The following is a 60,948-nucleotide window of genomic DNA, read 5'->3' as shown; positions in this document are numbered from 1 at the left end:
AAAAAGTAATTGCTCGTGATAGACACGTGAACATTCCCGTCTACAGTCAAAAGACTCAAAACTATTGACAGTGAGTCGGCCAATGAAAAACTTTGACCCCTTCAAAAAGACATATGGAGTCGCAAGGAACCCTTTGCTATATATTAAAATTGAAAATCATCTAGGCGGTGGTTTAATGGTAAAAACTTAGGATTAAAAGGTTTGTTTTCTCTGTAATCTCATGTTCAAACCCTGTAGTTGCTCATATGATGATCACTGGAGAGTTGTATGGTCGTTAACTTCAGGGCCCATAAGATTAATCGAGCTGCGTGTAAGCTGGCTCGAACACCCATATTAAACTAAAAAAAAATTAAGATTAAAAAAAAAAACTGAAAATGATGGAGAAAACACCGTGCAAACTGCAAAGTGACACAAACTTCTATTCACCGAAATAGAATAATTATTTTTTTTACCTTCCATAAAAAAAAAAAAAAGGTTAGCGTGCTCATCGGGGTAATTCGGTTGTTTTCACGTGAATCCTTGTTAATTGTACAACTGTTTATGATAATTCTGTCTTTTAATATTTCATGAGCATAGTATAAATATTATATTATTTTTAAAAATTAAATTTATTTAAAAGTTAAACGGGTTAATTTGACCTTTGTACTTTTTTGAATAGTGTAAAGATTCTTGTACTCTTAAAAGTAAAAAATCAATATAAATAAACTAACACCAGGGATAGTTGCGTATATTTTTATATTTTTAATTAATAGATGAACTGGGTCAATTTAATCTTTTAATAATATTTTTAATGAGCATTACAATAATACACACGTCCTTAAAAGCAAAAAAACATTGCAACCGAAGATATTTTCGTACTTAAATATTAAATTGTTTTATAATTTAGTTTCGTGATTTTGTTAACTTTGCTTCCAATACGTTTATTTTGATATTATATTGTTAACTTGGTATGTTAATTTAGATGGATTTAATTCTTTTTTATTTTAATTTTTTTATTAGTTTATTTTTTAATAACAACATTATGCCAAATAAAAAACCCGCATCCTATAAAAACAACAACGAGTTTTCTTATTTTCCTCTAGGAAGTTTAATTTTTACATATGCTCGATCTGTCATAAAATTAATTAAATTAATTATTTATCAATTCTTAATCGATCAGCCATGGATTCAAACTCTACAACAAATGGATCGACACCTATAATAGGCCTCGTTCAACATGAGATCTGGGTTGACATATGAGTACGTAAAGGTAAATTGATAAAATAATATTTTAAATAGTATAAATATAGTATTTTTTATTATGCATATTTTAATAGATAAAAGTTATTTAAAAAGTTAATTTTATTAGAGTGAAATAAATAAGTGTTTTATTTTTTTTAATGATTTTAATGTTATTTTTTTCTACATGGCTATATTTAATTGACTTATTTTTTGTTGGTTCCATTTTATTAATTTTGACTTTTTTACGAGATATGCAAGAATAATATTTGTAAAAAAGAAAAAATATTTGAACATTTTGTTTAATTTTATTTTTGAAGTATTAAAAACAAGCAAAGAAAAAATAAAATATTACTTTTTTATTTTTAACTATCCATTTAACAGCTCAATTGAATATATTCTATAACATGGGTGAAAAATGTTTAATAGTGTGATAATAGTTGTTTTTAAAAATAATTTTTATTTAAAAATATATTAAAATAATATTTTTTTAAAAATTAATTTTTAACATTAATGTATTTAAATAATTTAAAATATATAAAAAATAAATTAAAAATATATATATTTTAATTTTTTCAAAAATATCTTCAAAACAGAAAAACAAATGGGTTAATCCATTTATCTGTCACTTGACCGCGTCTTACTAGCAATGTGGTAATCTCATATTAGTCCCCATTCTATTTTACCCATCTCTCAACTGTCCAGAGTGTACGTTTTTTCAATTAGATTGCCATCCTATGATAAATATTCAATCAAGTCCTTTTGTCTAAAATCAATGTAAATTCTCATCAGAAAAGGTTTAAATTATCTATAAAAATTACGTTATCTTATTGCGAAAATAGTTGATGTAGATGAAAAACCTTAAAATATTTGGATGCGAGTACCTAATTGAGAATTTTCTGACACATTCAGGACCCAATTGATAAAAAATAAATAAGTTTCGAAGCCAATTAAGAAAGGTTATAGGCCGGGCAGATCTATTCCAAGGCTGCCCAAATTCAAAAGTAAAAACCGAAGTTTCACAAGGCAGGCAGAACCAAAAACAAAAGAAAAAAAAAAAAGAAAAAAAAATAAGTGACCGGCAACATTTCGCTGAATGAAATCCACGTGTCATAAAAACTCAGGTCCCACCGGAGCAAGAATAGGCCCCGCCATATAAACAGAAAATTTGGTATACAAAAGAGAAGAAAACCAGGACTCTCTCTCTGAAAACTCTCCACTATTCCCTCTCCTCCTCCAGTTCACACACACTACTGTCTATGCTCTTCCCTCTTTAAATTTCCCTTTCTCATCCTTTCCGTCTACACTTTTTTATTTTGTTTGGTTTTGCTCAAAATGACGGACATAACAGACGATATAGCTGAGGAAATCTCCTTCCAAGGATTTGATGATTACTGTAAACTGCTTAAAAATTTATTAAACGATGTGTTGCAGAGAGAAGTTGGTACTGAATTCGTCGACAAACTTGAACGCAACCTCACTCTCGCTCAGGTCTTCTCCTTCTCCTACTTTCTTTAGTTACTGTACGTGAGCGATGCCTATTAACTTTAAAATCGTTTTGAATGTTTTCCTTTTTTATATATTTTTGGTGTTCGTTTTATTATTTTCTGGTGTGCGGATGTTGTCATCATTGATGCTATTTCCGCCTGTTTCGTTTTTGCATGGTTTTGTTTGGTTGCGGAGAAAACAGAGTAGGCGAAATTAGTTGCTGTTGTTATTTGTGATTGCTTTCTTCCTGATGAATATTCTTTCGGTGATTATTTATTTATTTCTTATTACGTCCTAATCGTTTTTTATTTTATACCGTGAACGTTAATCTAACGAAAAAAAACTAAAAATAATTTATGTTCCTTTACATATTTGCTGGTTGGTTAGTGTTTTTTTTTTATATGAATTTATCTTATACATTTTTGCTTAGTTTGGCCTCATATCAGTTGTGGACCGGGATGAAAAGAAGATATGAATCAATGAATTTTATTTTTAATTATATCTGTATTTTCATAATTAATATTTAGATTATTGAGAGGAAAATATTAAGAGAAGAGTTTTTTTTTTTTTTTCGTGGGTGAAGAGTGCTTGTAATTTGAGATTGGCGGGGATAGAAGACACTGCCGAGTTGTTGGAGAAGCAGCTCGCGTCAGAGATATCAAAAATGACATTAGAGGAAGCATTGACACTTGCTCGTGCTTTTAGCCATTATCTTAATTTGATGGGAATTGCTGAGACCCATCACAGGTAATTAATTGCTTTTTATGATTTTAGTTTCAGAAAACTTTTGAAATCAAGCATATTGACACTGCGCAATGTATTCCTTTTACGCAGGGCACGTAAGACAAGGAATGTGGCGAATCTATCAAAATCTTGTGATGAAGTCTTTAATCAGCTGTTGCACGGTGGAATATCGGGTGATGAACTTTATGCCTCTGTTTGCATGCAGGTTTGTTTGTGCTGGTATTTTTCTTTTGAGTTTTCCCGAACAGTTTTCTGTTGCCGGGGCTTCTGAAAAATTCAGGGACACATCAACTCAGCCAAAAGAATTTTATAGGCTTCATTTGGTGGAGCTTTTCTTGCATGGTCTATAAGGACTAATAGCTACTGCCATAATTATGAATTCTTTTATTTCCCTGAATTTCTTAGCAGCTAAACGGAGCATATCGGTATTATGTAGTTGCAATTTTTTAATGTGAGTTGTTTAGTATTTGCTAACAGTTACCTATATTGTTTTCTTGTCCAAATCTTGTTCAGGAGGTTGAAATTGTTCTTACTGCACATCCCACTCAAATTAATCGCCGTACTTTGCAATATAAGCATGTTAGAATTGCTGTAAGTTGCTAAAGAATTTGAAACTGATTATTATGTTGAAAAATGATAATCTTAGATATTGTGAGTTGTGACAGTGTCAACTGTTAACCTTGGGACGTGAACTTGCTCTCTTTGCAGCATCTTTTAGAATACAACGATCGACCTGATCTTACACAGGAAGATAGAGAAATCCTTATTGAAGATTTGGTAAAGTTCCAGACCTCAACAATTATGCTTAGGAGCCACACAACCATAAAGTGTGGGAATAGTGATCAAGTGTAAACCTATTTCTCTTTCTTCTTCTTCTTCTTTTTCTTTTTTGTGGTTCATATTATTCTTGCTTTTGTAGGTAAGAGAGATTACTTCAATATGGCAGACAGATGAGCTTAGGCGCCACAAACCTACACCAGTAGATGAAGCCAGGGCTGGCAAGTCAATTTACTTTATAAATCTCAACTCTCCTCTTCCTTCTTTCCCCCCTTGTTCCCTGATTGAAATCACTTGCTTTGGGTTCTTTGGAAGTTTCTGTTTCTGATACCTGATGGGATTATTATTTTGATATCTCAGGCTTGCACATTGTGGAGCAGTCTCTATGGAAAGCAGTACCTCATTTTTTACGACGTGTCAGTAATGCACTAAAGAAGGTTTGTTGTCACTTGATGGTGGTTTCTTCAAATGAATGTGAGAAATTGGTTGGCTTTCTTGCTGTTAAGTTTTTGTATGTTGTTTTGACTGTTGTGTTTCTTTTGCCCTTAGCATACAGGAAAGCCACTTCCATTAACTTGCACGCCAATAAAATTTGGGTCTTGGATGGGGGGTGATAGAGATGGAAATCCAAATGTAACAGCGAAGGTGAGCCTTTTAAATTTGTCTAATATGGTTCTCTGGTCTTGAATTTAGAATAAACTAATATAATTGGAGAAAATATTTCACTCATGGGATCTGTATGATAGAAGTTGTTCATTAATTTAGCTGACAGGCACATGCAAAGAATGAGCCCTAAAATCATACTGTAGCTTGGCAACGCCTTTTTAGGAAAGGCATATATTTTCCTTAGAACAGACATGAAAAAGGAAGTTGCTGCTGCTTCTTTTCAGTTACAATTAGCTGTCCTGATGAATGCCTAAGATCCATTGTTTATTGGAAAGATCTGAAAAAATTAACAGTATCATGGCGTTGCTTAAAAAGCCATTAATTTTTGTGCCATTAAAATTATCTGGTGGTTATTTTTGCATCTTATCATTGTCCGCGTTGTTCATTAGCATCTTCCCTTCAGAGTTCTCACAAAACATTTTCTTGATTTAAACTATCACATGACTAAATCCACACTTTGAAATGACCTTTGCCTTGACAAACAAATACTATTAAAATTGAAGGGTTGCATATTTTTTTCTGGGCCCCAGAGGATTTTCTTGTTTGAATACTTTGTTGATTTTTCTCAGAATTCAGATTGTGTATTTATGCAGGCAACTATTTTATCTTTGCATGGGAAAAGCTAAGTAATTTACAAGGACTGATTTTGGATGTGGCTAATTAGCACTCTACCAATTTTTAGTAGCACTTCATCTTCTTAATGGGAGAAAGTCCGGTTCTGCACACATACTGGAGTGGCAATAGGAGAATTCCTAATTTTCCTGTCATGCTGCCCTATTTTTCTTAGGTATGTAAAGTTGCTAAGAGATGTTGTTTTTATTGTTCCAGGTAACACGAGATGTCTCTCTCTTATCAAGGTGGATGGCTATTGACCTTTACATTAGAGAAGTTGATAGTCTCAGATTTGAACTGTCCATGACTCGCTGCAGTGATAAGTTGTCAAGAGAGGCTCATGAAATTCTAGAGCGAGGTTTGGTTCTTTGGAATATCTAAATTGTTTTTAAATTCTGGAGCAATTCACTTTAAATTATGTAAAAGAATTCCTTTGTGGACAATCAGAGAAGCAGCTGCCTAAGATAACTAAAAGGGCCTGCCCTGATAACTTGACTGGTAATTGTTAGGTGGACTGTTGAGTTGAAGTAATGGTAATTTAGTAAGCTTTTCAGATTATTTTATCTTGAACAATTTTTTTTAAGGTTTGATATGTGAAGTGAGAGAAAATGGTCAACTGAATCATCTTTTGAATTTCAGTGAGTAACAGAAGCTGGTGTTACTTTAAGTTGCTTGGTTAAGTTATTAGTGAGAGAGTTTATCATCATCTGAGTTAGTTTAAGTTGGTGGTGTTCCCTGTGCAGAAAGACAAACTGTCAAGTTGCTTCGTTACTTTTCCTTTCATTCTTCCTATGATTTTCTTTTGTTTTAATATTGGATTGGATTTGGTGCCAGTGCTGTGTTGTCAAATTTGAAAATTTTTCTTCCACATCTTCCTTTTCTCACGATATGGTTATTTGGTATGATGGCTCATGGAAAATTTTCTGCTTTTCTGTGATCGTCTCCTATTCACATAGAACTTGCTTTTATGGTTCCATTGAGTTGTTAGCTTTTGCAATGACAAAATGTGTTTTTTCATTATCTCTTCGCTCAATTCCTGTCTTGGAGAGGGTAGGTACACCTGGAAAATGACTGTTGATTTTTTGAAGTCCCCAGTCAAACTTGGCGGTAAAGTTTCTAGGCAGTTTTAACAGACTCTTGGTATAGAGTAGTGCCCTTGTCAGGTTGGGAGATTTGTATCCAGGCATGTGATTAGTAATAAATACTGTTCATATGTGTGTGTGTTGTGTGTGTGTGTGTGTGTGTGAGAGAGAGAGAGAGAGAGAGAGAGAGATAAACAAAAAAAATTGATAAAAACAAGATTTCCATGTTAATCATGCATGGTTCATGTCACATGATATTTATGGCGATGATTTGCAGGTGTTTTGATCTGCTTATAATGTCTGACGGTTGGTGAATATTGTATGCAGAAACTTCACCAGAGGATCGGCATGAGGGTTGGAATCAACCCACAAGCAGAAATCAAACAAAGCTTCATCACCACGCTCCACCACTTCCCACACAACTTCCAGCTAGAGCTGATCTTCCTGCCTGCACTGGTAAAAAAGAAAAACGGGTCTCACTAATCATTTATAATTATGCTGTTCCTGCAATATCCATAACCGTGACATCCTATCCCAAGTCCCTTTTTATTCACTAGAGATTCGATTGCTATTGTCACTTTTTTCTTAGAGTGATAACCAACTTAGTCAAGTCTGTATACATTTCAATTCCATTCAAAGAGCAGGGGCATAAAACAATCTACCAGTTGTAATGTTCAACTATCAATAACAAAAGTTCATAACTTCTTCAATTTATCTCTTCATGTAGAATGCGGTGATGATGGTGGTTCACATCCCAAACTAGAACTTCCAGGGACTGATTACATGCCATTGAGTCGTCAGGTAAACTCAGTTCTCCAGTAGCAATTTTGTATAGATGTTTCTCTTTATCATTTTCAATAGTATTTTTAACCAAAATAACATTTCTTTTTCTTTTTGTTTCTTTACAGGATGTTCAGGGTTCTTCAAATTCAGAATCTTCATTCCACAAGTCTGGTCATGGTTCTAGCAAATCTATTGCTAATGGAAGCATTGCTAATTCTAACGGCCATCAATCAGCTCCAAGTCCACGTGGATCTTTCACCTCCAGTCAACTCCTTGCTCAGAGAAAACGTTTTGCAGAATCTAAGATAGGAAGATCCAGCTTCCAGAAGCTTCTAGAGCCAAGTCCACCTGAACGTCCTGGAATCGCTCCTTATAGAATTGTTCTTGGCCATGTGAAAGATAAGGTATTGCTACCTTTTGCTGCTTCAAATTTGTCAAATGCTTGAAGTGCGGTACATGTAGAACAGCAAAACACATAACATGAGGAGAATGTAAAACAAAAATCCAAATCCAGTGTCTTTTTGAATGAATGTGTTCTGTTGTTGCGAACAGCAGTCATATATTACAGCTAAAGAAAAAAGGGCAGTGGAGCCCTATTTGAAGTTTTAGGCAATGCCCCATGTCCTCTATGCAGTCAATAGCTTGAAGTCAAATTTTGTTAAGAATAAACAACATAAGTTAGTATGGAGGAGGGAATGTTGGTGCAATTGTGTTGATTATAAGAAATAGATTATTGAAGATATTCTTTGGCAGTGCAAATATTTCCTGTAAGATTGTCCTGAATCAACCTTATGAAATTAATAGCATAAACTTTACTCCATAATTCATGTTAAAAACGCTTGATGGAACATCATTCTCAAATGGAGTTTCTCATATTATTAAAGTATGAGACAACTTTGAGGATGTAGGGATAGATGCTTACGTAGACCAGGGCAGGCAGACTTTTGAAAAATAATTACTGGAAAATTCGAAATCATCCAAGTAAAGGACATGACAATTTGGCATCCATAATTGTGTTATTGATGTATGATGCGACTACTAGCATTAGGTGAATTGTGGGGTCAGTATGAAATACCTCCTAATCAAAATACTTACATTGAAGAAGGAGCTTATGGATAAAGGAAGTGTCATATAATTGTTACTTAATTTATTCATGGGTTTATTTTTTATGTTCCAATGACTTTGGCTGTGATTCTCTTTAATCTGCTAAGGTCTCTTACCATTGTTAACACAGGGTAAGGTTTCTGTTTTTTTTTAAATAATTCAGTCTTTTGTATTTTCTATAAGATGATAAATATCAGTTTACTATGCCTGGTGATTTCAGCTTATGAAGGCTAAAAGACGTCTGGAACTTCTTCTTGAGGATCTTCCCTGTGAACATGAGCCTTGGGATTACTATGAGACAACAGACCAATTGTTGGAACCACTGCTTCTATGCTACGAGTCTCTGGTATTATCTTCTGCATTCTTATACCAACCTAGGCCCTAGCTCCTCTCTTCTCTTGATTAATCACAGAAAAGATTAAAAGTAGTTCTTGCTTTACCTTGTATTATTTTTCATCAATCTTGTTTTGTAGCAATCTTGTGGAGCTGGGGTGCTTGCAGATGGCCGGCTGGTTGACCTGATAAGAAGAGTTGCGACTTTTGGAATGGTATTAATGAAGCTTGACTTGCGTCAGGTGGGCTTTGGTTCGGGTTATAGGTTGTAAGGTAACAAGGTGTTTGTATTATATGATTTAACTTGACTTTTGGAGTGCAACAGGAATCTGGTAGACATTCTGAAGCACTAGATGCAATCACCAAATATTTGGATATGGGAACATATAGTGAGTGGGATGAAGAAAAGAAACTGGAATTCCTAACAAGAGAGCTCAAAAGCAAGAGGCCACTAGTTCCTCCCACCATTCAGGTAATGTGTTTAGACAGCATTTCAGCGACCATTGATCCTGAGCATCAAAATCTTAGCAATAATTTTAGTGGGCATAATCTACTGCAAATATTAAATGGTAGGTCTGTTGGGCTTAACGTATAGGTTGTCAGCTTGAGGCCACAGAGCAACCACTCAATGCAAAATGCAGAAGGGTGTCTATTGTTCTCTAGAATCCTATTTTGATGGACCATAACCGAATAATGGTCTTTTTGAAACTTGTCTTATAATAATGTGACGAGGAAAGCTTATCTTTTTAAACTTCTCTATTGGAAAGAGAAATGATGACAATAATAGAATAAACAATGTTTTTTTTGTTGTTTTTAATATTTGGAATTATGCATACTTGAATCACTCTATGCCTCAGTTTTGAGGTATAAAAGCAGCATGGGGATATGTTTATTTTTTCGGGGTTGGCTGGGGGTTTCCTAAGTGATAATTTTGCTAATTGTGCAATATTTTTCTGGGATCAATATCATGGTCGAGCAGGATGAAAGGTTGGAATCACATGACATTCATTGACTACTGTTTGTATTACTTTCTTGTTAAAGTCTTTATGAGTAACCACTTTCTGCCTTTTGATTTGTTTACAATTAACTAAATGTGATGACACTTGCATTGGTATTTCATGTCTTCTTTCACGAGGGGGAAATCATCTTTTCTGATCACTTTCATGTGTAAATTGAACATAGTCAAACTGCAATCTTTTAATGCACAAGCATGTAAAAAGTTAAAAATAATATAAATCCCGAAGCAATTGCTAATCTATTAGAAACAAATTTGTGAAAAGACTTACAAATTTGTTCCCTGCTCAAGACTAGCATAGCCTTTGTTCATAAAATCTGCAGGTATAGTTTAATGAAAGATACAAGTGACAACACATGTTACTGTAAAAATAGATCTACCCCAAACATGCATGTACATTCACTGGACACAAATGCATGGGACAGGGTGAAACCTAAAAAGCCGTGGAGGAAAATCTTAAGTTTGCTCTTGTGAACAAACATTAATTTCTAATTTGATTATTGTGGTGATATTAAATCCCTTTGGTGAAATTTGTATGATCTTAAAAGCTGTATGGGAAAAATGCCATTGTAACTCATTTCTTGGAGAAAATAATGCATTCTTATATTTTGGCTTTCTTTGCCATTTATTTATAGAAATATAAAGTAAAACTCTCAGATCCTTGATAATTTTGCAGTGACATTTTTGTAATTCCTGATTGCGTTGGAGTTTGTCAATGTGGTTGGATTGTTTAAAGCATCTCTCAAGTAATTGAAATCACCATAGAATTCATTACCTTTTGTTGACTTGAGAAAATGATATTTTCTTCCTGGACAGCATTTCAATATGTGCATTTTATTCATGTTTTCTTTGTCTGTCTTTTGCTTTTTGTGTGTGGATGCCTTCTCTTAATTTGGTTTTTGGCAGGTTGCTCCTGATGTTAAAGAAGTCTTGGATACATTCCGTGTTGCTGCTGAGCTAGGGAGTGATTCACTTGGAGCATATGTGATCTCTATGGCATCCAATGTACGACTAGCTGCTGCTACCTAGACATTTATTTTTATGTTGGTCTGAGATAAGATTACTGTCATTAATAGCAGAATATGTGATTGTAGTTCTTGTATAATAAACATTAACATTGTCTTGAACTTCTTTTTTGGCAGGCAAGCGATGTCCTTGCTGTGGAGCTTTTACAAAAAGATGCCCGTCTTGCTGTTAGTGGCGAGCTAGGGAGACCTTGTCCTGGAGGAACGTGAGTTAACACCTCTTTTATGTTAAATATTAATCTGTGAAATGCGTTCCCTGGTTTATTGTCATATGTTCATAGGAATGTATGGTTAGAGCATGAACACAAGATCAGCAAATTTCATTTAATTTATTTGAAATGGTAATGTGTAAATGCAAGCATGCTTGTTAAAAAGAATGGATTCTTTTATTTACCATGACATTTGAAATTGTGCCGCATATTTACTTAAAGTTTCCAATTTTTAAAAATAAAGTGATGTCCTGTTACTGTATCACTGTATGTCAAATGCAATTGTGATTTAGTGACATTAGTATTTACCCATTGTCGTCACAACTGAAAATTTTTGAGGTATGATCTTTTTAGAGTATTGGAAATATTTTGTAACATGCTGATCTTTCTTTCTGCATTTCAAGACTGCTGATCTTTCTTTCGATGATGCTGTGAGCGTACTAATAGTTTCCTGAACCTGAGGTTTGACAATTTGGTTAGGTTCTGTGTTTGAGGGTAGATCTCTTAATGCTCATTTCACAATTCACTAAGTTTATAGGTAGTAGAAAATGGAGAGTTCTGTGACACTTTTTAGCATAGTACTTTGGGTAACGAGATAAAAAGTTTAGCTTAGTGTTAAGTTTACACTGCATTTACAATAAATAACCTCACAAGATCTATACATATCTTGGAATAGGCTGCGGGTGGTTCCATTGTTTGAAACTGTGAAAGATCTTAGAGGGGCTGGTTCGGTTATCAGGAAATTATTATCAATTGATTGGTACTCAGAGCACATTGTAAAGAACCATAACGGGCATCAGGAGGTATTCATTTTAAAAGCCATTTCGAAATTGATTTAATTAGATTATTTTGATAAACTTTCATTGATCTTAAACATCTCGTGAATAGGTGATGGTTGGATATTCTGATTCTGGTAAAGATGCTGGGCGGTTCACTGCTGCATGGGAACTTTACAAAGCCCAAGAGGATGTTGCGGCAGCTTGCAAAGATCATAAAGTTAAAGTAACTCTATTCCATGGACGAGGAGGGAGTATCGGTCGTGGTGGTGGACCGACATATCTTGCCATTCAATCCCAACCACCAGGTTCAGTGATGGTGAGTTGCCTATATGTGCATCAGGGAAGCCAATGATCAGTTAGTTTGTTTACATTCTATTCTCTCCTTTTATTTTCATTTTTCTGTTGAAATTTGTAAATGCTGTTATTGCTATGCTTCGTTTTAAAAAACGGCCGTTGCTTAACAAAATTGGCACTAGACGTTTTTGTTTTTCACCGTTAGTGTAGATAACGGTGTTTCACATGTATAATGGCTGCAACGTCGTTATATAGTATTAATGGCCGTTATACCTGTTATTTGTGAAAAACACAGTTATTTTCACAGCCTTTAATACTCAGATTTGCGGTTGAAATGAAGCATCTGCCATATGTAACTGAAAAATGAAGAAAAAATAGGAGGAAGAATCGTTTTTGGGAGGCAAATATAAATATAGGAAGTTGTTCTCTCCATAGAAAAGGTAAAAAGGAGAGAAAAATAAAGAAGAAAAAGAAAAACCACTGCAAAATTGAAATGTTATTATATTTATCACTAAAAATGTTATTATATGTTTATTCAATAAAATTATCAAATTAACATGTAAAATTGGAATTTTTTCATGAGTTGCTAAATGATTCACAAAAACGATAGCCACAACCATTATTTTAACCACTAAAATCTACAATCCACATTCATCGATTCCGTTACCGATTCTGTTACCGTGACCGCAATTTGTATTTAGCTAGTATCTTGTATTTTTGGTTCTGCTGATTGCTATTTCTGACTTATATCTGAACTTGTAGACTCATTAATTTCTAAGCATCAGGTCAATTGTTTAAGGATTTAGCCTTCGCCTTCTTATGTTAAACCTGAAACCTGTGATGTCCTTTCAATTGCCAGGGTACTCTTAGGTCAACTGAGCAAGGAGAGATGGTGCAAGCCAAGTTCGGGCTGCCACACACAGCTGTTAGACAGTTAGAGATATACACAACTGCAGTTCTGCTTGCAACATTAAAACCCCCAGAGCTACCTCGAGAAGAAAAATGGCGTAATCTCATGGATGAGATTTCAACAATCAGCTGCCAAAGTTACCGGAGCACAGTATATGAAAACCCGGAATTTCTTGCCTACTTTCACGAGGCTACTCCACAAGCTGAGCTTGGTTTCCTTAACATAGGAAGCCGGCCCACAAGAAGAAAGAGCTCAACAGGAATCGGACATCTTCGTGCCATTCCATGGGTATTTGCGTGGACCCAAACAAGATTTGTTCTTCCAGCCTGGCTAGGAGTTGGGGCAGGTTTGAAGGGTGTTTGTGAGAAGGGACACACTCAAGAGTTGAAAGCAATGTACAAAGAATGGCCTTTCTTCCAATCTACCATAGACCTAATAGAGATGATTCTGGGGAAGGCAGACATTCATATAGCGAAGCACTATGATGAAGTGCTCGTGTCTGATGAGAAGAGGAGAGAACTTGGTGCTGAATTAAGAAGGGAACTCTTAACAACTGAGAAGTGTGTATTGGTGGTTAGTGGGCATGAGAAGTTGTCGGAAAACAACCGGAGCTTGAGGCGGCTTATCGAGAGCAGGCTACCCTATCTTAATCCTATGAATTTGTTACAGGTTGAGATTCTAAAGAGGTTGAGAAGTGATGATGACAACCACAAACTCAGAGATGCTCTGCTTATTACTATAAATGGTATTGCTGCTGGGATGAGGAACACAGGTTGAGCAAAACCGAGTGTGCATCCAGTTGAATTAAACCATGGCTTTTTTGTACGTTTCCTTTTCCTGTTCTCTCCTTTTGAAGGGCTATCATTTTGAAATATTTATGCAGATAATAATACACTAAAGTGGATTTTATTTCTTTAAATGCAAATCACTTATTCTCTTCGACCGATTTTGTAAATTATGGAAACCATTCAAACCTTGTCGTGGTCACTGTCACTAGCAATTCATATTCATCAATAAAACTCCTATTAGACTAGCGTAGCTGGTTGATATCTTTTTCGTTAGGAGGGAGGGAGGGAGGGAGGGATATCGGAAAGGAGAATAACCGTCTGTAAATGGTGATCATGAAGAGCAAGCCCCTAAGCCGTAACTAGGCCCAAAAAGACAGGTATTGGGCCGAAGCTGGGGCCTGGCTCTGTTATGATCTTGGTCTCAGGAATGAAAACTCCTTTGTTGCTCAAGGTCAAGGAGTGCAGATATTCACCAGCACGTATAGGAAAGGCAAGACAGTGAAAGACAATTGCTGGCAAGAAAAAATAATTAAAATCTAAAGGAGTAAGATTTATCTCTTGCGTATATGGGAACTCAATTTATGGGTTTCTTTTTCTTTTAAAAAAAAATAAATTAATATCCGTGAGGATTACTGTAGTACGTCGATCTCTTTATAAAAATCACCGATATTGAGTTTGGTTCTCTTTTCATTAAAACTCTCAATTTGATCCCTAGAAATGACAAGTCTAAAAAGCTCCCTCCTTTTCCCTTGCTACGTGGTACATGCGGTTCTTTTTTCTTTCTTTCTTTTTTTTAAAGGGAAAAAATTAGTCTAATCCTGAAAAAGAAAAAATTATTCATAATTAATCCCTTTTGCTAATAAATGTCATGCATATTGCTAATTATTAATTAAAATGCTCTATATACACGTCGTCCGGATGATATTCTTGTACTATATATATATATACGTACGTACCGGAAGTATGGAATCAGATGTCCTGAATCTAAGTATATATTGCCTGTCTCGTGCACATTGATGATACAGATTTGTTTCCTCTTTTATCTCCATTTCCCTTTTGAGATAAAAAGATGCTATATGTTCTTCAAAAGAGATACCATGCTGCTGCAGTTCTACGGAAGTGAGGTTCAATCAAACATATCTGTGAAACTTGCTATAATTGAAGCTAGCTCAAGCCTTTCCCTTTTCTTTTCCGAGTGATGTCCAGCTTAGTTTGGGTTTTAATTCAAGCCCTCTCGCTTAGCTTAGTGGGATATATATTTTAGACTTCTAGTGACCCATAATGCAGGCATGCACCGGACTGTCTTGTACGTAAATGTTTTTGAAGTGGGAAGTGGTCATGTCATTTCTTTTTATTGGATTCTGACTTCCAGCTTCCTTCCTTTAACAATGCCAAGCATATATATATATATATATATATATATATCATTCATTTTTTAGGTGCAGACGCATATTATTGATCCAACTCATTTCTATCTGCAGTGCATGCCCATCTCTAACTTAATTATTCCAAACCCTAGCTAAGTATACCACCCGACTCTAGCTACCTAACTTGTTCCATTTTCCCATTATAGTGCGAGACTTGACCATTGGCATTCAGAAAATTAAAATAAAAATAAAATCCTGAACATATCATAAATATTACGGTACTAGAGGAATTCTAACCATCCAAGTCTAGTCAGGAACATAATTATGCAAGCCTGTTTCGGCATGTTTTCAATGTCAACTCAACATCATTGTACACATATAGTGGATTTGATTTCTCTAGTTCATTCTTCTTCTTCTTCTTGATAATTATATACAGAATCTGTAGAATAATTAGGGAGAAGCATTTATTTCTTGGGAGAAAGTGAGAAGTGACAGGACAAATCTGGTTCGCGAATTACTACTGTGGTATTCTCTCAGGAAGTACATGCCCCATTAACCGACAATGCAAATCCTTGATGATCAATCTTGAGCAGGCTTGCCTGAATTTAAACTTCAACACAGCTCAAAAGTTGAACCATCCATCCGTTAGTAGTACTGATCAAGTCCGCTACAAGAAGAAACTCCCAAATATCACCAATCTAAAACTTTAATAAATTTATATATTTTACCTACCTCGTGTATTATATATGAAACCATTCATGTAATATCTTGAAGTTTGTTTTGAAGGTTAAATTGAGGCTTTCAATAGAGATAATGAAACTATATATATGGAAGTTTTTACTGGGAATTTGAGAATTGGGGAAAATGATATATCATGGAAGTCAAAAATAAATAAATGATTTGTCCAATGGACAATCAAATATGATATGGTAACAACCTACGGGAAAATCTAATAATAGATCTCAAGGGGGGCCATAACATGAGAAATTTTCAACTATCCAGCTAAATGCCACAGCACAAGTTGTGTTGAATTGACACTGACCATATGTTTACTTGATCGCAAGTGATGTCCATGTCCAACCATGAAATGAAGCTCCAATACAATATCGTGCAGATAAAATTAAGGCTAATCTTGTTGCTGAGGGTACAAGTGCAGTATCTGGATGTATTATTGTCCTTTGCTTGATGCCTTCTTGATGGAGGATATATCTTGATCTGGCGGTCAGTTTTCAATTTCGATACCTTTTACAATATCAGGGTCGATAAATACGTACAAAAATAAAAATAAAAACCCCTGTTAAAAACTATGAATAATAGGTTGACAAGAGACAATATTTTGAATCACATCCATGATTAATTAGATTCGTGGAATAAAATAAATATTTGGCGTCAGCTTAGTATAGTGGCAATTGGTAGCTCATATATAAGAGTTTTCTCGTAGCTCTCCCAATACAAAATTGATATATAGATATATATTATAGTTTTGAAATCTAGCTTGATCCGGGATCTAACTAACCCGGCATTGGAATGGAGCCGGGTTGAAGAAAAAATAATAATAAAAAAATTCAGTATGACCCGATTGACCAGGCAAAACCCAGTTAAAAACTCGGTTGCAATTCGTTGATTTTTTTTTTTACTAAAACAACATCATTTTAATTTTAAAAAATTTAATCTAAACAATTTGATCAAAATCCAGAATTCGATTCTCAAACGAGGCTGGAACTCAAAATGATTTATGCTACATTGACAAGCGACAATTATAACAATAAAAAAGAGAGTGGGATAGATGACTGATCTTTTTAATTTCAAGAACTAATTATCAAATCATGCATTATCATTGTTGTTGTTATTCTCGTATAGTGCACCATTATTGGCCGTCACAATTACCACTAATCCGAATGAATGACGAAGAGATCGTGCATAGCTGGCAAATTAATTAATGCCAATGGGGCTAATTAAGCTTCTTCAAATTTGCTTGGTGAAATAATATAGGAAGGCCCAATCAAAGGGTTTTGGCTAAGCCTCCTGGCATCCAGCCTTTGGTCACGTATTCAATTTCTCATCTTGATTACAATAATTAGATTAGTCCCTCTTCATTAAACTCATCTTTCTTACCCCCTTAACACAATCAACCGACTCCAAATGTGTGTGGGTTTGTGTGTCTATATATTGACTTAATAAAAAAAGAAAAAATGTATATATATTAGGGGCCGGGGGGAGGTGGAGGGGGTTAGGATACTAATCCAATAGTTGAGGAACATTTTTTAGGTCGGCTGATCAAAAGAATAAGTCCCACACTATCCAAATCCAATTTATTAGGGGAAATGCATGACAACGACCACCACCTTCTAAATCTCACCGTCCACGGGACCTAAAACGTAAAAAACGTATGAAGGCAGTTAATTAATTAATTTGAAAGATCCTCGATTCGCCACATGAGCAAATGACCACCATCATGCACCTTATGCGCCACCACCATTAAAGCTTTGCATTGATGGCTAATCCCATTTGATTAATAAACCTTAAGAAGAGCTCCAAGGCTCCAAGGCTCAGCTGAATATTGTACGTAGTTTATTATTTATGATCTAGCTAGCTGGGGCCATCCACATCTTGGCAAATCACTTAGCTTCTGAAATGTGTTAAGGATGTATAAACCTGTAAATTAAAGAGAGAGAGACATATTGTACATATATGGAGGTGTGAAAATTAGTCAACTAAGCCTAGTGTTTAGCAAGGGTTTTTCAAACTCTGTCAACGGAGATATATATATATATATATAAACCACATCGAGAGACAAGGGCTGCACGGTACCCTAATGACCATCAAATTAATAATTAAATTAAATTATGTTTTTCTTCCCTTTTCTTTTTGTTACGGTCTGACTCCTTAAACTTATGCATGTCAACATGAAACATATACTCTTTCTGTCACGTGTCCCACCCGACTTCAGCTTTCTTTACATCCTGAATTATTGCCTGGCTTTTCTTGTAGCCTTCCCACCTAGCTAGGCTTTGAGGCCTGACCTACTGAATGCTCAGGATTTCACCACATGTCATCTTCCTTGTTCACCTATCAAGGCAGAATTATTAATCAAACATGTTTGCAAATGTCAACATGCTCTCCACGAGGAATGATACTTCTCTTAACTGCTCGGAAACTGTTTTGGTATGTATGGAGACAGGTTTAGATGCGTGAGAATATTATTTTTAATGTATTTATTTGTTCTGTATAAAGATATTTTTAGGATATAATTAATTTTTCTAAATCTCTTAGAGAATTAAAATTAAAAAAACATTTTTTATATATTTTTTATGTAGTAAAATATTTATATTAACTTGAAACATTATAATATAACTATATTATTATTAATAAAATTATATAACTGCTAATAAAATAATTATATTTTGAATTAAACTAAATAATTGCTATTTAATTTTATCCCAACAGTAACAAATATCAAGATTAAAAAACATAAACTAAAAAAATAATAATCTCACTAACAAATTAATTTCAATTTTCAACAAAGTTTCAAGTTTTGATATGATAAATATTCATATAAAAACATTATAAAACATACTAGGAGAGCTCATCTATTATAGGCTATATATATACTTAATTTACTATATAATAAAAACTTAGGCTTATAAATACTTAGAATAAGATATTTTTTTTCTCATATTAGCATTTATTTTTATTTACAAAAAATATTCTTTTTTTATATTATCGATATCATAAGATTTTTTTCTTCTTCTTTTAAATATATTTGTGTTACATGAATATTTTTTTTAACTCAAAATAATGCCCGGCGGCGGAGCGCGATTACACAGATACTAAATAATCAACATGAAACCTGGCAAGTGAATCCAATCAGAAGCCGGCCCAGCCCTACTCGTCGATATTTAGTTTTAATGGAGCGAAAGGTCTTTTATAATAAAATTTTATATCTATCAGTCATAAGATTTGTGGATACTATATATTGAAAAACCATCACCATGAGAGCTTAAATGATTATACATGCAGATACTGAAAAATATTAATATCTTAACAAGTTTTTTTTTATTGATTCTATATATGTATGTGCGTGTGTGTGTACACACACACACACACACACACACAGACATATATATATATATATATATATATATATATATATATATATATATATATATATATATATATATATAAAATACAGTGCATGCAGCATGGATTCGTGCTAAGAAGCAGAGACTTTGAATCGTAAGGTATACATCTTCTGAGTGGATGCTCCATTCGATCAACTACTCTTAAACTTCAAATCCAAGTTGCATGCTAGCTGGTTCAATGTATCAGAATTGGGCACAATTATAGTGGTGTTCTTGGGGCTAGCTAGGAAAGATGTCTATATAGAAGCAATACTTTGAATCTCAAACTCAACAGGATTTAAGTGGATGCTTCCCTTTAGGAAGACAGTGACATATATAATTTTTGGCTATTAGATCACTTCCATTTCTTAAGGTGCTGAGTGGAAGCAAGGATAGTACACTCAAGATGCAAAGGTAGAGGGGACATTAATGGTGCCACCATTTTAATGTGTCCCTAATGTATTTCAGGTAGGGCACTTTTATCTGCTCAGTCTTCATCCTACCCATATTCTATCATGTACAGCACAACCTACCCATTTCTGTAATTCCTTACTACGGTTCTTGCATGGTATAAGACTTATCTTGGTATACGAGTGTATGTATACTATAAGTCTTGTTATATGTATGTAAGGAATATATGGATGTAATGTAATATATTTCGATCCATTTGAGGATGGATGTAATGTAATATATTTCGATCCATCTGAGAAAGTTCTGGTGTGGGTTTTCATACATTTTCCCTTTGAATTGTTGTCATCTATATTCAAGTTAGACAAAAGCAACACAGTGACCTGAACTTGTAGGTGATCTCCTAAAAGTTGTGAGAATCTGAATGGCCACTAAAAAAACTTTCACAGAAAGCTAGCTAGCTGCAAACGAAGGCAATTATCAATCCAGGAAGAAACGACAAGTAATCCAAAAAAGGAAGGAAGGAAGAAAAACTATACATGCGTGTAATTGGCTAGTTGGGTTGGGGGAATTTGCATCAGTACTCTCCAAAATCCAAATCTTTTAATGGATCGCATTCTCTCATGCCCTGTCTAAAATGTTTTCCCCGCATGCTTAATTTCCTCGAATGTGACGTGCAAATGCAGCTTGCATGACTGTTAAACCTTGCTGCTTCTCATATTTATTAATGAAATGATCTTCCTGGAAACACCACCTCGACAAAAAAAGGTTCTCTCCTAATGCTTTTCTTGTTACACTTTGCTAGGGATAATTATAAAAGATGCCAAGTCAGCAGCCATGATTTGGATTATGCTGGACCTTTATATATTTGCCAATAGCAATAGGATGATGCATATTTGTATATGCCTGTTATTTGCAGATTTTCATGCAATTTGGACAAGACCAAAGCAGGCCAATTTCCTACCACAACTTTTATGTTTCTAAAGTAGATATGTCGACTAGATACCAATACCGTGATATCATTGGCGGCAAGGCTAGCTTTCCTCGAGACATGGAACCACTTCTTAATTATATGTTTTTAGGCCAATTTTCTACCACAACTTTTTTTTACTTCTTATTTTTCCTTTCTTTTGTTCTTGTTTTTAGCTAGGTCGTCTTTGTTATTGTTTATTTAAATGTAGCTACATGGTAATAATATTTTAGATAATTAGCAAATGAATGTTCGTGAACGAGTGTGTAGATTAAATTTAGGATATATACTTTTGACATATTTGTAAAATAATGAATTCATCGTAATATTTAATTAATTTTCCTTTCTTTGGATGCTCAAGACAGATCAAATACAATAGTGGTTTTCTCAACTATCTTCTATATATCTCGGTCACTTTAAGATAGGAAAAGTACTAATATATAAGTTTATTTTTGAAAAATAAATGACCATAAAGTTCTATGATTTTTGTTCAGACTAATAATCTCACTATCCTTATAAATTATCTTTCAGAAAGCTCATGTTTAATTTCAGAAACCAAATACAATTATGATAATAAAAGTGAAAGAATATAATTCTTCATGTTGAAGGATCTTCGTTTCAAAAAATAAAAATTATTAATAATGATTTCAGTTTTAAAAAGCATATATACCAACGTTTTTCTACATTGTTTGGATATTATAAAGAATATAATAAAATATGAATTTATTTGTAAAAAAGACTTGAAAAGTGAACTTATTGATCTTTAAAAAAAGTATCATAGAGCTTATTGGTATATATGTTTTTCAGAAGTGAACTTTTTTTTTCCTCTTAAGATATGACTCAGATTTAATTGTATTAAATAGGTGATTCCACTTAAAAATATACCAGCTTTCACTTAAAAAAATATATAAAAAGTGATACTGTTTATTTCATTTTAAAAGACAAAGATAAGGATAAGTTTTAAGAAAGAGGAACTACAAAATTAATATAAATAATACAATAGATATATTAGGGAGGGCAAAATAGAATGATTAAAAGTTGAGGTTTGATTTTGAGTTTGCAAATTAGTTCTATACATTTTAAGAATATATTTGGAAGTATGATTGTGGTTGTTTTTAAAATTATTTTTATTTAAAAAACATCAAAATAATATATTTTTTAATTTTTTTAAAATCATTTTTGATATCAGTGCATTAAAATATTCCAATAACACTAAAAAAAATTAATTTAAAATAAATAAAAAAATATTTTTTTAAAATACTTTTAAGATAAAAAAAAATAAACAGGATGAAACCTTGGTTTATGGTATTGTGGGCCTCTCCATTAGTCAGTCCATTTGGAAACAATGAAATATGAAGAGGCAGAAAAGAAATGTATTATTACAGAACACATAGATCGATTATCTGGTAGGGCCTGGACAACCTTTTCCTCCCTAATTTCAAGATTTTTTTTTAAGGCAAACAATTTTTTATTGGAATAAGAGGAGAGATGATCAGCTAGCAGAAGTTGGGTTACATAAATCATTGGCTTAAATTCAAGTGCCTCGCTTTTAATAAACAAAAAAGATGTGCATGGATATAAATTAATTAGGCTGACTCGTGGCAGAAATAGTCATAACAAATGTACCTTTTCCTCTTCTTTTATTTATTTATTTCAAGGATTGTTTCCATGCCGCGTGTAATGATCACTTTTTCTTTTTGACACTTCAATTCTATGTCGTGTAAGATAATACGTGACTTATTTAATCTGAATTTTAAATTAAATTACATAAAAATTTGACATGATATGATTCATTTAATTTGGTTTATTCAAAAATAATTTGATTAATCAGTAAAATAATTTTAAAGATGAAATTAATAAAAAATAATAAAATAAACTGATTTTTTTTCTCAACACAAAAAATATTTTAATGAAATAAAAAAAAAAGATATCATCGAGCAGAAGTTGGGTTACATAAAATTAAATACCAAGTTAGACCGAGGAACCAAGAATCAAGAAAAGGCATTTATAGATCGAAGGCAGGCACCAATCAAGAAACATTTTGTGAGGTTAAATAAAACTTGATCTGAAACCTTATACACGTGAATATATAGAAGATCGATCGAGCACACTCAACATTCGGCAAAGGATCTCATAATCCATTAATAAACCAAGAAGAATTCTCTCAAAATGGGAACGAGATAAGAGTGAAAGGGCACCACGACAATACTGTCATGAGAAGCAACGTGTAAAACCTACCATCATCCTTTTGATGGCTAAGTGGAAAGAAAAGAAACTCTTGCAAATGGGCAATCACAAAAAGCAAACTGGACACTTGTCATAAGCATAAAAGGCAAAGATGGTAGTATATATGCGAATCCAATTTACTGTGGGGTACAGAAAAACTTTGCATTTCTAACATCACCATCTATATAGATATTTCAATCACGATGAGAATCCGAGGCTAGCATATAACTGTATAAATTAGGATTTTCTTTTTCTTTTTTGAACGACAAAGTGTATAAAATAATTAAGATCAAAGTCTACTCTCTTGTGAAAGATCTTGGTAATGTTGGCAACTGTTGTCTGGGTCCATTTATATATACTTCAAGGCACGTTGATTACATCCAAATGCATCCTCCAATAACTGGAAAATAATAAGGCAACTTATATTCGTACGTATTGGTGAAGTTAATTATGATGTGTGTAATGTTTTGTTCTTGTAGTGAACAAGAACATGACGTGAGAGAATACTATAGGCAATCTTGCCCCTTTATTTTCAAGCTTAAATAATAGTTATGGATGCTCATGATTTCATGCCCTTAATTAAGAAACGATAAAATGGAATCTCAATTTAATTTAAGTTCGATGAAAATAATATAATATAATTATTAAATTCTACGGAGGTTTTGGTCAACAGGCCATCGTGTCTGATGTTATATACCATTGTTATAAGAAAAAATGAACTGCCCGGCCCCAACACATTAGTTGCTTGTCTGATAATTAAAATAAAACTCATAATTTAGTTTTGATTGTATTTTCAAAAAAAAAAAATTTAACTCGTATAAATCAATCATCTTTATCCCGCACCTTCTAGCATATTCTTTCCATAAATGGTGTTAAAAGTTATTTAAAAGACCTAAGTCACCAGTCTTAATTAACTCTCCTCGCATCGAATAATGACTTTTCTAACGACATATTACTTGCACATTTTGCCTAAGACGACGTAGAAAATATGATGATCACTGACGAACAGTTTAACATGGATTCCAGCAAAATTAGTGGGAAGAAGATGAAAGGAAGAGAAAAGGATAAAAAAAAGGGCATAGACTTTTTCATGAAGACGACGCCACCTTCAACGAAGGCTTTAATTCAATGACACAATCTGAACCACTATATCTATTGGATTGAATGGGCATTGGACACCTAGAAAGGGCACGAGGAACCCACTTTTCCTTAAGACATCCCTAAGAAAAGAGATACCTCTATACCTTCTAGTCCTCTAACCCCATCAAGAAAAGGAAGAGATGGAAAGAAAGAGCTAGCTAGAGAGAGAGAGCAGAAAGGAAAATTGGGGTACGTTTTGTTGGTTGCTCTTTGCTCTCGCTCTTCTCTGTCGTCTCACAGCTAATTAGTGGATATGCACATCTGATATCGATGATGATTATAACCCACTGCTTTATTTCAACTTTAATGCATTTGCTATCAAAAATAGAAAACTATTTCGTAATTATTCTGTGTACTATATTATTCACCGAGAAAGCATAAAATGGTTGTAAATGTCATGTATTCTGGCTGTCAAATTCCAAAAAAATAAATAAAAATCCAGGTGGCCTTCACTGAAATAATCGGCATCAAAATATCGAGGTCGTCCGGTTCATGACCCACAGTAGATCTGTTTAGGATTTTTTTTTTCTTACGAATTTCTTACATTCCTATAACCAATCGTGCTGGAAGTCCTGTTTTTTTGTTCATAAATAGATCGTGTCTTAAATGATAATTTTCCTATCAATTGTATAGCCTCGTGTCCAAGTTTTGATATTGCTTGCGATGATAATTTTCCTATTTTGGAGTAATTTCATTTGGCATGACCACAAGGTTACAATGATGTTAGCGTATTCCAATCCAAGATCTCAGGTTCAATTCTTGTCAAGGATTTGAACAAAATTTATAATTAATGATGATGTACTTACCTGAAACTTCTTGCCAAAAACATGTGAATTCTCAGAATTAGTAGTTTTGAAGTTTTTTTTTTTTATGGTGGAGCTATTTTCAAGTGACCATGTCCAAACGGAAGTAGGCATTGATGACAGATTGCTGCATATTATTGTCCTGCTGTGAAAAACTGGTGTGAGGATAGCCTGCGTCAATTTTGAATATATTCTGTCAGAGAAAGAAAAATAAAATAAACTGGAGAGAGAGAGAGAGAGAGTACGGGCGATGCAACCTGCCGATTAAAGATATCTAGACAGAGTGTAAGGCTGCAACGGTAAGAACGATTCTAGGGAAATAAAAATAATTTTCACGATTTTGTGAAGAAGAGAAAAAAAATATTAAGTACTAATTTATGTGACTAATTTTAGCACTAAAATTATAAGTAGTTCACATAGTAGACTCCTACAAAATAAATAATGATTTACATAACAAATTTATGATCGTATGGATAACAAGTCATTTATACCCACATGATAAAGCCAACATTTTCTTCGGCATGGGTGATAGGTATAAAAAAAGACAGACTAATTAACAAAGAACAAAAATAATGCCAACATTTTACATATAGAATCACACTAGATTGGTAATTCGTTCTGTCGGGAACAAAATAATTTGTTCTGGAGAAGAAAGAAAAAAAAATCTATTGAAAATATATATATATATATATATATATATATATTATCGTTTAATTTAACAAATATAAATACATCTCATCACTAGAAAAAACTCACTGAAATAATTTTAATGTCATTGTAAAAAGTTGCATGACAATACAAAAAGAGATCACACGCATGGTCAAAGCAATGACCCGAAAAATAAACTAAGTAAAATACTATGAAGTGATCGTCTCATGTTTATATTTAGTTGATCAATGACAAAAATTATTTAAAAAAGCTAAATTGAATAAGGAACGATAATAAAAAAAGATTCTAAAATAACCTGAGTTATTTTTAAAATTAATAAAAAATCTTGTAGGAAACAAATAAAAATAAATAATGAATTTTAATTTTTAATTAAAAAAATATTAAAAAATAAAATTAAAAATACAGTGTGGGGGAGGGGGGGGGGTTTAAAACAAACACAACTTTAAACTTCTCCTACATTTTAGTTTTTTCTTTATGTACAGTATTATAAATATTATGTATAGTGGTAGCCCTCTCTTTTTCTCTCTGGCGGTCGCTTGTATGTATGTATATATACAAATAAGCGTATTCTTTCACTTTCAAGTCTATTAGCCTAGCAGACTTTGCAACGAAACAGATTCTCATATTACGATAATAATTTTTGTTTTTTTCCTAAAGAGAGTTCCAAGCTCGCGTTCTCAAATGCCTATACTATGAGAGTACTTACAATAAAAGCTTTACATTTTTTTATTTTTTTTTCAAAAAAAAAATGTAAAGCTTTTATTGTAAGTACTCTCATAGTATTAATTATGCGTGATGCAAAATCATTTTCTAACTCACAAGATATACCAGATGTGTCCTAGCAAGCTAGACGACTGAGCAATTATCAAAGCAGTATCATAATGGATACAAAACTCTTTGATATTACTAACACTTCTTAGAGAAGAGAAGAGAAAAGGAGAAAGGAGGAAAGAATTCACTCAGTCTCTTGACGCCTATAGATAAGAGGATGGATCAGTCCTTGTATCACCACGTGGCAAACACAAGCTCATGACACATATACCTTAACTAGTAACAGGTGTTGATATATTCATGAATTACAGGTGGAAAAAGGACACCGTAATTCATCAATACATCTCCCATGGACCCCCAATAGCAATAGCAGAATAGTAAGAGCAATAGCAATAGCAGAATAGTTGGTGGTTGAGTGAGTGAGCGAGTCTCCCCCCTGGCAGTAGAAATGGTCGACTAGCTGCATCATGAATCGCACCCAGGTCCACTTCTCGTGCCTTCCTCACTCCCTTTATATAAGACATCACATGATCACCTATTCTTGCATGTGATTCCTCCTCTCTTAGCTCTCTTGTCTAGCAATATATCCACCGGCCCTTTGCTCCCTTCCCATAATTTGATCACCTCTTCTTCTTCGTCTTCTTCTTCTTTGAAATTATGATGCCTCCTGAGCAAGAAAATACTAATATCAGTACCACTGGCAATATTGGACCGTCTAACGTCATGCTCACAAACTGGACCGAGACTGTCACAGTTCATGCTGAACCTTCCGTTTCTTCATCTATTAATAACACAAGCTCATGTTCACAAGATCAAGTATTGCAAGGTCAACAAGAACCGGCCCTATCAAGATTCACGATTTTACGTGCTTCTTTACGTCCTGTAACACTTGAGGTGCTTTTTCTATATATAAATAATATGCTAAACGTTATTTTCCTTTCTTTAAATTCCTAGCTAATTAAATTGGTTTTGCAGTTTGCAGATGTTGCATACAGTGTTACTTTGTCCACGAAAGGAACTTGGTTTACTTCAAGTGAACCAAAATCTACAAGAACAGTACTTAATGGTGCTAGTGGTATCGTTCGACCCGGCGAACTGCTAGCAATGCTTGGTCCATCAGGAAGTGGCAAGACAACACTTTTAACAGCTCTAGCCGGTAGATTACCCGGAAAGGTTTCTGGTACTATAACATACAATGGCCAGGCTTTTTCTAGCTCCATGAAGCGCAGAACAGGTTTTGTCACTCAAGATGATGTGCTGTATCCCCATCTTACAGTTTTAGAGACCTTAACCTATGCTGCTTTATTAAGGCTACCAAAAAAGCTCACTAGAGAAGAGAAAATAGAGCAGGCTGAGTTGATTATAATGGAGCTTGGACTAACTAGGTGTAGAAATAGTGTAGTGGGTGGACCTTTGTTTCGGGGCATATCGGGTGGTGAACGTAAACGGGTCAGTATCGGGCTAGAAATGTTGGTTAACCCGAGTTTGTTATTGCTTGATGAACCCACTTCAGGGCTTGATTCTACCACAGCTCAGCGTATTGTGGCCACTTTAAGGGGACTAGCAAGAGGTGGTAGGACAGTGGTAACTACTATTCATCAACCTTCAAGCAGGTTGTATAGGATGTTTGATAAGGTGGTGGTTTTGTCGGAAGGGTGTCCGATTTATAGCGGGCAGGCCGGTCGGGTCATGGAATATTTTAAATCATTAGGATACAATCCCGGGTTCAATTTCATGAATCCTGCTGATTTTCTGCTTGATCTTGCTAATGGTAAGTTAAAATAATATTCCCCATGTATATATATTGAGTAATTGACACAAACTTATACGTGTACGTATATTCACACACATAAAAATGTACTTGCGTGTTGTTGCTAAATTTTTTTCTTTTATCCTTTTTTTTTCTGGATAAAAATGATTTCTGTAGAGTTTTTAGCAGGCAAAAATAAAGGTGACTGACAATATAAAGTGATCATGTAGAACATGAGAGGTGACAGGGACTGAGGACTAAATTTAGTTATAGATATGGTTGGTTAATGCGAGCTATCTGTGATGGTTTTGTTTTTGATTTCTGGCTATCAAGTCTCAACAGAAGCCATGAAGTTTAAGATTTAGGAGTGTCAACGTCACAACTTGCTGAGCAGCTAACTAGTAAAACTTTCGGTTTTTTTTTCTCTTACAAATGTAGATTAAGAAATGGGTCCTTCTCTATATTTGTGGTTCCTGCCAAAAAATGTATTTTCATCATGCATTTGACAAAGATGGTTGAACCATCACCATATTTGTCTTGCCTCTCTGAAATATTAGTCTTTCCATTTCTGCTAAAAACATTACTCAAATGGTTATTCTTTAAAAGATTAGTATAAAAGAAAAATCATTTTGTAAAAATTTTAGAACAATGGGTTGCTTTGGTTAGGTATCAAGTCAAAAGAAGTCTTCTGAGTCTAATGGTGCTTTCAGATATTCTGTTATTCAATCTTTTCCTTTTCTTTGATGGTGATTTTTTTTTTTTTGATAATTTTAAACTTTTTATTTATTTATTTATTTCCCCCCACTTCTTCTTCATATTTAGGTCTATCATGACGAATAATTGCGTCACTCATTGGGTTTTGTTTTACCTTTGATCATAGGCAAAATGACTTGTACTGATCCAAATTTCAAATAGCATGACTAAAAATGTTTTTATATGATATCCTTTTCTCATTCTACTTTATTTTCTTCTGACCCTGAAGATTTCTTGGATATGCAGGTTTAGTTCCTGATACCAGATCACAAGATGACCAGCTGGAGTTTCATGGAAGATTGGACCACCATGATGATCAAAATTCAACAAAACAGTCTTTGATATCGTCTTATAAGAACAACTTGTATCCTCTGTTGATATCTGAAATTCATCGAAATGCTCAAAACCCGGTTCTTCCTTCATCATCACTGAGAGGTAAGTAAAAACCTTCTTCTCCATGCTAGGTTGATTCAATTATTTGCTGCTTTAAGTGACAATAACGAACAACGCCACTTGTTGTGATCATTGGTTTGTGTTTTATCAGATTCTGAGGTTCAATGGACCACCAGCTGCTGGCAGCAGTTCAAGGTATTGCTGAGAAGGGGCTTGCAAGAAAGGAAGCACGAGTCTTATTCAGGCTTAAGGATTTTCCAAGTTATTTCAGTTTCGATTCTTTCTGGCCTTTTATGGTGGCACTCTGATACTTCACACATCCAAGATCAGGTATTGTTGCCCTGCAGTCTGCATTCTGACTTTCAAGCTCTTTGTAAATTAGCAGCTTCATTGATCTGATTGATAATTATGGTGGCCACTGGATTCGATTGAAATAACCAACTATAGCAGGTTCCTGAGAAAACGTTGAAGTTGTCTTGGGTGCCCTGCTTGAGTGTTTTAAAATCTGGTTTCTAATTGCAATTAGAACCCGTGTTTCTTTCTCTGACCAACTTTCTTATTTATGACAAAATTGCTATAACAGGTGGGACTTCTCTTCTTTTTCTCCATCTTCTGGGGCTTTTTCCCTCTGTTCAATGCCATATTCGCGTTCCCTCAGGAGCGACCGATGCTAATAAAAGAACGTTCCTCGGGCATGTACAGGCTCTCCTCCTATTATTTTGCAAGAATGGCCGGTGACTTACCAATGGAGCTTGTTATGCCAACTATTTTTGTAACTGTCACCTATTGGATGGGTGGTCTCAAGCCTTCCCTAATCACTTTCGTACTGACCCTCTTGATTATCCTTTTCAATGTGCTAGTTTCACAAGGGCTAGGGCTTGCCCTCGGAGCCATTTTAATGGATGTAAAACAGGCCACTACTTTAGCTTCTGTGACAATGCTTGTATTTTTACTTGCTGGTGGATACTACATTCAACACATTCCTCCATTCATAGCTTGGTTGAAGTATATCTCTTTTAGTCACTACTGTTACAAGCTGCTGGTGGGGGTACAGTACTCAGCAACTGAAGTTTATGACTGCGGTTTACAGATGCATTGCAGGGTAATGGATTTTCCTGCTATCAAGTATCTAGGTCTTGATAATATGTGGTGGGATGCAGCTGCTTTGACAATAATGTTGGTGGGATACAGGCTTTTGGCTTATGTGGCTCTAAGAATGGGGCAACCTCACTGACCATATGATAAGTAATTAAAGTGCATTGACTACAATAAAGTATTTGTTTGTAGTATAGGTATTGAGAAAATTGTTCTTCAATTTGATCGTATGATCTTGAATTCTGAAAGAAACTGTGATCAAATATCTTGAAGATTAGCCTGTGTAAGAGCAAATTGGATTCAGATTATCTGTTAGGTTGTAACATGTGCTATCCAATTAAATCAACCTGTGACCAGACAGGACTGATTATGATTTATAAAAAAACTCTTTTCTGTAATTGTGTGTAGTTCAGTCCAAATACGTTGATGAAGACTTTTTTCCTGTTAATTATAACAAGAGAGCAAGCAAATCAATAATATGCATGCCAAAGAGAGAGAAGTTCTGCATTCTTTAGAAGGATGAGTTAAGCGTTTGTTTTCAGTTTCCTATACCTACAATACAGAATCTTAAAAAGAAACCAAGATGTTATAGGATATGAAACTTGCAAATTCTCTAAGACCAATTTAGAAAAGAAGGCCGGGCAATCAAGCTGGTTTTTTTTTTTTTTTCATTTTGGAAGTGCTTCAATAGTTATTCTGACAAAACTAAATAATAAATCCTCCGAGAGGGAAAAATTATACTGAATGATTTTACTAGCTTGACAATAGTATATAAATTCCTGGCTCCGTCCTTCACTTTATCTACTGCCATTTATGCAGAGTTTTGCAATGTGCAGTTTCTCTTATTTTGAATCCTTCATCACTTCAATGTGAACAGTAGTATAGTCTTTGGCATCAATTCCATGACATTCTTCAAACCACTGACAAGAACAGAAACGAATATCTGCAAATTCTGCAGAATGCTATTTTGTATATAAAAGCTGTTGTTTTATCATAATACGCAATTCAATGCATCTGATCCTTGAACTTGTCATTATAGTAAATCCTTCCAAATTAATTGCAATGAGTGAAATTATTAATTATAACTACAGGGGGTGACATTTTCTGACTATATATTAATCAATGTAGCTAAAAAACAGGTTGATTTGTAGCTCCTCGACAACAGGATATCTGCCAGAGGTGGGGTCCAAACATAAAATATGCACTTGCATTCATTCAGGCTTATGCCCTGTATTCGCCTCTATATTAGAATAAGCATCCAATAATGTCGTTAAAATATGCCTAAGCATCTGATGCAGTATCCCCCAAAAGGCCCCCAGTTCAAGTTATTCTATTCCTTGAAAAAACACACCTATCTATCCATTCATTTGATGTAATCACTTATTCGAATTCCATGTCACAATTAAGTAACCTGGCTATAAATAGGACTAACTGAAGGACCCTTACTACTCAGGTAGAAATTGTTTGTGCAAGGTCTTTGACAGGGTACCAAAGAAGAATGTCATCACTCAAAGCAATGAAAGCTGCTGGCACTCAGCCAACCGAGCCTGTCAAGAAAGAGCCTGCAGCTAAATCCAGCAGCAGCGCACCCAAAGTTCCGGCCTCGAAACCAGTTCCTAAAAAGGCCGAGCAGAAGCCCCGGGAGCTTAAAAAGAAGGTATGTGCATGTTAGGTAATGTAGCTAGAAGTACGGTCGGGTTAAGAAAACATCAATTTATTATGCATTTTGTATTTCCAACAAAAACTTAATGCATTATAAGGATGTCTTAAACATATTATACCTAATGTTCTAAATATATCCATCATAAAATTGTAATCGCCGATATTGTCTTCCAATTGAGGTTTTTTAATGGTTCATTACAGGCATCGGGGTCATGTAAGCCAGCAGCTAAATGAGGATAAAGAGAAGTGGGGCGACATGTGAAGTGCCCATGAAATAGTTATATGTATATTCATGGTGATCTTAATTATTTATATCTCTGATCCATGTGCCTCTCTCAGCCTATTCGCCTAATAAATAAAATACATACTAATTAGAAGAGTTGTTTGCCGTTGGTGGGTTTTTCTTGCTGTGGCCTGGCATTTGCTCATATTATTGCGAAAGGTTTTTTAAAAATCAAGAAGGAATATTTTCTTTGAATTAAGGGCATAATATTTGTTCGGATATTATATATGTGTTAGACAGCAATATGCCTACAAAGGACTAGTATACAAGAACTCGAGTATTCCACTAATGAAAACTGAATTGTGCATATATATGGAATTGGAAAAAACTGGTGAGGTGCCCTATTGAATAGCTTTATGATAAATGTAAACATGAAATTGCTAGAGAAGAAAACATAGTTCATATTCTCGACTCCACCAAGACAAACTACTTTGTCGGACAGAAAAGAACTTGGTAGATCTAGCTAGGTTGTAATGGAATTCGATGGAAAGGTGGAGAATTCAAGATTCGAAATTGCTGGTTTTATAAACCTAGATTCATTCATAATTAATTGAACAAGGCAACCATGAAGCATGAGTAATCACTACTTTAACATCTCTTAATATTTGTATCTCATGTCATACCTGATACATTTCAATAATACACGTATTAGATACTTCCCAAAGCAATTTCAATTTTTTTTATTTTTAAAATGATTTAATATGAAATTCAACCTCTTTATATATATGTATTGAATGGAGAGCTTGAAGCTCTAGGGAGCGATTGCATAGCACACATTATGGGAAAACTGATTCCATACATTTCTTCTGATACAATATATAGAAAAACAACCAGGAGGGACGCTTAGTCCTAGATGGATCCTTAGTGCCAACGATAAAGCATGGTTAACGGGCTAATCTGCACAACGATTTGCCTCTCTATAAACATGAGTAACTCTAGCTTGCCAAGGTCTTTGCAACAGTATCTGAATAGATCTGATCACTAGATGAGCAATACTAGGATCACCATTTGAGTTACTCTGAATTAATTGAATTGCAGCTTTAGAATCCGATTCCAATTCTATTCTTCTGAAACCCGTATCCCAAGCAGTGTGTAAGCCTAAATATATATTGCCGCAGTGGTCTCACCATTCCAAATCGCCTGCATGCATGGAAGCACTTGGAATACACTTCATGATTAAAGAACTGGGATTTCCAGATAACCGCAAATCATGACGAAGAGTATCCATAATGAAATCCCATCTAAGTCGATCATATGTATGCCTTTTCCAAATCAATCTTAATAGCTATCCGCCTTTTTTTACCTTTTTTTGGCCTCGCATAATGAAGGACCTCCTGGGCTATAATTATATTAGTACTGGTGATATGGCGCCCTGGAACAAAGCTGTTCTGAGTTGAAGCAACCAGCGTAGATAGGTGACGGTTCACAATGTGCTTCGTGATAAGTTTATAAGAAACATTGCATAAACCAATCGGTCTAAAATGAGCCGTTAATGTTTCTGGCCTCTCCATCTTTGGAATAAGAGAGAGAAGTGTGTGATTTATCCCAGCATGCCAACTTCTTTCGTTGAAAATTTGTTTGATAAAAAGTACATAAAGAATATTCTCCCACAGGTTTGACTTTGGTAGAAAACTGTTGGAGTTATCCACATCGGTTGTGGAGCCGGCTGTCGAAGAGTTTATAGGTGCGAGTCACCTCACAAGCTAGTTTTTGAGAGAAATAGGCCCAAGACCACCTAACAATTGCTATCAGAGCTCATGTATGCCAGCAAGTCTGGACTCTGGACCCGACAATCAGAGTAAAAAAATGGTGGTTGTGGCTTCAACCTAAAGCCTGATGTGTGAGGGGGGAGATTGCTTGAGTTATCCCACATCAGTTGTGGAAGAGGCTGGCGAGGGAATTCATGAGAAGCTAGCTTTTGACGAGGTTATATGCCCAAGACCACCAAACAAAAACAGCATGCAAGCTACCCTGGACCCATATAATAAGAAGAGCATCTTTGATCTCTATATCACTAACAGGCATGCATAAAGAATTATAAGCACGGCTAGAAAGCATAGAAAAAGCACCTGAGATCGGAAATTCCTCCCTAAGAAAATCTCTAGCCATATTCTTCAAAGTTTCAGCATCATGGCACCAATTGCCCTTATTATCACACAAGCAATCCACTCTATTTCTCCTCCGCTTGGAAATGGTAGTGGCATGAAAATAGGTTACGGTCTCCAAAATTAATCCATTTTGCTTCTCGACTTCCGATACCACTTAACTCCTCTTGAAAGAGGACTTGTTCCAGCTCCAAACGTAACTTTGTCCAGATTAAGAAGAAATTTCCAAGAGTTTTTTTTTTTTTTTTTTGAATGCCTTGTATTTGTTGAGATTGGAATCCTAAACCTGTGTTTAGAATCCTTATTGAATTAATATTTATAATCTTTATTGGAATAAAATAGTTTGAGTTTATCTTTATCACATAATATTTTTATATATCTAAGGGCCATGTATCTTGAAAAAAAAAATTATATTTGATAGCATTTATTTCGTGCATCAAGTATTTGCCACTGCTGTGGCCAACAACTTGCCTAGTTTGGTTCCAGATTACTAGTTTATCGAAGGCCCGTAAAGATTCCCAATTACTACCCGTAAAAAATCCCTATATTTAGTGCCATGTATCTCGAGAAATAAAATTATACTTCTGAGAGCTGGATGCTTACCAGTTTTATCACTTCCGAGCTGCTCAGAGTAAGCTATGTGATTAATCGTACTCCCGCTTTCATCGCGCTTATGAGACGGATGGGCTTCATTTGTGGTCTTAAGGGTGCACAGGTGGTAGGTATTATGACATTAAGTTTGCAGACACAGACTTGCTCTTGCAGATTTGTCTGGCTTGGTATATTTTGTGGGCTTAAGAGTGGATGGGCTTCGTTTGTGGTATTAATGGGCCTGACTAGGATAAGATGGGTTAGTATTTTTGGGGAAAAAGGAGGAATATTAGAGATCGAACATCAAAATGAGATCCTCTCTTTAACTGCAGTAACTTGTTGGGCCTTCATAGGATATGATTGGCACCTTGCTTTCTTAAATCTCCCCATGAATCATGCTTGGTTGATGGTATTTGAAAATATGGTTGAAATTGTGTTTTGTTAAAATTTAAATTTTTTAATATATTTTAATTATTTTGATGTAATGATATTAAAAAAAATTTATAAAAATTAAAAAAAATTATTTTAATACATTTTTTAAATATATATATATATATATATATATATATATATATATATATATATATATATATATATATATATATATTAAACCGTAATACTACATTTGACAAAATTCAACTCTTTTGTATTCACTACTCCATACTTGCGGATGCTTCATAAACTCCCACCCATAAATTGGTTGCTCTTTTCACAAGAAGAGCAAAATTAAAAAAGAAAAAAGAATGCATTACAGAGATCTTGATGTCAAGTTAGTCATGTTGTCTAAAGACATCAGTAATTATTAATTAAGCATAAGTGATTTTAAATTCTAAAAGGTACGAATCAACTATTTTGTATAGATTACCAGTTTGAGTCTCATAAATCTCAAGGTCACTAGAGGTTTACATGATTATTAACTTTAAAATTTATAAAATTAATTGAGATACATGCAAGCTAACCTGAACACTTATATTAATAAAAAAAATAATACATAAATCATCTCAAATTAACCCACATAAAGGCTATTAGAAGCCTAGGAAACAGACCACTCTCGGATACTGCAATGACCCTCTCAGGAAAGCCACAAAAAGGATCAATAAATTTTAGAAAAAACAAAGATTCTTTTTTTTCTTCCATGGATTAATAAGACTCGATGTTTTATACTTATAGGACTTTCACTAGGAGATATTCCTATATGCCATATTGAGAATATAAACAAGCGTAATATGAATTGTCTTCACAGCTAAGATTTACGAGTTTCGATTTCGTATCTTTAGCTGGTTTTCTTTATTTTGACTACTCCTTTTATTTGTTTTTTTCAAATCTCTATAGAATTATTTTATTTCTTTTTGAAAGTTAATAATTGAAAAGAGTATACGGTGGTGTATTTAGAAAGATGATAGAAAGTCAATTATATCTGTTAACTGATATCATATACGCTGATTAAATAGCATAAGTACTATCTGGGGTATGCCAAGCACCCTCTAGCAGTTTTATGTATTAAAAATTTTAAAAAATATTAAAATACCCTCCACGATCTCATAATTACACAAATATACATATAAAAATATAAAAATATCCTCAAATATTAAGCTTATATTTTATCTTTTTCAAAGTTAAAAGATGTAATTTCACTATATATTAAAATTCGAGAACCCCAAAACATCATTATCCGGCAGCAGGATAATCTTTTGACTCTAGTGGCAAATATTTATATTTACTGTTAAGAAGTTTATGCAAAGTAAAGAAAGTCCTTAGTCACCATGCTTATATTTTATTGATTTTGGGGGTAAAAATATGTTTTGACCGTATAAAAAAATGAAAAATATATCCACCCCTCCACTCAAGAGGCTTAACTTTTTGGGCTCTAATTTAGACTCAAAAGGGTTATGCTGAAAAAAATTTGCATATCAAATTAAATTTTTTTAAAAACAATATTTTTGTAACTCACAGTAAAAGTAAAATATAAAAGTTAAACATAGATTCATATACAGTGAAAACTTTATACTTAATAATCGGGTCCAATTAAGATATCAACTCGGTGATGCTTGCCAGTCTTCTTTTTTGTTTATTTTCCTTGAGAAATTACTTTCAAAGGCAAGATTAAATTTGGCAACCAGCACAAACATTAAAGATATGCAACTGGACACCAAGAATATCAGCGAAGAATTATTAGCAAAGCATCTAATACTATATATATTTTAAGTGCCATCCAAATCAGTTATTCCAATTCTTTCTCTTTTATTTCTATCTTACCAGCTTTGTGATTCTCATTCCTCCTCTGCACTTGCATGACTCTGCCGTGTATATAAACCATGTTAAGAGAAAATGAAACGCAGTACAGGCCAGCTTATTTAGACATCATCATTTTATTTCTCTATCAGTCAGTGAAGGATTAAACAATAATGGCATCGTTGAAGGCTGAGAAATCTGTTGGCACTCAACTCTTCGGGCAGGCCAAGAAGGAGCCTGCCAAACTTAATGACGGCACCTGTAAAACCACGGCTTCAAAGCCAGCCGCAAAGAAGGCTGCACAAAAGCCTCAAGAACCCAAGAAGAAGGTAATTAGACTAAGATAAGATTCCTTTTTCTTTGTATTTGTTCTGATTAACTAATTAATAACAGGAATCTCGTCCTGTGCAGGGAAAAGGAGGCAAATCAGGGAAGCACTAAGCTAACTGTGAAATGCATAAGCCGTGGGATGGATGAAGTAATAGTCCCATGCTCTATCTAATTTCAGTGTTCTAAGCCCTATCTTACTGATGGGCTATTGATGTATCTGAATGTAAGGCACTTGCGTTAGTCAAATAAAATTTGGTATTTGAAACTAGGCCCACTCATTCATGTACAGCAACATAAATCCACGTTACTTGTGACTGTTCTTACACAACATGATCAATCATTTCCATTTTTAATTCCTCTCCAACCTCAGAGGGGGTTCTGAACCCTGATAGTTAAGAGGTGTACTCTCTCTTTTTGATTAAAAATGCCTGAAAAACACAATGATAGATTAAGAGCTTCAAAGGGGATGGCAAGATAATTGAAGATGAACGAATACCATGTACTAATTGCCATATAATAACAACGGTCATATGTCATAGACATTCCTATGATTTTTGATGCAGAGTTATGGACAGACCAAAAGAAAAAAAAGAGAACGAACCCTCTTTCTGCTGTCTCTGGCTCTAGAGTTGATGTCACTGATTTAAAACTTGTCTACCATCATGGAGGTCTTCTTTGGACATAGCAGCTTCATAAATGTAAGAGAAGAGATAGAGGTACAGAATAATGTGTAAAAAGAAAGGTGGGCATTGAAAGACTGCGTATGAATGGCGATTTATGAATACAGAGAGCTCCAGAAACTCCCCGCATACAGTCCCATCCATCTTTCACAAAAAAATACTGTGCAAAGAAAACGAAACCACGAGCTGCAGAATCCTTATCCTTCGGATGGAAGTTAAATAACTCCCGAATAGGGGCATTGTCAGCTGGGCTCGTCTATCCAGGGATACGAGACTCATAGATGTAGCTGGAAGTGGGATTTGAACAATGACCTCGCAAGTTTTTTTTTAATCAAATCTCAGCCAACGAACCATTCTTGTACGTTTTAATGAAACAAGCTAGAGTTGAATTATTGCTTGATAAATTGTTTAAGCCATATAATTTCTAATCCAACATACTGTAATTTCCATTCAAGTCAAAAGTTAATGTCTAAAGCATCGAAAACTAGCGGTTCGAACTCATTTAAAAACACATTAATATATATATATATATATTACTCTCTTCTTATAGAACCCTAGATTGCCCAAACAAACCAATCCCGATGTTAATGGTCGAACAATCATGTAACCAAACAGTTTGGCCAAAAGATACAACAACGTATGAAGGATTCGAAAAAAGGATCATAACATAGCCACCAATTTTATCGAACATTTGCAAATACGGTTTTCATGTTTATGCCATATTCCTCCATCCTGAGAAATTAGGATCTGAATTAAAAAACAAACTATATCCTTGAATCGTATTCCTTCAAAGCATGGTGACTCGGCTATTAGCTGTTTTATTATTATTATTAATTGTTTGGGGTGGGGTTGATTTGTCAAACATAGAATAATTATTTTAAACTAGTTATTCGACTCATACTTTGAGTTAAATAATTATTTTTTTTTGATAAAAAAATACAAATAAATATACAAGTTAAAAGGTTTTTTTATAAAAAAACTAATTATAAATCAAAAATTATATTCATAAATTTAATTAAATATATTAAAGAATAAAAACTATCTATGCAGCAATAAATATAAAAAATAAAGTATTAAAATGTAAATTTTTCTGTCCCAATAGCATAATATTGTATGGAGTCGTGTCGTGTGTGTCGAAAGGTGGATATATTTACAGAAATACCTGAGATCTTACCCTCTTCAACAGCCTCCTCCAACCCCTCAACATTCATGAATACAACCACATCTTTATCATTTTTTATTAAAAAACAAAAGCTGAAAAATGAAAAGAAACCTGGATAATTCAAAATCCAGAAGGAAGCATTCCTAAAATAAAAAATAATTATAAAGATTAACGTTTGATTAACAAAAAGCACATTATAACATCACTGAGCACACTAAATAATTTGTGTTACTTCAAAACTCAAGATAGATTTCTCTCAAACCAACAAAAAGAGTAATGATGCTTAAAAAAACCCGCAAATCTTGCGTTTTTGCAATTCCAAGATTTGGTAGAATTATCCAGGTCGAGGTTTTAATTTTACGTTGTAGTGTCTTGTTAATCCTTAATTAGATAGGTTCACGTGAGAATAGCTGATTTTATCCAAAAAAGAAATCGGAATAGCCGAAGAATGCAAGTTGGGCTTGACCTTTTTGGATACTCTCGGGTGATTCAAAAGATGATGATTGTCATTACTAATATGCTAGAAACGTATGAAAAGACCGAATCAATAATAATCGTATGGGAAGTGTTTGGAAGACATTAAAAAGGGCTCACTCTGTGAGCCAACTGTAACATGAATTCAGGTACAAGGCGTCTTCTTGGAGGAGCCACTTCATCTTTGGCTTGGGCTTCTCTGTCATCAGAATGAATGATGGACACTAAATCTTCAAACATCCTATCGTTGCCACCTCTCATTGGATCCTGAATAGTATAGAAAACCATACACATCAAACAAATCAATGGGATGAAGCACCACAACCACTGTCTATTTTGCAAGAATTAGCAAGTCATTGGCGATCCAGTGAAGAGGAGACAAGGGATAGAACTAGAATGGAAGATCAAGCATAGAGTTGTCTCTGCCTATCAAGGTTCGGAGGCTAATCTAAGACACGAATAAATAGCAAAAGCAATGACTGAAGTAGAAACATCTGACAACTCCCTTACCTGTAGAAACAAATCTGTATGAGTCTTCCCTTCATATAAAATTGATTCAGCTCTAACTCCGACACTTTGTAGGGTTTCAGCAAAACTTTTACTGGAACATTAAAGACATTATCAAAAGGTTGTATAAAGCATTACATGTAAACTATAAATACTAAAAAAGTTTATTGCAGATATGTGAAGTGTGAAAATGAATTGTAAATTGGTTTTCCTCTTTCTTTCGTATACTGTTAATCAAAGATTACACAACCCATCATTTTTTCTAGAAAATACTTTTACCTAAGAATTTATGAGAAATAAATTTACTGAAAAATCAAACCACAAATCAAATGTTAAATTAACCATGGAATATTTTGCACAACAATTTGCAAATTCAGTACGGTTAACTGAAAATTTCTACCTTCCATCTATTCCCAAAGGGCTGCAATTTTAAAATGAGAAAATCTAAGAATCAAAGGTGTACCTGCCTTAGACAAAGCAACATGCAGGCTGGCAGTTCAGTGTTTGATATAGAGGCTGAAGTAGGATTGCATAGAATTTGCATGTTCACGGTAGAAGGTTATTGAACTATAATAAGCATACCATTAATTAATGGACCCAACTCTTCACCAAGGTTGAGCTTGGTCTAAATTGTCAGAAACTAGATGCTCACAATTTCCTATGATAATCTTCAGGCTTCAATTCCCTTCACCTCCATCACCCTTGAGCCTATGCTACATTTTTAATTCCTAATGAACCCAACTCTAGGATTATATTTGCAAGTTTGACAAAGTATACCGAATGAATCATTTGTTTTTTCATGTCCTCTTTCATATATGGCTACAATACCCCCCCACCAAAAAAAACCCATAAACAGCAAGTGAAACTCTTGGAAGCATGGATTTGGTATGATATAAATTTCTTGACATAACAACTTTTAAAACTGCAGGGTAAACTAAAGAGGGATGCATAAATAAGAATAAGCTGTGCTTAGTTATACGCATCTTTCTTTTATCTTTGAATATTTTATGTCTGTAACCTGTAACATCAATCCCATAAAACATGTACTATGAAACCTTCCCAATTTTACTGCGAGTATTACACCCTTTTCATCCCAAGGAAATGCACGTTTTCTCATTCGACATCTAGAATATTTAATAAGTATCCTATATGTCTCTAAATCCAAAATTGTTGTCTTAGAAATATTGGAATGTACTGTGGAGTATCTAAGGAATACGTACCAACATACAAACAAATCCATGCATACAATCCCATATGCACTTGTAAAAATAAATTAGGTACTGTAGTTCAAAGGTTGATTTCACACAGATGTTTTGCATTTATAGTCTTCTGATCATAGATCACTATCTAGCAAATTTTAACTATCATAGTCTTCTGGAAAAAAAAATGGAAACAGATGTGGCCATTCCTACTTTCTACTCATAACGACACCAGCAGGAATGCTTGTAATTTATGTCTTAGATGACAAGACTTCAAAATTTCCAAACACCGAAAAAAGAACAGATTCAATTTAAAAGGTGAACTCAATACATCATGCCTCTGCAAGCCTTGTGAATAATAAATGAAATGTAAGGAAATTAGAGAGAGAGAGAGTATGCAAAACACAATTTTTTAAGATAAGAATCTGACCTGGAATCTGCTGGAATGGAATAATCTGCAGTGCCATGAAAAAGAACAATAGGAGGTAGAAGAGAAACTGCTTTTTTCAAGTTTGGGTCCTGTACAATTACTTCAGGAGAAAATCGTCTTAAAGACTCTTCCCCTTCCATTATGCTGATGGAAAGTTTTGGAACCATTATGTACCACAATCAAAGGCGGAGAATAAGTTATAAATGAAACAAGAAAAATGCATAACCAGAACTGATCAATAAATGAAGAAGGCAAATACCTTAAGAAGATGGATCGGTACAGACCACGACTATGGAAGTAATCTACTAAGTTAAACAAATTATACCTGTTTCAAAAGTTAAGGAAGACTATAAGAAGAAATAAATCTGATGAAAGGAAAACACGTAAACAATGCTTGTAATAATTTAATACAAAAAAAAAAGGACATTGAGTTTAGAAAAACATTTAACAAAAACCTACCCGCCAGATAAGCCAAAATAAGTCTTTATCTGCAAAACACTCCAGGTAGTGCTCCCTCCTTCACCAGCCTCTTTGATTGCCTGTTCCACAAGTGCACAAGCAGCAATATGTCCGCCAGCCGACTGTCCCATTAAATAAACCCTATTTGATAGCAGCATGGAGAAAACAACATTAAGAATGATAGAAAGCGCCATGCAAGCATTTGGAGTTCAAACAAGAAAGAAAAATAAAAAAGAAAAAAGAATTCAATTACCTGTTAGGATCACCTCCATATTCCGCAATCTTGTTGCAGACAAATGAGATACCCTCAGAAGCATCCTCCACCATATTACTCATGGTTCCCTGAGGATAATTTCTGCATGCAAATGTAAACTGTGAGTTATAGGTTTTTAGGTGCTACACTCTGTAGAGAAGTTGCCCAATCAAGCATCACACTGATACAACTTTAGGCAATTGTCAGTCCATGACTATCACATTTCATAGAGAGATTGTTGAACCAGCAAGTGAGAACAAAACACTAAACACATAATTTTGATATTCATTATAATAACACATGCTTCTGAAGTAAAAAAAAAGTCCCAGAGTGTGATGATGAAAACTGAAGATAGGTTAGAGAGCATACTAATATCTACAGACTATCTAAAAAAACCGATAAAAAAATTTAAAATTTCTTACAATCAACAGAGAAGAGAAATCAACAGAAGAAGCCAAATATACGCAGAAGTTATACACATAAGGTCCCTAAATGTCAAATCAAAGTCATGCCAGTCCATTTTTTAAATGAAGAAATTGAACACGAGGAGGAAGGATATGGTTCAAGCAAAATATCAAATCCTTTCTGCTCAAAAAGATAGCCCTGAGTTGATAATTAAACTATAATTAAAGAAAACCCTTTTAAGGACATGGTGGAATTGCAACAAAATCATTCTGGTAACAATAAAAGAGTGAAAATAAGCATCATTCAGTAGGGGGGGGATAAGAAGGATGTCCAGAGTGTGATGATGAAAACCAATAAATACCCTGGTAAGGAGTAATCAGATCCAGCTGTCATGAAAACAAACACAAGGAAAAGCCAGTCTAGATAATGAAAAGTACAAGATAGAATAAAGTTTAACAAAGAATCTGGCCTTGGAAAGAATTGAGCGGCAAAGCACATATAAGTTGCTAATGCCAAAATAGTTGACTTTTACTTGCGCAAGGTTGAATGGTTCTTCATAATACAGCATTAAAGATCCCAAGCAAAACGTTCATCCTTGTATTGATACAATCATGTATGAAAATCCGCATGCTTCTCTGTCATTCTAGCTTCATGACAATCGTGCAACAAGGGAGAGTTGCAGGGCACTATCTTAAATTGCATATTATGTCCGTGACTGTGAATGCAAGTGTTTATGCACAGAGCATGTAAAGGCTGGTGCAAATTTGATATCTCAATAACAAATCCAGAAAAGAAAGATCAATTGCACAAGAAAAGGTGTGCTTAGAATGATCAAATAAAACAGCCCAATAAGCCTTCCAGGGGCCGGGTTATCAACATCTTAGATTGCGCTTCAATGACAGCTTATAACTATAATTTCATTACAGCGCACAACTTGAACTTCAAGTAAATTTATCAGGTTCTCTCAAAACAAGGTTTCCTTTTTTCCTAACAAGATAAGAAATTTATTGCAAAAAAGAAAGCTGACAAGGTAAAACATGTCACCTGTAATCTATGCAAGCCACCATGATATCTCTTTCTGATAACTGTTGTCCTAAAAGAGACCCCCATGCTTTATAACTGCATCAACAAAAATGAGACTCAAAACATGTCAAGGACTAATAAGCAGATATGAAGAATGAAAGGATATAGCAACTGTTAAGGGAATTCATAGAATTTGACTCGACAAGCATATAAATGATCCATGTCCAACTAAGCACTAATTGCTGAATAACAAAAGCTAACAGGAATTCCCATTGATCCTGGAACTCAATTAGATCATATCATGGTACCTTAAATAAGTTAACAGTTTTGTCACTTCATTTAGCTCTACTGGTAATTATAAATGTCACTTATCTTCCTCTGGTCATATAAATTTTATTATATAGTATACAAGACGCGCATCGATTATTATCATCATGCATTTAAATACATTACACACCATTATTAAGCCTTGTATTTTGGAAAATGAATGCTTTGTGATATGAACTCAAGCCACAAAACCTAAATAAGATGAGTAATACAAAATCATGCCTTTGCAAATTCAAAAATTAACTGCAAGGAACACAGATTACTCACCCAATAATCCAGGCTCCTCCTGTTACAAATGCAACAACAGGTTTTGGACCATCTGTATTCTTTGGTAAATATAGATCAAGCCTGAATAAAAAAGACTTCACCAGTCATGCCACAAATTCATGTATTTACAAAGGTCATGCAAACTTACTGCATGGACGAAATGCATAAAAAAAAAATCCAACCTGTTTCTTGGTTTATCACCATATACTATACTTCTCAGAACCCGACCGGAGAAGAAATAGTAATATCCAACTGCAAAAGGTAAGCAGACTAGTTAATACTCTCACAAACAAACTAGATATTCATTAATAAAGCCCACATAACCCGATATTATATAATTCCAGCTAATAAACAGGGTTGAAAATTGCAACGTATCTAAGTAATGAATAGGATATTTATACATTAAAATTTTGCTAAGGATCACAGAATGTTGCAGACCTTGAATAAAACCAGGAAAAAGCATCAAAGAGTAACAACCAAGGGCAAGAAATCTCATGATCCATCTGTACCCTACCCTGAATAAAAATAATGATCAGGAAACAAAAAATAGTTGTGACATATTTTAGTGCACATCTCAAACAAATGCAAAGAAATACAAGTGACATTCCAAATGCCTGAATGAACATATAGATAACAAGAAGAAATTGTATTTTCTGCAAGTGTTCAAAAACCTGTTTGTTCAGATCTTGAGGAGCTCAATTTCTCTTCGCTTTATTTTGATCCAATTACATTTTTATAAATTATATGTCCATGCATTCTCAACCCACAGCCTAATCTCACAACTCTCCACCATAAAAAATTGACCCTCAAAATCACCACTATTTTCTACAGTGGACACAGAAGCTACCAAAGCTGCCCAAGAACAGTTACCTGTCACAGAATAAAGAAAAACACATGATGTTCTAATAAACCAAAAGAGCTAGCACACATTCGCGCACATGTACAGGGAGGGACTGCACATAATTTGGATTAGAAGCAAGAAAGATAGGAACTAGTAGAAATTAAGCAATCCCCAATGCAATCGGATTAAGGTCTCTGTCCATAAGGATAGCAACTAAAAATTAAGCTAGATCCTATATCAATGCAAAATCCTCGCTACAGGAGTTCCAACCAATATGCTAGATCAAACGCTATTAAATTACTATCACATCTTAACACCTCCATTTCACTAAACTTAAGCCTATCCTAACACAACAGAATAGAAAACAGCCCCTCATTTCTAATCCATTCATCCATACTGCATATTCTGATGCTTCCGAGGAGTTCCAATTTTTCATATTGAACAAGAATTCTGCAGCCAACAGCCAACCATAAGATCAACTTTAATAACATATCTAAATGTTTATACATCAACTACATGATCATATCCTTATCATCTATGAAACATTAACTTCCAAATGGCCTAACCACAACCAAAATGAAAACCCAACCATTCTGACAACAACCAATCATTCACTAAATCATGTTTTTTTTCGAATTTCAACATGGACTTCTGCTGAAAACAAAACCAAACACAAAAATTCTTTAATTTTCACCGTACCCCATATATCTTAAAAGCTTCAGGCTCAATCTAGTAAGAAGAAACCTCTCAGGAGCAGCATGATCCACTTCACGAGCAAGAGATTGGCGTTGACCAATAGACTCATCTGAAAGGGAAGAGAGCGAGTTTTCACTGGCAACACGTCGCCTTCTTTGCTGATAACTAGCACAAGAAGAAGTTGTAGTAGTACCTGCAAAACTTGGAGTTCTAGACAAAAGAGGCCTAACAGAAATGATGGTTTCATCTTCAAAGGGAGAAGACACGAGCCTGGTGCTTGTAATTGGGTCATCTTGTTTTAATGGCATTGTTGTTGGGTCAATACGGAGATAGGAATGTTGTTTCGAAGAATGGAGGTTGGGGTTTGTGACAGGCAGGATATGAGAAGGCATTTTTTTTTCTTTCCCAAAAAGACACGGAATTGGAATTGGAATTGGAGATTAAGCCAGCAAAAGCAAATGTTCTAAGAAAACAAAAGGCTTCGCTTAGAAGGGATGATCATTAGCAAAGTTGTCAAAAACAAGTTGCAATCTTTTGACGAGAAAAACAGAGTGGAGTTTGGGACATAGGTTGTGCAAAATCTTGGGAGTCCTGTTATTATGGAAAGGAGGGAGACAGGGCAGTCGGTATTTGGCACAAGGGTTTGGTCACATGGGATGGCTTTTGAGACTGGTTTTTTTTAATCGGAGAGGAGAGGGTTGGGTCTGTAACTTTCTTTCCTTGTTGTCTTTGGACTTGGTTTGTTTAACAGATGCTGTTACGACACGTCGCCGTATATTATCAATTCATTTTAACTTAGGTCCAAAATAATTTAATTATTTCCTGTATATAAAAACAATTAAATATTTCTTGGTTTGCGTTAATCTTATTTAAATTAGAGATATTCTTTTCTATCTATTTTTTTATTCTCTTTCTTAAAACAAAAGGGATAGAATAAATTAAAAATGAACCTGCAATGCTCATTAGAACTTATTAATTAACCTTACTAAATTATAAGATTAAGTTCTAATCAACTCTTGCAGTGTAGATGAGGGATAAGTCCACGTCAGCATTGCATTGCTGTAAACATAGCATTATTGAGCATTACCTTAAAAACAAATCACCAAGACTCTGCTGTCTGGGGTTGCCAGACAGGGTTATATCTGGCACCTAAATCAGTAATGGGACTTGAGATTTATCCAGTTAAGTTTGGGGGTTGAAGGCCTTTTTTGGAAGAGATCCTTCCTTCTCTTTCTTCTGGACGTTGCTCTGGATTTTGGGCTGAAGGCCTTTATTGGACATATAAAAAAAGGAAAGGCCTTTTCGGGAGGAGCCCACTTTCTCAGCCCACCTTAAAGCCTTGATCGAAGTCAGCACTCAGCATGTTGAGTCATGTGACTCGAATGACGGAAGTTCCTGTACATGCTGGGATAGCAAGGTTCGGACATTTGAGTTGTGTTAAATTAATTTTGTCCGACTGAAAAACCTCTATATTTAAACTAAAATCAAGTTCTAACATGCCGATCCACATCACGAGACCTTAAAATCGATCTTTTTCACCTTTCTTGGCCAAAACCGAGCCTTAATTAACCCGCCGACCACCGTCAAAACTGCCACTTCTCTTCCATTTTCACCCATCACCTCAAATACACTTTAATCATCAAAAGCTTAAACCTAACACCATAAACCCGTCACTTTTTTAGCGTGTTTGGCAGTGTAGTTGCGGGTGCTTTTCAAATAACTTTTCATGCTGAAATGCATGCCAATGATGTTTTTTTATTTTTTAAAAATCATTTTTGACATCAGCACATCAAAACGATCCAAAAAATACAAACCGTACTCAATTTTAGCAAAAAAAAATTAATTTTTGATAAAACGCAGTTACAAACACAATGTCAAACAGTATCTTCATCCAAAAACAACACTAAAACCCTAAATACTTGCCTTTCCACTGCTTGAACTCGACCACCGCCACAAGTTTCCACCCACCCACCACTTCAAACACCGAGGGTGAGTTTTTTTTTTCTTTAATTCTTTTTGAGAAAAAGATGAGTTGCACATGTTTATTGGTTTGAGGAGCATTTTCAGAATAATACTAGTTAGTAGTCACAAGTAAATCACATGATATTTTTCTGATTTTTTTTCAAAAAAAGAAAAAATAAAGAAAAGAATGAAAAATCAATTAATATACAAAAGATATGATTGGCTCAATTAAAACATTTATCCCATTATATAAAAACAAATTGGGCCATTTCTCTTTAACTTTATCATGAACTAAGAATTGCTCTACTTATGGTGGAGTGAAAAAGACCCAGCTCATTTTGTTTGTTAGCTTGGAACGGCTTGGAAGGTAGTTGGTTTATTTTAAGTTTTTAACTTTTGGAATGAGACAAGAAAATCTACTGTGTAGGAATATCCTTTCGATACCCCTACTTTGCTTTTCACTTTTTTTCTGGGCAGGGAATGGTAGCAGCTAGCTAGCTAGTATCATGCATCTTTTCCTTTCGTCGGGACTCCATATTTCCAGTAAATCTGCTGGGTTATATATCTATATGTGCTTTCATAGGAATAGGTTAATTAATGATTAAGCTATTAATCTTGAGCTTTAATTTGTCTATCACTATAGAATCGCTGAAAGATATGCTTATCCATGATCGATGAATCAAATCTTATACATGCACAGTCCATCTTAATTACAGGTTCTCAAATAAAAATTAACGAATTAGCAACCCACGACCCTGTAAAAGTTGTTTTGTCATTGGAGAGTGGGTGGGTGACAGGATGATCAATGAATAGTTTAAAGCCAAAAAACAAGGGTGATCTACAATCGTAACATCAAAGATAATATTTATCAATCATAGATTTTTGTAATGGATGCTTACTTTGTAGGGCATTAAGTTTATAGTATAACATTATTTTTTGTTTCTCTTGCATGAATATGGTCTTCTCTAACCCATTTAGATCGCCCATCCAACGGGAAAGCTGGAATGGAATTGCCAGATAGATTTACAAAGCCATTATTCCCAGATGGTTGCGGTTCTTAACATTTTGTTTTAGAAAATCCTATCCAAGATTATTCCGTTCAATCTTTCGTGCACGGAACAATTTTCTCGCATGCGAAATTAACACTCAGCTAATGGCCTATGATTTCATTAAAAAGGAAAGAAAGAAAACGCCCTATGATCTACCCTGCCAAAAACATGCATGGCTGATAGGCACACAAAGACAAGGAAGGTCCATTTTAATTGCGTGCGTCTATGATAATATTATCCTCATCATATTTGCAATGATGTGAGAAGATAAACTTTTCTTGATCCATTTTTATTTAAATTTCACGCCGGCATGATTAGTAATAAGTGGACTGGTTTTGCTTTCTTCTAACAAGCAGGTGCGGGCTGAAGGTTGTCCGACCCGAGATTTCCACTGTTGTAAACAACGATTTTGAGTTTCAGCTATAACAAAGAAAATAGAAATGGTGATCCTGTCGGAATTTTTTTATCGAGTGCAAATTGCCAACTATAAACTAGATACAGTCTCACATGTTTCATAACGGTCAACAATGGCGATTTGGATAACATATACATACAGAGAAGAAACTAGTTATTAGGCGATCAGATTTCATGTAAACTAATCTTTTCTGCTTGAGTAATTATCAAATTCTCACATACAGACACCTCGAGACCGCCTTTAACTCTCTCCTTTTTATTAATGAAAATTCTTATGTTAACTTTCATCCCCAAAAATCGAGTACTGAAGTAACACGTGGAATTATTTCTCTCGAATACCATTAAAAAATCAAAACAAAGTAATAGAAGAGTTTGACCTGGTTTTCATCGTTCCCATTATTAGTATTACTAACATGCTTGAGTTATTAATTTCATGGATGTTTTGGATCGATGTAACATAAAAAAAAAAAAAAGGGATATTGAGTGAAAAACCAATAGTTTTTAGAGATTGAAATTAAGAAGAAGAAAAAAATACCGAGGGGACGTTATCAATGTAATTAACAGCCTCTAATTCGAATGGTTTCTATACTATTTTGTCTAATTTTTTTATTTAACAATAATAAATATTATTAATTTATACATTAATTAAGACTAGTTTTTTTCGAATAATCTATTATTTTATATAATATCTTGCCTAATCGATTCCATATCAATGCATATCGAAGCATCAAGGTTTGGAAAATTAGACAATATTGGACGGACGTATTATGAACTTATTCCCCATTAACATCTAGAAATTAATAGGATCACAAACTTTTCTCAATTTAGGTTTAACAGCTTTATCTTGACTTGAAGTGACACCAATTTCTTCTTGTTTTTTTTTTCCTTCAAGGAAACAAATGTAAATCGTGGACGGACGCTCTCAAGTCTTAACTTGAAGTGACACCAATTATTTTTCAAAGTAAAAATCCAAGTCCATGGATGCCAAAGATACTTACAAAATTATGAAAAAGGGTTAGAATTCTGATTCGCGGAACCAAATTTCAAATCCCAGTGCACGTGAAACGGTATGAATTATTTTGCTGTCTCCCTACTAATTTACATTTTGCAATATTTACATATCAAGGAAGCTACATGATTCTTCGTCAGCAGAATTTAATTGCTAACCACTTGCCATATGATAAGTGATTAGCTTCCTAAACATAATCAATACAGCTAGCATCTTTACTTTTTTAGTTAAGAGGATTTTTTATCCCTTTCGAACAACCTAACTTTCTTAATTTTTTAACTTGAAATGGGCGACATAAAGTGCTAATTCATTAGATAGTAGCTCCAGCTCTTCGGAAGATAATGATTCTATATATAGATACATCCAAGGGAAGGAAAGAATCCAAATCTCTATCCAATACTGATTATAAGAACAGATTAAGAGAATGAAAGGGTAAGAGATGTTAAAAGAGTTGCTACTGTTTTCTATTAATTATTATGTATTAATTACCTGTTTTATATATATACCTAAAATATAATCCATATTTACGTTGCACTAAGCTTATAATTTATATATGTGCTGTTTAAGATATTCCATAGTTTATATCAGGATAAAATTCCTGACATAAAGGGCTATATGTATTGATCTACATATATGGGCTTCAATCTTTCCCAGTCTTCTGTTCTCCCCAACTTCAGAAGATTGCGGTTCCCAGCACATGATCTTCACAGGACAAGAATCAGAACCCTAATGCCTGGCCAGCACGTCAAAGCCATATGTGTGGGATTAAATTACAGATGAAGGGTGCAAAGGAGAGCATATTCCTGGAAAACATCCTAGGTGGCTGTAATGTCTAATTAATATTGCTGTAGTACAAATATGACTCCACACATGAAAGAATACTATTCAAAGAATGGAACCTTAAATACGTACTGCTTATCGAGGTATATGCTCGATCTGAATCATCAACCTGTGGAAAAGAGGATAATGAAAAGATGGGCTTTCATCCCATTTCAAAGAATGCAAAGATGTTAAGTATGGGGGTGAAATATTTTTCGATAAAGTGGGATATTCCTCTTTGATAATGAAATGCACTCTACCACCAATTTCAGGGCATTTTCTGGAACAAATAATCAAGGAATCGTATGCCTATAGAATCGTCTTCCCATGCCATGGATATCTGAACCTAACAAATTACACTAACATTCTTGATGTCCTCAAATTGGCGGGAATACTCGATGCATGACCTCAAGTGGCATCTCGATCATTAATTGATCTATGGACCTAACAAGCACCTCCACCGTAAATATTGCAGGTAGGACGGATATTAAGCCTAATAGCTCATGCAAGCATAATTCGTCATAGCCTTGTCACGAGCAAGACTGGATTCATAGAGCACGTTAGATTGTTCTTTGTTAATTTACGAATGAATCTTTGAACGATCATGATCAATTTTGAACGTGATGGTCACGTACGAGCGGGATCGAGAGCTAGAGTCGTTGATTTTTAGGTAATTAAGTTAAAAAGAAAAGGAGGGAATAAATTCATTATCCATTGGCATAATTTTAGTACCGTATCGAATTGTTAATCTTTAATTTGAATAACTCGCTCTTGATTGCGAATATGGGCAAACTATGTACGTACATTTATTTTATTTATTTTAAAAAAAAATCACATTTCCTTTTCTTTTCCAGAAGGAGCAAATAACATCTAATTAAAAGTCACAAAACTTGGCCAAATTGTGATAAAGTCATTACAAATATAAAGCCTTACGAAAAAATTGCAATTTAATTATTCGACGCGGAGGTGTTTTTCGGAAGAGCAGTTAATGTTACAAAACATGAAAATAAATTAACTAAAGGTTGACAACAAATTAATACAAATCCACATACATAACTATATACAAAAACTTTATGGCTTATCATATCCTTTATACAATATTAACATTATTATATAGTATTAAGTAAATTCTACCACACCTTTTTTGATAAAAAGGCCAATATTGGTTAAATTTCTTAAAAATTAATTATCATTTCTTAAAATTTAGGCTATTTTTTAGAATGAATTCTAAAATACATATTAGTCTCATTTTTTATTTTTTTCATTATTTAAACACCACATAAAACCATAAATAACATAAAATAAGTTACTCAATTCATTCCTAGGCTAGCTATATAGCACTGTTTTGTCACTTTATTTTGACTATCATAACTCTAAAAATTAATGACTTAAAAACAAGCTAATAAAAAACATAAAGTATTAAAAATCTATGAATAGTTAAATTACATCAAATTTCATGAAATTATTAAATTGAAATACTTAGAAAATTATTTATATGTTATTCTTTGTTATTGACTCACGTTATTAATTTTTTAATCTTTTGGAAAAATACTGATAATATTACAAAAAGAAAGGCTTGTTAAAAATAACTTAAAAAACTTTTATTCATGTACGTATTTTTTATTTATATTCATGTTTTATATATAATTGAAAGAACTGTCTAGAATAATAAATTTCGTAATAATATAATGTCAATTGAAACTTTTTTGGAAATTAATTATTATTTTAAAAGGTTATATATATTATCCTTATAACTATTAACTATTAACTATTTTGACTATCAAACCCCTAAAAAGACTTAGATTGAATGAAATAAAAAAAATATTTAAATTATCTCAAAATTCATCAAGTTATTAGATTGAAGAATCCTAAGTTATTTTTTTTTATCAAAAATTTTTTGTTGTGATCCTTTTAATTTTTTTTTCTTGATTTAAGTTAACTCTACTTGATTTCCCACCCAAATTTTGTCTTGAATATCAGAGCATCTCCAATATATATTAAAGATGCTAAATGAAGAGCTAAAAAAAAATTAATTTAACTCTTCAATGTTTATTTTATATGCTCCATTAATTAATTAATTACATTCTAACTAATTTTCCTTCAGAAAAATTGACCACCTGCACTGCACTATATATAACAGGTATTAATTGCCCTCTATATTACAACGATGTAGCCAGAGTTTTATAAAAATTTAATTTTTTATTTTAAATTAATTTTTTATATTTTTAAATATTTTAATATAGTGATATAAAGAATAAATTTTCAAATAAAAACCATTTAAAAAATAATTATTACTACTTTCTCAGAGCACAGAAGATCAGTAGTATGATACTTCGTAATTAATTAGTTGCACGGCTTCTTTAACCGATCACTGCATCAATAATATTTGACTGTAGTTGGTGGTTTATCAGTTACTTTTAATTACCTGTTAAAATGAGATTATCACACACACACGCTAATGGCTATATATAGTGAAAAGGAATATATTAATTATAAATGTAAAATGAGAGTATGCAATCGGTTGGGCCACCTACTCTACCACTGGCTAATCATACCGCGCGCTAACCCCTACGGATTAATTATCAAGTAACATGAATTTCTGATTTACTAACTAATTAATTTGTATTAATTAATGATACTACTAAATATATGACTATTATCTCCTTGCTGCATACATTTATATTTAGAATGAGCCGTTACGCTATTAATTAGTGATCACTGATTCTACAAATTAATTGGCCATCTATACTTGCACACTTACTAGTAATTGACATAATGTTCAATTTTCCACTTAACTGCTTGATTACACGCCAATGTCTAAATTTCCTGTTGATTTCACTATTACTCACCTAATTAACGATTTAATCACATCTTTAAAAGACATTAATTAGTTTACTCAATGATAATTGACATTCTAAAATGGCCAAACTACTTGTGCATTGCCCGATTAAAATCTTGATTGAATTTGAGTCTTCTTGACCGAATAGTTCATAAGGAAAGAAATATGTTTTGGATGCGAGGGTGATCGATCATTGAGCTTAATTCCAGTGACCTAGCTACAACTGCAAGGCAGGAAACAGTAAGAGACTTCTATGAATATATTGCCTTTCGTCTTTTAATAATCTAGTCATGAACTAATTAAGAGGTTATATCCATGATATATATAAAAAAAATTAACAATCTTCTCTTACTAAATCATATCTAAAATATTAATATTAAATTATGTGATTTAAAAAATATAAAATTATATCACTGAATATCAGTTATTGCATATACTGAATTATTAAAAAAATATATATATATATTTAAAAATCTTATATTTTATTGCATATCAGTTTAACCCGAATCGAGACTTGACTAAACAAAATCAAACATTATAGGTTCAATTGTGAGCCATCAATTTTATTTTTTTTGCTCTAGATATCTAAGAGCCAGTATGTTTATTCAACCACATTCTATTATTCAAAATGAATGAATTTGTGTTTTTAATTACAAAATGTGATTATTATTATTTGAATTATGTTTGTCAATTTTACCTTGACTTTCTAAATTGTTATTTATTTTTTAGATTAATTAAATATCATGCCGAAACTGGAGCTAGGAGCTGTGTTTAAATTGAGGGCATATCTGAATTTACCATGCTAATATGATATATGTTATTGATTCATGCACCGAGCTGTCACGTACGGTGACCGATAAATTAAATCGACGGCCCAATAGCCTAGATTTTTTGCCAGAATGATATATGTGTGTGCGCGCGTGGAAGGAGAGATGATAATGTTATTAATGAGAAGAAGAAAAAAGAAAGTGAAAAGGGCGCACCCAGAAATATCATGCTATCCGAATCAGACCATCATTTTTTCATGTCTTGTAATTGGGTTCAAAACACCCCTGGTCTTGGATTTCGTGGGCACCTCTTCTTATTTTTTTATTTTTTTTTTTTTCGTGGGCACCTCTTCTTATTTTTGTATGCGTGCTTGTGGCCTTCTTTTTTTTTTATTTCTACTGTGATTTTATAAGATACACTAATTTCCCAAGAAACATGTGTATGAAATTGGTTCAACACACCCAGAAATAATACACATTTGATTATACTTTGTCCTTCAAAATCAATTACGAGTACCTTTTATATCAATTTATATATAAAAAAGAGAATCTAAAATTTATATAAACTCACATTGTATTGCACTTAATTTCTATTAAATAAAATGAGATACATGATGCATGTTCTAATTGCTACTTGGTAGAAAATATTCTCTATATATAACTTACTATTTCAATTAGATAGAAAATGTGTTGAATTGTTTTTGGATTTTAAGGGTTTTATGATCTGATTGGTTGTGCAAGGTGTATAATTTAAATAATTTTATATTTAACTGTTAATAATGGAAAAGGTTTGATAAAAAGCTTATTTAAAAAATAGACACGTTATCTTAGAATAATAGGTGAAAACTTATAGCTAATAAGAGTGTTTGGCAGCGTGGCAGTAATTGCTTTTTAAATAATTTTTTATATCAAAATACATGTTAATGATTTTTTTTTATTTTTTAAAAATTATTTTTTATATCAATACATTAAAACGATACAAAACATATAAATCATATTAAATTTTAATAAAATAAATAAATATTTTAAAAACACAATTTCCACCGCATTTCCAAACACATTTATAATCCCTAATGCTGTACACAAGAGTGCACATCAAGTTCAACCATGCAGTTAGAAGAAGCCATTCATATGTGCGTTTACGGAGATATTATTTTCTCACTTCTTCTTCTTCTTAAAAAACTCTGACAATCCTTGAAATAATGTAATATTTTCTGAACAGTGAATATTACGCAGGAAAAAGAAAGAAAGGGCTGTGTGTCAGAGGGAGGATAGCGTATCTTCGAGTCAGCCACCTTAGGAGCGCTGTCAATTTTCCACAATTATGATGCTGACGTTGCTGCAATTCATGTCGAGAAAGAAAGGGGAAAAAAAACACAAAAGAAAGAGGGTGGGGAGATAAACGGCGACAAAATAAAGGCGTGGATTTTGAATTTTTTTGGGTGCGACTTCTCATGTTTACAACTTGGGAGCAGCAACAGTGTAACCAGGACAACTTAGAACCTGCCGTATGCCCACTATTAATAGTTTTTTTATTTTCCTTTTAAGAATAATACTAGTTGTTTTTTATTTTTTTAATTAAAAAATATTATTTATTTTTAAAATATTGTTTTTTATATTAACATATCAATCCAAAAATACTAAAAAGATATTAATTCAAAACAAACGCTATATTCATTTAGTTGGTTAATGGGATTTTGATGTCTTCATACAATGACGAGGATGGCATGAAAAAAACCTGGGTAGCCAGAGAGCAACTGTAACTTCATAACCTGTCCATTAATGGAGTTGTGTTTTTTTTTTTTTTAAGGATCTAAATGGATTTCTTTCTTTGATTGACAACGGTGGTCCTCCATGTCGATGTCGTTGAAGAGGTACAATTTTTATTTTTTGGCACAGGGACTTATATCTAAAGAATTTTTTTTTATTTTTTTTTTAAAAAAGGTTGATGACTGATAAACTGATGTAGAGGATGGTTGTTTCAACTCGTGTAAGCGTAATATATCACATAAAATCTCTTATTAATAGCACGACGAGGAAAAAATAAAAATATTATCAAATCTTCCTGTGATTGGAAATAATACTAACTTTTATTAGTTAATCTGAAATTAGTGGAAATTAGCTGGTCTAATTAGAAGCAACATTTGTGAGGATGCACATCATTAGCGAATTAGATTCTCACCTATCTATCATGAGTAATTAATAAAGTTTTTTATTATATAAATAGTTTGGGGTACGGTCAGCTATCCGGGAGGATAAAATATCGTATACACCCATATATATTTTGAGATATATATTCTCAATTATATTTATATTAAAGTCGAAGCCTATAACATATTACAAGCAATTAATCAAAGATAGATGCATCAAATCTTCAAATAGAATCTGAGCGTGAAATCTCGGGGTTTTTTTGATCACTTGAACCAACTCTTTCTATAAATATGTGTTTATATACCACACAAGTTAGGAAAAGCAGGGTACGTTCTTTAGAACAATTTAACACTGAAGAATGGAATAGTTTGGGAATCCTCTTAAATGACAAATTTTATGCCTGCAGACGAGGATGCTCCCCTTTATTTTTTGAAAGGTAGACGTCCCCACTCCCATCCACTTTAAATTCCCGAGTCTTTCAACACCTTCATGAAAATGTGATGGGAGAGAAGCCATCACATCCGGTGACTATTTGATAGTTTTCCGGCGAATCTTGGCCACTATAACTTTCAAGTGGAGGAAGCATAGAATTATTAGTGTAAGTGCAAAGGATATTTTAGAATGTGCTGTCGAGAGCATCGGTTATAGAACATCAATCATATTCCTTTTTCCATCCCATAAATAATGTGATCGGGGGCTACCAATGAACACGCTCTCAAGTCTCAACAAGACTAGCTGCACACAAAAACTTACCTCCTCACACCTTTTGTTTTTTTTTTGTTCTCTCCTAGGGAAAAAAGAAGTGACGGGCTCGGGAGAGTTACTAAGGATGGTGAAGTTCTCTAAGCAGTTTGAGGGTCAGCTCGTGCCTGAATGGAAAGAGGCTTTTGTTGATTACTGGCAGCTCAAGGAAGACCTCAAGAAAATCCATCTCCTTAACAACAACAGCAACCACCCCATCAAGCACAGTCATCACAACTCTTTATCCAGCAACATCCTTTCCTCTCTCAAGGAGTTCTCTTTATTTGGTCATCAACATAAGGACCACGAAGCCATTCATGTATTCCTCTCTCTACCCGTAACACATGCATTAGTTCTCTGATGTGGATTGACAATAACTGATGTGATGAATAATATTGGTGTCTGACAGGTTCATAAGAAACTTGCATCTTCAGCTAGTAAAGGCGATTTGTATGAGACAGAACTGCTTGAGCAGTTTGAGGATAGTGATGCTGCCAAAGAGTTTTTCTCATGTTTGGACCTACAACTTAACAAAGTTAACCAGTTTTTCAAGACTAAGGAGAAGGAGTTCTTGGATAGGGGGGATTGCTTGAGGAAACAAATGGAGATTCTTGTTGAGCTCAAATCTGCATTCAAAAAGCAGCGTGACAAAGCTGCTAATTCTTCTCAGGATTCCACTGAGGATGCCTCTATTGATTGCACCATTTCTTATGGTACAAATGACACGTTCCAACTTTGGCCTGCGATAGCTAAATTCCCAAACTCACATCATTGAATCAAAGATATAAATATAAGATGTCACATTTTCTTATCCTCATCTAAATCTGCATATGCACTTACCATTAGGACTCATATCCATGGTTTTTGCTCTCATGACTCAGAACATGAAAGTTCATGCACGGCATTAATACTTTTCATGCTTAATGTTTCAAGTCGTATGTTGTTTGAAACATGGGCTATAAAAGAGTTGTAGCAGTACACCCTCAGGTATCATAATTAATCGTAGCAGATTGGGAAAAAAATAATAATTAAAAATAGCATAGGTGATGGAACCAGTATTAGTATTAATGAGCAAGAGTTTATTTTCCTCTCTTCTACTTGAAATATTTTATATCAGTAAATTAATGATCTCTATTCTGTATCTTTTCTTTCTCTTGGCTGCAGAGGAAGATTCTGTGAAAGACAGAACAGAACAAGAGCAGATTCAAGACGACAGCACAGGTGAGCTGGAGAAAAATGAAGTCCTGGACTCCCCAAGATCAGAAGAGATGGGGGAGATGGGAAAATCAATGAGGATGAAAAGAGACGATATCAAACTGAGGACACTTTCGGGTCACGTTTTCAATTGCCAGGGGAAGAATTTAAGGATAAACATTCCTCTAACAAATCCTTCTCGTACTTTCTCGGCGATCAGTTATCTAGTTTGGGGAGATTTAGTTAGTCAGTCCTCCAAGAAATGCAACCCTGAAGGGAGCAAGCTGCATATCAACAAAACAAAGTTGCATCATGCAGAGAAGATGATTAAAGGAGCTTTCATAGAGCTCTACAAAGGGTTGGGATATCTCAAAACTTACAGGTATTTAATTTGAAGGGTTACTTTTTTTTTAGGAAAGGGGAAAAAAAAGCTGCTGCATTGTTGATTTTTAATTTAGAGATGGAGAAGCTTACTGGTCTGGTCTGCAATTAATGATGTGATTTCAGGAACTTGAACATGCTTGCTTTTATAAAGATTTTGAAGAAGTTTGATAAAGTAAGTCAATAGGTTACCTTTTAAACCTCTTTTAATATTTCATTTTGTCCTGCGCATATATCTAATGAGAAAGATATTGTCTTGGTTTTCTCTCCTTTCTTTTCAATAGGTAACTGGAAAACAAGTTCTTCCCATCTATCTAAAAGTTGTTGAAAGCTCCTATTTTAACAGTTCAGACAAGGTAAATTCTGAATCTCAAAAACTATTAAAAGCAAACCATTATGCAGGTTATGTTGTAGAAAAAACTATGATAGGATGATTTTAGATGTTTTCCATTGGCTAGTTTTTAGCCTAATCATTTTCCGACAATGTCAAGTGGCCACCGATCCTGCTGCTCGTGCCCGCACTGAAGGGTAGTCCTCGGATTTGTGAAAATTGAACTTGGATATGCTTGTCTGTCACCTTAAATTTCATGGAGAAAATGTTTGGTACGTATGTTACATTTGCTCATTAGTCTCAGAAATGACAGGTAATGAACTTAGCAGATGAAGTTGAGGATCTATTTATCAAACATTTCGCTGAAGAAGACAGAAGAAAGGCCAGAAAATATCTTAAACCTCATCAACATACAGAATCACACTCTGTGACCTTTTTCATCGGTGAGTTTCTTGACTGAAATGGTCTAGTATTAAAATTACAGGATAGCATTTTTTATGCTATCTTCCTTCCTTTTTTATCAAATCATTTGGGTGGAGAGCTTCTTTATTCACCACTTTGTGGAAAAAATACAGGCTTAAAAGAAACATAAATATGGACCCATCAGGCCACTAGGATTTCAAACGAGGGGCAGTGCCTGGTTCACTTTATTTGGGTGGATGATAAAGCATAGGTCCCATATCATACCATTATCATCTTCGATACAAACTTGATCCGTACAAGTATCGAGCATTAGGATTTAGGAATACTATTAGCTCCTAAAAAGACAACACAATGTTTTCCAGTTAAGCATTCAGAAGCTATGGAGTATGTTGCAATATTGACACTTTTGAATGAGTGGAGTACCTGTGCTCAACTTGTATATCAGGCATTAAGATTCCCTTAACCCTCTATTGAATGATTAAATATCCTTCTTTGATCTGAAGAACAAAAAATTCTGATCCTTGCATCGCACAATTTATCAGATACTGGTTTCCTGTGCTTACAAGCATAATGTTAAACTAGTTTGCACAGCTTCCAACATACCCTTGAATGCGAAATTGACTGAATTTAGTCAATCTCATTCACATAT

General features: G+C 34.0%; 4 protein-coding genes and 1 long non-coding RNA gene across 7 annotated transcripts in view; 4 read left to right on the top strand and 1 right to left on the bottom strand.

The window, feature by feature from the left end:
- The first annotated feature begins 2,423 nt into the window (after positions 1–2,423).
- LOC133696830 (phosphoenolpyruvate carboxylase 4) lies at positions 2,424–13,981 on the top strand. The gene is made up of 20 exons (XM_062119109.1): positions 2,424–2,709; positions 3,290–3,453; positions 3,541–3,655; positions 3,964–4,041; positions 4,159–4,227; positions 4,370–4,448; positions 4,588–4,664; positions 4,777–4,872; positions 5,722–5,863; positions 6,915–7,043; positions 7,315–7,388; positions 7,496–7,774; positions 8,695–8,820; positions 8,948–9,049; positions 9,133–9,279; positions 10,729–10,827; positions 10,965–11,053; positions 11,733–11,859; positions 11,945–12,151; positions 12,989–13,981. Exons 1-20 carry the CDS (start codon positions 2,554–2,556, stop codon positions 13,814–13,816), a joined length of 3,183 nt encoding a protein of 1,060 aa, XP_061975093.1. The 5' UTR covers positions 2,424–2,553; the 3' UTR covers positions 13,817–13,981.
- Positions 13,982–26,685: 12,704 nt separating this feature from the next.
- LOC133696457 (ABC transporter G family member 21) lies at positions 26,686–30,691 on the top strand. The gene is made up of 5 exons (XM_062118649.1): positions 26,686–27,196; positions 27,278–28,073; positions 29,052–29,240; positions 29,350–29,528; positions 29,782–30,691. Exons 1-5 carry the CDS (start codon positions 26,960–26,962, stop codon positions 30,430–30,432), a joined length of 2,052 nt encoding a protein of 683 aa, XP_061974633.1. The 5' UTR covers positions 26,686–26,959; the 3' UTR covers positions 30,433–30,691.
- A 6,488-nt stretch (positions 30,692–37,179) lies between these two features.
- On the top strand, positions 37,180–37,764 carry LOC133696885 (uncharacterized). The gene is made up of 2 exons (XR_009842754.1): positions 37,180–37,495; positions 37,578–37,764. It is a non-coding gene; the product is annotated as an uncharacterized LOC133696885 (long non-coding RNA).
- Positions 37,765–39,867: 2,103 nt separating this feature from the next.
- LOC133695690 (probable isoprenylcysteine alpha-carbonyl methylesterase ICMEL1) lies at positions 39,868–46,958 on the bottom strand. 2 transcript variants are annotated; one of them, XM_062117614.1, is made up of 12 exons: positions 46,413–46,958; positions 46,223–46,328; positions 45,121–45,197; positions 44,865–44,934; positions 44,683–44,763; positions 44,110–44,184; positions 42,661–42,762; positions 42,408–42,548; positions 42,208–42,273; positions 41,949–42,092; positions 40,323–40,413; positions 39,868–40,079 (listed from the first exon to the last, which is right to left on the bottom strand). In XM_062117614.1, exons 1-12 carry the CDS (start codon positions 46,609–46,611, stop codon positions 39,918–39,920), a joined length of 1,314 nt encoding a protein of 437 aa, XP_061973598.1. In that variant the 5' UTR covers positions 46,612–46,958; the 3' UTR covers positions 39,868–39,917. The 2 variants fall into 2 exon arrangements, with proteins under 2 accessions (XP_061973598.1, XP_061973597.1); XM_062117613.1 differs by having other exon boundaries at positions 46,223–46,958.
- Positions 46,959–57,694: 10,736 nt separating this feature from the next.
- Positions 57,695–60,948, top strand: part of LOC133696237 (phosphate transporter PHO1 homolog 1) — a 5,953-nt gene continuing 2,699 nt past the window's right edge. Inside the window, exons 1-7 of one of the 2 annotated variants that reach the window (XM_062118361.1) lie at positions 57,695–57,827; positions 58,021–58,289; positions 58,380–58,683; positions 59,135–59,546; positions 59,672–59,720; positions 59,830–59,901; positions 60,190–60,319. In XM_062118361.1, the coding sequence (XP_061974345.1) occupies positions 58,059–58,289; positions 58,380–58,683; positions 59,135–59,546; positions 59,672–59,720; positions 59,830–59,901; positions 60,190–60,319 (1,198 nt within the window). In that variant the 5' untranslated portion in view covers positions 57,695–57,827; positions 58,021–58,058. Of the gene's footprint in view, positions 57,828–57,927; positions 58,290–58,379; positions 58,684–59,134; positions 59,547–59,671; positions 59,721–59,829; positions 59,902–60,189; positions 60,320–60,948 lie in introns of those variants that run through there. The other variant, XM_062118360.1, reaches the window with a different exon arrangement.

The sequence above is a fragment of the Populus nigra genome, chromosome 6, assembly GCF_951802175.1.
Source record: "Populus nigra chromosome 6, ddPopNigr1.1, whole genome shotgun sequence".
Classification (NCBI taxonomy): domain Eukaryota; kingdom Viridiplantae; phylum Streptophyta; class Magnoliopsida; order Malpighiales; family Salicaceae; genus Populus; species Populus nigra.
The sequence above is the reverse complement of the archived record's forward strand: the minus strand, read 5'-3'. Positions and strand labels throughout refer to the sequence as shown.

Bases quoted from the DNA above. Each gene is read 5' to 3' on its own strand.
- LOC133696830 (XM_062119109.1), top strand. From the start codon at position 2,554: ATGACGGACATAACAGACGATATAGCTGAGGAAATCTCCTTCCAAGGA. The intron at 4,042-4,158 runs GTAAGTTGCTAA...CTCTCTTTGCAG, and splicing joins ATAAGCATGTTAGAATTGCT to CATCTTTTAGAATACAACGA. The intron at 8,821-8,947 runs GTATTATCTTCT...CTTGTTTTGTAG, and splicing joins TTCTATGCTACGAGTCTCTG to CAATCTTGTGGAGCTGGGGT.
- LOC133696457 (XM_062118649.1), top strand. From the start codon at position 26,960: ATGATGCCTCCTGAGCAAGAAAATACTAATATCAGTACCACTGGCAAT. The intron at 29,241-29,349 runs GTAAGTAAAAAC...GTGTTTTATCAG, and splicing joins TCCTTCATCATCACTGAGAG to ATTCTGAGGTTCAATGGACC. The intron at 29,529-29,781 runs GTATTGTTGCCC...TTGCTATAACAG, and splicing joins CTTCACACATCCAAGATCAG to GTGGGACTTCTCTTCTTTTT.
- LOC133695690 (XM_062117613.1), bottom strand. From the start codon at position 46,611: ATGCCTTCTCATATCCTGCCTGTCACAAACCCCAACCTCCATTCTTCG. The intron at 44,764-44,864 runs GTTGGATTTTTT...TTTTTTATTCAG, and splicing joins GGTGATAAACCAAGAAACAG to GCTTGATCTATATTTACCAA. The intron at 42,093-42,207 runs GTATTTGCCTTC...ACTTTCCATCAG, and splicing joins TACCGATCCATCTTCTTAAG to CATAATGGAAGGGGAAGAGT.